This window comes from Macadamia integrifolia, chromosome 2 (genome assembly GCF_013358625.1).
Source record: "Macadamia integrifolia cultivar HAES 741 chromosome 2, SCU_Mint_v3, whole genome shotgun sequence".
NCBI classification, from domain to species: Eukaryota; Viridiplantae; Streptophyta; class Magnoliopsida; order Proteales; family Proteaceae; genus Macadamia; species Macadamia integrifolia.
Window position 1 is genome coordinate 31,988,822 of NC_056558.1, and position 71,843 is coordinate 32,060,664.

The 71,843-nt window shown below is 38.7% G+C and overlaps 7 protein-coding genes across 7 annotated transcripts; 3 read left to right on the plus strand and 4 right to left on the minus strand.

Moving 5' to 3' along the window:
* The first annotated feature begins 11,360 nt into the window (after window positions 1–11,360).
* Window positions 11,361–13,706, plus strand: LOC122071970. The gene is made up of 4 exons (XM_042636467.1): window positions 11,361–11,498; window positions 12,125–12,349; window positions 12,449–12,515; window positions 12,744–13,706. The coding sequence occupies exons 2-4, from the start codon at window positions 12,183–12,185 to the stop codon at window positions 13,053–13,055; spliced, it is 546 nt and encodes a 181-aa protein (XP_042492401.1). The 5' UTR covers window positions 11,361–11,498; window positions 12,125–12,182; the 3' UTR covers window positions 13,056–13,706.
* On the minus strand, window positions 11,390–23,272 carry LOC122071971. Its single transcript, XM_042636468.1, has 2 exons — window positions 22,632–23,272; window positions 11,390–11,521 (listed from the first exon to the last, which is right to left on the minus strand). Exon 1 carries the CDS (start codon window positions 23,227–23,229, stop codon window positions 22,726–22,728), a length of 504 nt encoding a protein of 167 aa, XP_042492402.1. The 5' UTR covers window positions 23,230–23,272; the 3' UTR covers window positions 11,390–11,521; window positions 22,632–22,725.
* A 9,242-nt stretch (window positions 23,273–32,514) lies between these two features.
* Window positions 32,515–34,386, minus strand: LOC122088376 (ribulose bisphosphate carboxylase small subunit, chloroplastic-like). The gene is made up of 3 exons (XM_042657635.1): window positions 34,127–34,386; window positions 33,909–34,043; window positions 32,515–32,977 (listed from the first exon to the last, which is right to left on the minus strand). Exons 1-3 carry the CDS (start codon window positions 34,307–34,309, stop codon window positions 32,738–32,740), a joined length of 558 nt encoding a protein of 185 aa, XP_042513569.1. The 5' UTR covers window positions 34,310–34,386; the 3' UTR covers window positions 32,515–32,737.
* A 2,620-nt stretch (window positions 34,387–37,006) lies between these two features.
* LOC122058130 (pentatricopeptide repeat-containing protein At1g08070, chloroplastic-like) lies at window positions 37,007–39,278 on the minus strand. Its single transcript, XM_042620637.1, has 2 exons — window positions 39,191–39,278; window positions 37,007–39,097 (listed from the first exon to the last, which is right to left on the minus strand). The coding sequence occupies exon 2, from the start codon at window positions 38,855–38,857 to the stop codon at window positions 37,031–37,033; it is 1,827 nt and encodes a 608-aa protein (XP_042476571.1). The 5' UTR covers window positions 38,858–39,097; window positions 39,191–39,278; the 3' UTR covers window positions 37,007–37,030.
* Window positions 39,279–41,703: 2,425 nt separating this feature from the next.
* On the plus strand, window positions 41,704–42,858 carry LOC122065024 (putative F-box protein At4g22180). The gene has a single exon (XM_042628819.1). The coding sequence runs from the start codon at window positions 41,704–41,706 to the stop codon at window positions 42,856–42,858; it is 1,155 nt and encodes a 384-aa protein (XP_042484753.1).
* Window positions 42,859–51,384: 8,526 nt separating this feature from the next.
* Window positions 51,385–52,548, plus strand: LOC122065035 (putative F-box protein At4g22180). The gene has a single exon (XM_042628826.1). The coding sequence runs from the start codon at window positions 51,385–51,387 to the stop codon at window positions 52,546–52,548; it is 1,164 nt and encodes a 387-aa protein (XP_042484760.1).
* A 13,577-nt stretch (window positions 52,549–66,125) lies between these two features.
* On the minus strand, window positions 66,126–66,710 carry LOC122065045. Its single transcript, XM_042628834.1, has one exon. It carries the CDS (start codon window positions 66,708–66,710, stop codon window positions 66,126–66,128), a length of 585 nt encoding a protein of 194 aa, XP_042484768.1.
* Window positions 66,711–71,843: the final 5,133 nt, after the last annotated feature.

Below are 71,843 nucleotides of genomic sequence, written 5' to 3' on the forward strand. Positions count from 1 at the left end.
TTGAGGAACATGACTCTTCGAAAAAGGAGGGGAGGTTTCAGAACACTTATATCAGATCCAGAATAGGATCTCATTTAGTTTATATGAGAAATTTCACCATTTATCAGTGATTAGATCAAGCATATCATTTATTCATGTGGTGGAATATGCCCACTCTCCCTATGATAATATTTTATAATAAGAAAATTTTTGGTTGATATATCTGCGACATGACAATGTTCAATGGAATTTAAATTTTGAAAATATGTTATTTACGTCATCATTTAGTTGTGAATTTATTCATAATCTCTTTATTAAAAAAAAAATCTACGATCAAATTTGTCATAAGCTTGACCTTAATAAAGCATATGATAGGATAGAGTAGACTTTTCTTGATCTTAAACCACAATAAATATATGAGTTTTCCAAAGAGTTTGGGCACTTTAAGCACAATTTTAAGCACAATCTCTTTGCTGGCCTCGTCAAGAATGTTCAATCTAAACTAGTAGGGTGTATGCAATGTCAATGTTCCTTATCCTGAATTGCATTTGCTTAGAGTTCAACCGATTAATGTGCCAATTCTGATGTAAAGATAATAAGGATAAGGGGATCTTTTGCTGCAAATGGTAAACTTTATGTCTGTGCAAGAGTTTCAGTGGTCCCAGGTTTGAGATCTAAAAAGTTTCAACCTTGTGTTATTAGCCCATCAAGGCTGATGTATTCTTCACAATGAGGGAGCCTTGTGGATCCTAAGTACTTCCCTAGAGTCTCTTCTTGGAAGTTTCGTGTAGGTCCAATTATTCATGGATCAGCTTACATACACTTCGATTAATCATCGGAAAGACTAGTCTAATAACCCATCATAGATGCATGAATGGAAAATCAAATCTAAGATCGTGTATTTATCCACACAATCTCCAATTTATCCTAACCATCTAAACAACCCAAGTGTGGATTCTAGTTAAGGTGGCATGGAGGTTCCTAAACAGTGACAATTGTCTCTGAAACCTCATTTTTTAGGGACAAATACTTAAATTCGGCGTCTATATTTTTTTTTTTGGGGTGGGGGGAGAGGGGGGTGTAAGGTCAACATCTGGTGAATCTGTCTTAGAGGGCATGTTGATGTTTGAAACTTCAACATTAAAAGTTGAATTTGAAATTACTACTGCAACGTGGACAAGAATTTTCTATCCTCTCCAACCTGCAACCTGATAGGATGATGATGTTCGCAGGTTCTCCAAGAGACGGGCTTAGAAATACTGATTTGAACTGATGATAAGGCTTACTGATTTTTAAGACTAAAGTACTTCGACCATATCCTTAGGTTCCACGCTGGAAAATATCGTTTCTTGAAGAATTTTCAATCCTATCCACCTAAAGTCCTAAACCGACAAAGAGGGCCATTCCAACTAAAGCCCACCTAATAACCTAAATCAATCTCTACTTTCTTCTACATAACTTACAAAAGAAGAAAAAAATTAATAATAATAATAATAATAATAATAATAATAATAAGAGAAGGAGTGAAGAACAAACCCAGCCAAGGAAAGCACTATTCTAACCTCTTACCCCCCACATATTACGTCCTCATTCCCATCGGTATTCGATTATGGGTCCCACTAAAGGAAATCTCACCGTCCTAAAACTCTACTTCCGCGAAGATTCTGGGCATCTGCTGTTTAGTGGAAATACACATATATATATATAATTTTTTTAAGTCACATGCAAATCTAAATCTTCAAATTTTTTTTTTTAATATACATCATTTATTTCAGAATGCTTAGGCGTTCTTTGGTATTATTATTATTTTTTTTACTTATTTAATAAAAATCATTAATGAAAATTATTTTTTATCAAAACATAAAAATGACTCGTTAATTATTTGGTAAAAATGATTTTTTGTGAGAAATAGTTTGATATCTCTATGTGTAAAATGATTTTTTGAAGAAATGGGTGAAGCGATTCCCTTCACCCATCTTTTTTATAACTGTCTTTTTCCACTTTGGATTGAAGAAGAAAGGGTAAGGGACTTGGATTTCTAATTACAATACAAATGATTACTTTACCCTTCCATATTGAGACTTTAAGCATGTGCTCATTAAAGTTCAGCGCAAAAATAACTGAAAATCAATTTTGATCAAAATACATAAATGACTCTTGATTTCTTTTGGAGTTTTTTGTTTTATCAATTTTTAAAAAATAGAAACAAGTTCCATAAATGATACCAAATGCAACCAAAACTATTTTAATGAACAAAAAAATAAAATAAAAATGATACCAAAGAGAGTCTTAGTAATGTTTAGGGTACATAGACATACATATGTGATTTGGTGATACATCAAGAGGTATTTAATTGAGTGATTTAGATTCTGAAAATTAACATGTGACTAATTCAGAACGTTTCTTTTCTATCTTTCTTAGAAATAGACATATCACTTGTCCATGTCAATAGATATCTCTAGAGGTTCAAAAAAAGAATAGATCATTGTTAAAAGAAAAAAAAAATCAAAATTTTCTCAAACCCATGGTGGAAGAGGAATTTTTCATTGATGGCCATCATTGCCCTATTAGTATCCGATCAAAAGTAAAACCATAAAAAAGATCTTCGTTTTATAGATTTTTCTTGAGGCCATGGTGAATGAGCATCAGTTTATCGGGACTCATAAACATACAATAGGAGAGATAAGGGGAGTCACATCACTATCCTTTTATTTTTCTAATAAAAAGTAAAGGTAAAAATAATGCATTTAGGTCAATGGATCAATACTCATTCAATTCCCAAAATTTAACTCCCTCATGCCCACAAAATTAATGCATTTCAAACCTCCAACTTATGGTGAAAGATTTGTGAGTGAACCCTTCATTTATTCATTTGAGATTCATTTGGTACAATTGACTCTATTAAATCAACTCCCTCATACCCATATCTTATCATCATCATCATCTTTTTCTTCTTCTTAACAGATGGATGGTGGAATTATTCTCGATGTTTATGCACCATGGTATTCTCTCTTATTTATTATTTATATATATATATATTTTTTTTTTTGATAAAGATAGATTCTCTATGTTTTTCTACCAAAAAAAAAAATTCTCTATGTTTCAGTATCTGCTACATAATTGATAACTCCACCTATGTATATGCCACGTGACATATAGTAAAAAGTAATTAACCCTTCGCACTTCACTACTACATTACAGATAGTGAAGGACAGTGAAGTGTAATTGTCCTAGGATTCCTCTTGCCACGTTGGGTCTCACTGTGTCTGTCATGTGATCGATGTAACACTTCACTGGCAATAGTGAATTGTAGTTATAGCCTTTATTTATTATACTTTATTGTATTTATTAAAGCATCTTCTTCTTCTGGCGTCATAGGAGGAGTGGAGGACCAGTTCATGGGTCTGATGACTCTGATCCCCCCAATTTATATAACTGTCTTTGACTTTATCTTATTGGCACATATGTGGAGGAGGGATCAGGATCTAACAGCTAGACCGGTCCCACCATATACCGAAAGTAGAGACATGATCAGAATGTAACTTTAATCAGAGAATCTTTACATCAGCGCTCCATTTGATTTTTATTGTTTCAAAAACTTAAAAGAGCTTCTGATTCCCAATTGTGTAATGTGAAAAAGAAGCTATGGAATAAGGAATGTATCATATCAGCCATTGGACAACAGCGAATCAGAGGGAGGGTGAGAGCTTTTTAATCTTTTGCTACCAAAGGTCTGGCCCTTGTGGCTTTTTCGTTTTCTTATTTTTGAAAAATCATAAGATAAATCTGAGTCATTTATTTTCATATTTTTCCTATTTTCATCGTAAGGTATTCAAAGTTTTAAGAATTAGTATCAAATGGGTTATATTAGTTGATTGGTATCTATATAAGAAAACATTGATATTAATACATGGCTAATAATGAATCAACGACACATGATATAATGGTTAAAATAATATTGGCATCAGTATCTTTGAAGGTAAAAAGGCTGATACGGCCAATATAGATCGATAAGTATCGTTATTAGTTTTGAAATTGTTCAACATCCAATCTTTTACCATGAACTAAATCCATGAGTGTATTAGTATATATTAATAGACATATAAAGAACACTACTCCAGATGGATTATTTGATTAAATTAATATTTGTAAAATTTGACATGTAATTAATCTAGAGTGTATCATTTTTATCTAGTGCTTAAAAATTGAAATATTATCTACCTACATAGTAGAATGGATGTCTTGCGAGGTTTGGAAATGGAAAAGTAACATACCATTTTGACAATAAATTTAACTTTTTAAAATGTATAGGATGATTCAATTTGACTTTTACAATTTTATACAAAATCAATCTACATCACTCCCTAGATATCCAATAGATGAATATGTCATATATCACCTTTTTACATGACACAACTGAATGTGCAAATAAGATTCATTTTAATTTTAGAATCTAGAGATACAATATCATTTAATTAAATTAGTAAGAAGCTTAAGTTTCACTTTTCACTTTAACATACTGTTAAGTTTGTCTCGAATTCTTGACCCATTTTGAAGATTGACTCGATCTGATATATTTTGGTGGGAACCCGAACGAGAAGTTTTCTGAGATCTGTGATGGAAGCATTAAGCCGATAGACCCAAGCCCAGAGCCTAGCACTAATCTCGTATGGGGGTGGGGCCCATTTTGAAGATTGACTCGATCTGATATATTTTGGTGGCAACCCAAACGAGAAGTTTTCTGAAATCTGTGATGGAAGCATTAAGCCGATAGACCCAAGCCCAGAGCCTAGCACTAATCTCGTATGAGGGTGGGGGGCGTAGCCCCCGCGGTATGATTCGACCTGATCAATCGTGACCCAATGGGTCGACCTGCGACTTGGAATATATAATGTACTATTGTTTTGTTGAGAAAGAGCATTGTATTTTGTGGGGTTTTTCTAGCTAGGGTTTTAGGGTAAGTTTTCTCGCTACTGTTTGGGTGTAATCTCTCTTATGCATAGTGAAACTTCTTCTTCTTCGCCCGAGGACGTAGCACACCACCCTGATGTGTAAACCTCGTTAAATCTCTATATCGTGTAGATTTTTTATCTATTTATTTTCGTATTTCTTGGTGTTTAATCTAATACATACCATGAAATTCCTGAAATTTTCGATCAATAAAGAAAGATAGATCGAAGCTACGTATATCAATAATATGACTAGTGGCACATTTGTTGCCTATTCCTTTAAATTTGACATATTAATTAGCAAGTGCTATCAAAAAAATATACATATTTGACAATTTCAATAACTTTATCTCTATTTCGTATCTTTTAAAAGGAAAAGGTATAACATGGAGGTACAGTTTTTTCTTCAAACTTTTGCTTTTATTTTTTATGAGTTGAATGTCAAATTTAGTGGCATGTCATGCATTATACTCTTACTCTCGTTCCTTCAAAAATGTTACTTTCAATTAATTGTTAAGGTTATTTTTTATTCTTTTTTAAATTTAAGATTATAATTAACTCCTGAGTAGAAGCAGATGGCATGGGTAGCATGTTCCTAACACAAATTTTAGTGTTAATCAAATATTGTGTAGCATATTATATTACCTACATTAATGGAACAAATTTCATTGTTTATTAATTTCAAAGACCTATCTTATTTATTTATTTTTTTTTTTTGGGAGAAAGAGAGTTCACTTACCTCAATAAATCTTGCCAGGTAAGTGAACTCTATAAGCTCACAAATTGCCACATGACAGGCAACTAAGAAGACATTGGATGGATCCATGTTATAAAGGACTTCTATTCATCTCTTAGTCAAATTCCATTTCAAAATTAGAATTTCATACTTGCTTTTAATGAGTTTTGGGGAATTTTTTTTTTATTATTATTAATTTGTCTTGAATTATAAGCTCATGTAATCTTTTATCGATCAAATTTTTCTAAGGCCATGATGAATGAGAATCTATTCATTGTGACCCATCAACATAGTATAATAGGAAACAGAGATATGGGGAGATAGGGGGGTCCTCTAAGGACCATCCCATTGTTCGATCACTGGTGAAAGAAAACTTTTTCATATTTTATTTTATTTTATTATTATTTTTTGTGATAATAGGTATCCAAATGACTTTTCAGTTTGAATATAGGCTGGGAGCATCTATAGATGCTCACTTTATAATTTATAAATGAGTAGAGAACCTCTCATGTATTCTTTTGTAATAGATAAGTTATCACCTTCATTGGTAAAAGCCTCCAATCCAACGGTTCTGACCCAAGGCAAGATCCTTTGGAGGACTTCGTCATCTTATGTTAATAATTTAATTAGTTGATGTCAAACATTTCTCTTTTTAGTGCGTGACATTAAATATTCTTAACCGTATATACTTCTGTACGTTTTTATGGTCAGTTCCTATGGTTTTAGAAGAAAAAGAATGAAAAAAGTCAATTCTTATAATAATGCAAATTTTCAAGACATTCAAATGTGTTCATGAATTATGTCTATATAGTGAAGGGATGACAATGTCTCAAACTAAATGTTTAATGGTGAAGGGTAGATTTTCATCCATCGAATCAATGGAGGATTAATTCAATATGTTGAAAATCTAGAGAGAGCGTCAGAGTTGAAGCAAAAGATAAAAAATTCCATTACGAAAACATTCATATCTCTACTTTACGTAGGGAAAGGAGTCATCATTTGATTTGTCCCTCACTTTTTTCCCTCATTAGATGGGAAAATATAATGAATCTGTGGTTGATCCTTTTGGGTTGATTGAGCTAGCTTTAATTTGTTAGTTTTGTATTTTGATCCTTTTTGTTCTCTTTGTTTGTTGGGTCTTAATGCCTCTTGGTGGTATCCTGGCTTCTAAATTTTGTTTCTATTTTAATATATAATTATTCACCTAAAAAAAAAGTAAAAATTAAGTTGTCGGATATATTACATAACCATGTAGATACGGGGAAAAAATGCAATAACCTTAGAATATTTACCATTGACTTAGCATATTGCTTAAAAATTTAAGTGTTGATTTAGAATTTGATAAAAATAATCTTCAATATATCTTTTTTCTAATTTAACCATTATATATTTGAAAAAAATGTGTGCTAAACAAATACTAAACCAAGTTTAATAATAAATTTTACCAAACCAATTCAAATTAATGCATTATGATCGAAAAGATATGGTAGACGTGCAACAAAACGTGGGTGTTGCCAAGTCAATAAAATGTGCATTTATTTTGTGCCATGTTGGCAATTTAAATTTTTGTTTATAACCACCATGATTGACCTCATGTCAATTTAGTGGTTCCATTCGTTCATATGGTCCATCTTGTATAAAAAAAAGAGGGGTCGGTGATTGGGTCTCGTGCAAGTGTCGGAGGTACACTCTTGGATAGAAAACTTCTTTCCTTTATTTTTTTACGCATAAAACAGATTGGTTGAAAACTTTTACAAGTGACCACACATTAAATTTTAGGACTAAATGAATTATCATTAATCACTGATAGCCATTTACTCGCTCTTTTACCTCCCCCCACCCTCAAAAAGGAAAAATCATCACATACTTTTTCACGTAAGTTGCAAAATGATAGAATAAAAGACCGAGTTTCTCCTCGTGGAACCCACAACAAACCATCATTTTATTAGGTCTTTCCACACTCACATTAAATGAAAAAGTAACCATTTAACGAATTTTGATTAGATAGGTAGATTAGATTCATGACTCATGATTAGCTCTAATCAAATTTTAGAGACCAACTCAATTATATATCCTAAAACAATTGGTATGTCCCTTTTTAACATTTTTATTATCAATTTGTTTTCAAATTTATTAAAAAAGTAGTTTCAATAACTATTTAAAAAACTTAATTTCTTAAAGATCTCACTGTATGATCGGTTAGACTAGAGCTGAAACCTAACATGGAAAAATGGTTGTAAAACATGGTATCATATTTCTATGCAAAGTCCAGACCAGGTGTGCCATATGCCTTAAGAATATTGTATTCAAATAGTGATTTATCATGATATTCTTATTTAAGCTCAATTATAAGGTATTTTCACTGGATATCCTTGTGTGACATTAGGGTAAGTATGCTTAAATTAGTAAATCTATGTTTCCTATGGAAGACCATGGTCTTGGTAGCTTTGGAAATGCTATGTATGAATTTGAGGATTATTTCATTCTCTCCTAAGATCAGCTTCATGGTAGCAGAAATGCCTTATTTGAATGATTGGGCAAATATTCACCTCAGGGATTTATTTTTATTTTTATTTTATTTTATATATAGAGATGTATTGATCCCTAAGCAAGATCATATGTGGCATTAAACACATTTCATTTGATAAGTGTTTGTAAGACCAGTTGTTGCATTAGAGTGTTCAACCCATTGAGTGGATTTGGCCATCTTGTGGCTTTAAGGATGCCTATTTTGTGAATGGAACTAATGTTCCTCCCCATATAAGTCAATGTTTTGGCCTTAGGCTTCTTGACACAAATTAGGAAAAATTGTTGGAGTCAATGTAAGTCCATCTACTATGTGAATTACCATATTCTTTAGTAGATTTTTTTTTTTTTTTGGGTATGCACTTTTGATATTTGATGCCAACACATTACCTTTTCTCCTTTGTAGCTTGATGCATAATTGGATTATTATCTTTTGTTACTATATATCATGTGGATAAATGTGATATTATAAGTCCAATTTTGGCTATTGAAGTATAAGCTTTAATTAGTTTTAATCATATTGGCTTTCTATGGAAGATCATGTGTATGTATTTTGAGTTGCTTGCATTTTAAATGGTTTATTACTTCAGTGCATTTATAAGACCATGTGATTGATCGAGCATATTTTGTTCTTAATGTTATAATCTTCCTAGTTCCCTTCTTTTTGCCGATGACAAATGAGGAGAAAAATGAAAAAGATGAATGTGAGCTGAAAAGCTGCATTTATATAAAAATATTATAGTTTTAAATGGTTTATATTGACATAATTTTTGTGGCTATTGATAGCCAAGGATGAGTGCTTAGATGTTGATGCCAAATATTATATGGATATTTACCAAAAATAAAAATAATAACAATACTATATGCATATTCTCAAGATGAGAGTTTACTATAAAGTTTCATATATGTGTTTAAAAAATGTTTTGAAAATAGATCATATAATTGTTGCATAAAGTGTGTTTTCCATGCTTGGATATCTGTGCATTGTTTGAGGCGGAACCATACCTTTGGATGATATAGATTGAGATTTTTTTTTCAATAATAGCTTTTCATCAGCAAAAAATGGGATATTGTTGAGGCAAAAGATGTTATGATTACAATTTTAATCTTTTAGGCTATGTTGGAAGCCAAAAAAAGAAAAAAAAAAAAAAATTGAAATTGAAAAGAGAGATAGACACGTAAAATTATTATTATTATTTTTTATCTTATTATGTCTTTTGTATATATATATATATTTTCTCTTCTTGGCTACCAAAAATAGCCTTAATGACTTTTATGTTCTCTTGATCATATTATATTTGTGTGAGCAAAAACTATTATGCACTCAAGTGCTTTGATGAACAGACAACTTCCAAGCATTGCGAAAGTTGTCCTTGAGTCAAAACATCAAACTGGAAAATATCAAGCTCTTCAAGAGAATGTGTCATGGATTGATGAAATTCAAATGGAAAAATATCAAGTTGTTCAAGAGACTGTATCATGGAATGGAGAAATTCAAATTGGAAGAATCAAGTCAAAGTCATCCATGAGAATTCAAGCAACTCGGGCATAGATTAGAAAATCATTTTAGTTTATAAATTTTCTTTTAAATATATTCTGAGGTGTTGATTTTCATCTAGTATTTATCTAGATGGTTCTATGAATAGGGATGTAAATGGATAGTTGAAACTTGAATTTGATTTGCATCCGTATTTATTTAAGGGTATCCACATTCGGTAATCAAGTCCAAATTTGAATTATTTGTAAAATAGTTATCCGATCCAAATGGAAAATCAACTATGATAAAAAAATTAACTAATTTATGATTTTGAGGGTACTTGAAGTTTGGACAAATTATATAGAATAAAGAAAATAATTAAGACAACTTAGAGACATGTATTGAGAATTGCATTTGTTATTTTTAGAATTGAGGGGGGGGGGAGGAGGAAGGTCAAGATTACACAAGTCAGTGATACAAACAGATAGTCGAAAATTCGAATTTGATTCACATATGTATCCATTAAGAGTTATCCATGTCCAGTTAGGGAATATATGGATATGTTCACATTTGATTTGTATTCAATGTTTACATTCAATTCATTAGTATGTTTTGGACCTTTTTCTAATTCTTGGTGAGAGGTAGAAGTATTTAAAGATAATTAAGTATTATTTTAGATTGTATTTGTTTGGCAAAAAAAAATGAATATATAGAAAAAGAAAAAGGCTAGACAAACTGCCGAGGTTTCAAATCTGTCATTCTCTCTCCCTTCCCTTGGAAATCCCATCGAAGACCCCTTGTCCCATGTAAAAACAGCCTCTAAGTATCTTAGAAGTACTAATTTGTTTATAAGAAAATATCTTTGATCTATAGGAAGGGTCATATAAACAGTTCCTATATCGATCTCTCTCCACTGCCCTTTATTGCTGAACCCACCCCTTGATTGGTGGATTCTTCATACCCTCATGCTTTAAACCAAAAAAAGCCACGTGATACACAGCATGGAAAGAGACAATGACCAAACAGAGCACAATATTTAAAAAAGAAAAAATCCAAACAGAGCACAGGAAAAAAAAAAAGGAGAAGAAAAAGAAAAAAAATTAGTGAACGACTTTTTTTTTTTTTTTTTGGAAAGAAAAATAATGGAAGCCGTTTCATTTATTGGTGAAAAAGTTGCGCCCCCTTCATGCCCGAGGGCCCAGTCCCGAGCCCCCGCTCCTATATATAGATATATATATATATATATAGAGAGAGAGAGAGAGAGAGAGGGAGAGAGAGTTTCTCAAGTTTAAACGGTCTTCAACTTCACCGAGTTTATGACTTTTTGTTTTTTCAAAATGAAACATGAGCTTATCTTTTTCTTAAATCTTTTGTGGTGTATTATGTTATCATTTTATTTTTTAATTATAATAAAATAAAAAAAATATCATCGAAAGGCGAGAGAAGGAGGGGGAGGCACCGCCTGCGTGATGAGTAAAAATATTAAAAAAGATAAAAATCGCTGACAACGAGAGAGACAGAGAGAAGAGAATAAAATAAAGCGATAGGAGTTCGTTCGTGAGCTGTTGAGGATTGCAGTTTATTCTCCTTTCATTCTCTCTCTCTCTCTCTCTCTCTCTCTCTCTCTCTCTTAACCTTTTTAATCCTTCCCTTCTTCCCTTCCCTTCTTCATCTATAAATCTGACCCAACACCCTCTACCACTCTCCTTCTTTCGTCTCGTGTCTGTGACTCTATTCCCTTCTTATCTCGTCTGTTATTTTGCTTTTTCCTTTTTTCTTCCATCTTTGAATCCTCCTCAAGGAGGAGATTTTATTCATAGAGTTAGCTGAGGTACTCTCTCTCTCTCTCTCTCTCTGTAATCTGATCTTTTGTTCTTTGCCGATTTCGCTTCTCGGTTTTGGAATTTTTTTTTTTTTTCGCGATTTCTCTGTTTCTTCTTCTTATTCGATTTTTGGATAATGTTTTGGTTAAATTTGTGGTCGCTGAAGCTTATGATCTGAAAGAAACCATAGGTTTTGTCAACCGACGGATCCGCGACAGATCTGATTGACTATGGTTGTTTTATTGATATCTTGAGCTATTTATTGATATCCTGAGCTGTTTCTCTGAGATTTCTGAAGAAATTTTTTTGACTTTTGATCGGGAGAAATTTTTTGAGCTTGAGATGTTTTCCTGATATTCTTTTGTGGATCGCAGAGTAAAAACAGAAACTTTTTTTTTTTTTTTCTTTTTCTTTTTGTGTTTGCTGAGTCTTTTCCGAGCTTTCTGCTTTTACAGTTAGAATTATCTTAGATGACAGAACGTTCCGTTTTTGGCTCCTTGATTTTTACGGTGATAAGTTTAGATAGGTTATACAACGTAAGATCTGTTACAGATCCTTAAAGATCTAATCTTTAATGAATAGATTGGCGTTTCTTCTTGTTAGATCCATAACTCTGCTCTGGCATTTTGTCTAGGTTTGGCGTCGTTTCGTTTCAAAGGCGCTTGGCTTGGAATCTTTAGCAGCGACCCAAGATGAACTATTGCGGCTTCCAACAGAGCTCCTTCACACCCTGCGAAGAGATGAGGAGCGCTGTTTACATCTCTGATCGGAAAGATGCGGTCGTTTGCCCTAAACCTCGGCGACTCGGTGGCTTCAACCATGTGGTTCACGACCCTAGGCCGTTGAGATGGCAGTTGAGGTAATTTCTCCAACCTTTCTTACCCATCTTCCTCTATTTCATTCACAAAAATTGTTCTAAAATATTTACTTTTCTCTCCGATTGTCTTTGTTCGAGCAGCAATCATCAAGCGGAGCTGTGCGATTCGACTGCAGGGTCGGAGCTTCTTGATATTATTCTCACAAAGGTAAGCTTCTCTTCCTCCCTTCGTGCCTTCTTTTAGCCGAGGAGAAATTATTTGAGATCTGCAGCTAAATTCTTTAGATATTCATATAATCAATCTACTCTCCCACGAACCTTCTCTTGTTGATGGCCTTTGGTTCTTAGATCTGATCCTTACCACCCTTAGATCCCTATTAAAGTTTTAATTCTAATTCAATAAAAAATCTAAATTTCCCTTCCTCTCCTCTCTCAGGGTGGTTATGGTGCAGAACAGTCCACTCAAGTGCCCTCGTCGCCCCCGTTTTTCTGTGGGTCACCGCCGAGCAGGGCCACCAACCCGCTAATCCAGGACGCCCGTTTTGGGGACGAGAAGTTGACCTCCTTGTCGCCGCTGCCGGCACCGGTCTCTGTGCCTACGAGACTTTCACCGTCACCATCATCCTCCGCAAGGAAGGGAGGCTGTGCACGCATGAAATTCGGGCCTAAGCCAGCGGCTGTGAGAGTTGAAGGGTTCGATTGCCTCGACAGGGATAGGCGAAACTGCAGCATCCCGGCCGTAGCCTGAAAAGAAGAATCCTTGCGTCCATAATCAAAAGGTACATAGAAGAAAAGCTAAAAAAAAAAAAAAAAAACCACAACACCGACTGTTTTTTATTTTTGGAAGAGGAGAAAGAGAGGATCTAATCGGTTTTTTTCGTAGAGATGGACAAAATAGAGAAGAGTTGAAAGAGGGGATTCTGTTATTTACTGTACATAAATGTCTTTCATCGGCAATCTTCGACGGTTAATTATCTTGTATGTATGTATGTAACTAGAAGGATGATGATGTATGTAAGTATGTTGATGTTATCATCTTATCAGAAATAAAAAAGAGGAGGTGAGGAGTAAGGCTACAAGAAGCCAACAACCCTTTCTTCTTCTTTTAAGTTTCTTCAATCTGTTTAGGTCTGTTAGATGGTCTAGGAAGGGGTTTGGTTGGGGGTTGTTCTTTAGTGTGTGTCCCACTTCATTTCCCCTCCCCCCTTGTGTAATATAAAGAAAGATGGAGGGGGAAAGTGGTGGGAAAAGGAGAGGTATTTTGGTTTATGGGGTTTGATTTATTACCTTTGGGGGGCTTTTGGAGAGGAGAATCTGTAAAAAGAAGGAAATATGTTAAATTATGGAGTCATTCTCAGCTTGTAAATATATTAATGCCCTTTGTGGTGGTTGTCTGTCATATTTAAATCTCTCTCTCTCTCTCAATTAGATTCTTGTGCTCCTCTTATTTGTTCCCCCTCTTCACCCACTGCTCTCTAGTTCTTTTTCTATTATATTCCTTTTGCCTTCTTTCCTCCTTTTATTATATTAATTAATTGTGTATGATCGCATTTTAAACACGGTAAGGTGATAGAAAACCTGATCTCATCGTAACAACCGCCTACCCTTTGGAGATTCGGAGAGGGAAGTGACTTTGTCTTCTGCTGACGATGGCTGACCCCTCACTCCCTTTGACTGTCCAGTTCAAACGAAAGCTGGCTTTGCTCTCTCTTTGTGGTGTGGAATATGGATCGTGGCAGCCTGTGATATTAAAATTTTAGATGTGGTTGTTTTCTGGTCGGTCCACTGCTGGCCTTATATATGCTTCCTCCCTTTTGCTTTCTCTGTTTTAGGTGGTATGAGAAAGAGGATCAGATGACGTATTATAAAATCTTTGGTCCCTGGAAAAATTGAAACTGTTGGTGAGGTTGATTAAAGTGACCCCAGTCCTCTTTGGTGGTATTCTACCTTGTTTCCAATATAGGGATTGGATTCAAATGGATGGGATCATTTTTCTTTAAGAGTTGCTGCAAACCAAAAGAGAGGTTATGGGTGGTTTTATCCAATCTTAAACATCAATGAAAGTTAAAACCTGTAAAACTTCTGAAACTGATGCCCCTAGAAAAATTTTATGAATTAAGTTGCGACTCGTGAGAAGAGTAGAAGACATCCATGATCAATCACCCATTGAATAGCAAGAAATAGAGAGATGGGTACTGATGAGCTAGATATGTACACGGCTTGGCACCACCATGCCCTAGGGAGCAAGCATCGTGCGGCCGAGCCTCCTGTTGGATCTTATCTATGAAACGGCAGCACAAGGAAGTTCTCCAGTATGAACTCTTCTGGTAAGGATCTGATGACGTATTATAAAATCCTTGGTCCCTGGAAAAATTGAAACTGTTGGTGGTATTCTACCTTGTTTCCAATCTGAGGATTGGATTCAAACGGACTTGGATGAGAGTTGCTAAAGACCAAAAGGGAGGTTATGGATGGTTTTATCCAATCTTGAACATCAATGAGAAGTTAAAACCTGCAAAACGTTTGAAACTGATGCCACTAGAAAAGTTTTATGAATTAAGTTGGGATTTGGGCGAGGAGTGGAAGATAGACATGATCCGTCTACCATTGAAAAGAAAGCAAATGAAGAGATGGGTATCATAGTCAACTTCTGCTTTGATAGTGTGATCCAAAGGGGAGCTGTAATTGATTTGAAGTAAAGCTTGGGAGTTGGGAGGAGTGGCAAGCTTGAGATCATTAAGATTGCTATGTTTTCTCCCTTTTCTTTTTCATCGACACTAGTATTCTTTTTGCCTTCTTTGACACAGAATTATTTGCCAAGCAATCTGAATGTACAAAAGTAACTATAAAAGGGGTTCAAAATCTATGTCTAATAAAAGCCTTCAACCTCTCCCCTCTAATGGGTTTGTACAAAAGTAATTAGCAATGATTCTGTTCACAAGATTGCTTAAGTTGATAACTTTATAATGATACGACCAATGGGATATTGTAGGGGAGATAATGAAATCAAGTTTTTGCAAGTTTTTGTTTAGTTGGTTAAGAGGATGCCTATTCAGGTTAAAAAATTGTATCCTGTAAACATGGCACTCAAAAGTATCAAAGCTGTAAAAGTTTGGGTTGGTGGACTAAATCACATGGAATCATGATTCCTCAAAACTCATGAAAGCCTAATTCTTGCATCTGGCGATAGGGTACACTCATTGGTCATTACTACTATGCTTCTGTTTGCCGCCCTTCACTTTTGCTTTCACCATTCAAATAATGTTATAAGCAAAAAGATTTCTGTTTGGCCCAAACATGATCCTTTCTTGAGAGGTGAATCAATTTGTGCTACGGGTGTCAATCGGTCGGTCCGGCTTGGTTTCGGTCCGGGTTGAGTCGGTTTTGGTGTGGGAAAGCTGAAACCGAAACCGAACCAATAAGGAAATTTCGGTTTCGGTTTGGTTTTGGTTTCGGTGCGGTTTGGTTTCGGTTTCTTAAATCGATTTGTAACCGGGTTGGTTTTGCTTTTTGGTCCATTTTGGATTCGACTTTCCATACAAATGTATACAAAACTATGCAAATTTTGATTTTTTTAATGAATTTTGGAGTGTTTCGGTTTCTTACCGGTTTGGTTTCAATTTTGGTCCGGTTTTTGAGCCGGTTTTGGTTTGGTTTTGGGGTTGCAATACTCCAAACTGAATCGAACCAATAAGGCTTCGGTTCGGTTCGATCCATGTTGTTATCGGTTTGGTCTGGCCGGTTTTACCGATTCGGTTTAGGAATTGACACCCCTAATTTGTGCCATGTGGAAGTGATAATTTTGTTCCTCAAATGTTTAGGGAATTGTCAGGGAAGAATTCAACCCCATAAATAGACTTACAAGGTGAGGGGGCCCAAGATCATATCAACCCACATCAATTCCGATAAGAAATCGATGTGGGATCAGTCCCCATAAATTGATATGGGATTGTAATAGGCAAACTAAACTTGCTCTTTTATTTGTAGATTGTAGTTTCCTCTTATTCAGGGTTCATGTAGATGAGATACGTACATTATGCGATTGCTTATCTATATATTTGCCAAGCATTAGACCAAGCTATAAATTTGAAAAAGTCTTCCATGACCTCTCCAAATGTTCATCCTATGTCAAAGAGGTGGTTTTCAAGAATATTGAAGATCCCTTATGGTTTTAGGTCCTAAGAAATATCTTGGCATGTCAACAGATTTTGGTGTCTATTTTAAGAACAGAAAAAAATATATTATAGGTCTTGGGTGGGATTGTGTAGATAGGCGCACGGTCTCAGGTTCGATTTCCCATTTGTGCATCTGTGATTTAAGTAGAGAATGTGGCGGTTGAGGTGCGCATAAGTTGGCCCGGACACCTTGATTAACCAAAAAAAAAAAAAAAAAAAGAGACTACATTTTGCATTGAAGAGCCCTGGCGCTTCCTTCAATATGATTTCTTGTCATTAAATAGTCAATTATTAGTAAATGTCTTTCCTCTTTATCTAATATCTCTATAATTCAACTTGTAATGCTTTTTAGGGGGTCTGTGATCACTACACATACCATTATTGTGTGCATAGGCAAACAATCTTTACAAGTGGAGTCAGGTTGTCGGGGTATGGTGACACTTTGTATGGATTGTTGTATGGGTTTATGGGTCCGATTTGGTCTGGTTATAATATTGAGGTTGATCCACTTCAGGGCAAGGCCAAAGATTTGATGAGGGTTTGGTCTTCAAGCCCTCTGATTTCAAGATATTTCTACACAGATTGATTGTGAGATACAAGGATGAAAGGCTAAGTTATTATCACATGCTGGTAAGGAAGTATTGGTCAAATTTGTTGGCTTCTCTATGGCCAATTTTACAGACACACACATATATATATATATATATATATATGCACTTTAAATTTCCTTCCTCCCAACATCAACACTAGAAGAAAGTGACTGCAAATTTTTTCCGAAGTGACAAAATGCATTGGATTTCTATGGATAGACTATGTCAATCAAAAGATAATGGAGAATTTGGTTTCTGGGACCCATCTTTATTTTACAAAATAAAGCTTTACTATGTAGGGTTTGGCGTATCTTCTACGATCAAAATCTTTTTTGACTCGTTTTTTAAAGCTATATATTTCTCACATTCCACATTATTGCTGCCACTATGTGATGGACACCAACCTATATGGGGTTGGAGTAGCATTATAGAAGGAAAAACAAAAAAAAAGGTGCTACAGAGAGGCTTGTGTTGGAATGTTGATACAAGAAGTAATATTGTAGTTTGGGATAATTGTTGAATTCCTCCTAGCCCATCACTTACATGGGTTAGCGATTTCATAGATCAAGAAAATCGGATTTGGAGAAGGAACCATTGGAGGCATATTTCTTTTCTTTTGGTAAATATTGGAGGTATATTTTAATGCACATGATGTATCTAAAATTTTAAAAATACATCGTTCACTATTTCTGCGAGGGTTACCTGTTGATTTGATACGAGTTTGGAAGAACTCAACTAAAAAATTGGCTTGTAAAGTGAGGGGACCTAAGACCATATCAATTCACATCAATTTTCTTTAAAAACCGATGTGAGATCCGCCCCCATATGATTGATATGAGACTGTAATAGATTTCGAGTTCTTCTAAAAATAGATTATTCTCTATGAAGAGTGTCTATCACTTTCTTTCTAATCTCAAGGTCGATATGGTGAGGGAGGTGCCATCATCGATGGTTAGATATTCTTGTTTGGCAAACCGTTCCTATGGAAGTGTGGAGGAGCATATGCATGGTTGGTTTCAACTTCGCCTAAATTTCTGAGATTTCTTTTGATGTTTTTGTGCTGTTGGATTAACAACTTCAGAGGCTCTGCATCAAAGATGTTGATTTGATGATCTTCATTGTAGATGGTGTGGTGGTGAGGAATCCATTACTCATATCTTATTGGATTTCCCTTTTGCCTATACTGTTTGGTTTGGATGTTCTTTGGGGTTTGCATCAATACAAAGGAAATCATGTTTAGCCTCATGGATTACATGATGGGAGGCATTCAATTTTCTTGGAAAGTTTGTTAGCAAACAATTAAAAGACTCAATGCACCTTTGTCTATTGGTACTTATGGCTTGCAAGGAATTCCTACATATTTGCTTGATATCATTGGACACCTGAGGAGGTAATTTGGTTCTCTACTTATGCTTTTCTGGAATTCCAAAACTTCACTTCCTTTGTGACAACATGTTGCTATTGGTTCTATGCTTTCAAGTTCCATCACTTGGATGCAGGATTTTGTTTTTCCTTATTTGTCCCAATTGACGGATGCAGGATTTTATTTTTCTTATTTGTCCCAATTGATCATTGATTGTTTTCCATTATGAAAACTCAATATTTAATATGATTGTAAATATCTTGGATTCTATTAAAGATACCCACCATATTAGTTTAGTTGCAAACAGGGAAGATTTGTCCTTTAATTGATTGATCTACCGTAATGGGAGAAAGAGATTATGTTATTAAAAGAGGCTAGGTCTCCCTTTGTATGGTTATGTACTAATCTTACTCATCAGAGGAGTGCATTGAGAAAATATTATGGAGAGAAACATATCTCCATTGAAGAAGAAGAAGGTTGTTCATTCGTGTAAGGATGGCATCAATGGCTGCGTCAAGCTTCGCTGGAAACAACACGTCATCGATGGTGAACGGTATGTCGTTTCTCCTTCTTGTATTAAATGATTCATGGTATAATGACAAGTTCTTTAATATGATTTAGGAATTATGATGCTTTAAATTTCATCAATGATATCAGAACATGAGTTTGTCATTAGATTATGGATCGTTTCGCAAAATAAAGATCATTATAAAAAATATTTATATATATATATATATATATTGATTTGGAATAAATTTGGAATTATTTATTATTGGGATCAACTTTTAAAGAGGGTGAAATCAACCATAGCATAGGTTGAAATCAGTTATTAAAGAGGATATAATAATCGGACAAAACCTTACGGGTTCTATTGATGTCATTTGCCTTCAGATTAAGATGGGAACTTCCCTAGCACAATACAAATTCGTTTAGACTTTTTGGTCTTTTAATGATATGAAAACCGGACGTTTCTTCTTTTAATTTACAATGAATAGGCTGGATTTATTATAATAATCGGTTATGGGCTAAAGCCCAGTTCTCGCATCTTGATAATGATATGTTGGATATGGACCAACATACCATGATATGTTGTGGTTTGGACCCTTTCAATCGATTCCCTTGCTTCAAAATGGTACTAGGAACAACCCATCAAGAGAGGGTTTTGGGGTGGTGGGGGGGGGGATGTGGACACAAGAGGCTTATACGATGAAGATGAGCTTCGTGTGGGCATAGATGAATACCACAAATTAGCAGCAGGAGGTCATGGAACAACCTAGGGGTGTCAATCGGTCGGACTGATCGGGTCTCGATTGGGCTTAATCGGGCTTGAAGACTTTCGAAGGATAGTGTCCGCCCATTTAACTAATCAGGCTTAGTTAGTGAGGGTATGGTACACTTTATATTCGGTCGGTAGGCCTCGGGCTATAATCGGGCTACTAAAATCAAGCCCCCAAAAAATGACAAGAATTGCAAGGCCAATCATTTTATTATTATTATTTTTTAGCTACTTCCTTCACTTTAACCAAACGAGAAATCTAATAATTGTAAAACCTTTTGGCAGTTTGACATGTACTAACCGAGCTTTCTTTCTTTACTTTTTACTCTTTAATTTGGGGGGTAAAATAGGCATTCTACACTCATTAAAGGGTTGGGCCAGGACCGCCAGGTCGATGCACAATAGGCCAATCTCGGTACTGTGTTATTCGGTCGGTCTCGATCGCGTGCCCGACGGTCTAAGTAGCAAAACCAAGACCGACTATTTGTAAACGGGCAGGGTTCAAGCCTGACACGTTTAATAAACGGTCAGGACTGGGCCTGTCTATAAACAGTCGGTCCCGATCGATTTAGTTGGGTCGGTGTTGGGTTTGACACCCCTAGAACAACCCATCAAAGGAAGCTTGGGAGGGTGAACTTAGTTGGATTGGGTTAGGATTGAGCCCAGCCCATATATACTGGGTTATAAAGTTGACGATACACCAGTCTGGCTCACTACATCTAATTTAGCACTTGCTGAGGATGCTTAGGAATCTCTGTTGCTATATTATTAACATGGACTCCATAGTTTGCTTATCTTAACATTTGATGGCTGATAGTGCAACGAAACACAAGATGGAGGTTCATATATATGGTGGATAAAAGGGAATTTTTTTTAATCAATTCCATATGTTTGTTTGGTAGCAGGAAGAATTAGATGGAAGGGAAGTTGAATTTTCAAACCTAAGAAAGAAACTTTTGTCCATGTGAATATATATCACTAATTCAAAATCATTCCATATTTAATTATTAAAATTTTATTTTATTTTACATCCAAATCCTTTCGGTATAAAAAATAAAGTAAAAATTATATATAAAATATATCACTACTATATAAGATAAGAAATTTAAATAGTTTATACAATCACTTATGGTAATGATTACAAAGTTTTCTGATTCAGGTTTGAAAATTTTCACTTCCTTCCCTTCCCCACCTCCCTTGTTTTATTTTTGTGTAAACTTCTTTTTCCCTTTAATTCCCCTTGAATCAAACATGAGAGATTTGGCTGCTACCACCGTATAAGTCAACTTCCTGCTACCAGGGAAATGAAATCCTAACAAACTCTGGTGAGGTTGGATAGGTCTGTTACAAGTTTGGTGAGAGAGAGAGAGAGAGAAAGTAAAGGAATTAAAGAATTATTACATGAATAACTATATCTAAAGTTCAAAACAATTATCATATCTAGCATTAATGCATATATCTCATGTCTCATCATAAGTTCTAAGATGTTTACCAAAAAAAAAAAAAAAATAGTTCTAAGACATATCATTGAATATTATCCAACACCAATTCTAGATTCATATACCACATGTCCAAAATCTTATTGAGTGATATGGCTTAGCTATGATGTTGTTCATTGTGGTCAATATAGTCAACACTCTCAGAGTAATGCATGTTCAATTGGAGTTGGAAGTGATCACTTTAAAAACACTTTTCAACAAATGCATTAGTTTGTAACTCAATTTCGAGGACTTTGCATTGAATTTGAATTGGAGGTGTTATCATGAGAAATATAAGCCATTAAGTTAACTTCAAGTTGGCGAAAGAATCAAGTTGATTGGAGTTTGGGATAGAAATATGGTCAATTAAGTAAACATTATGTTCAACAAGCCAAATCTTAAAAAAAGACCAAAAAATAAGAACGTGTTTAAAATGAAATGCTTACGATTTGTCCTTTTTTTTCCTGTTTATTTAGGAAACATATGGCAACATGTATTTTAAATGGTAAAAAAATTAAAAAATTATTTTCAATGTGTCGGTTAAGCCAAGGAATAAAATGTAGTCAATCTATCAGACACATGATAGATGGGGCATCTTTGCAAGATATCTACAAGACCGTTCAAATCCTGCTGAATATACAGAAAAGAAATAAATACAAACTAAAGGCGAATAATGTCTTTAAATTTCACAAAGAAAATAAAAAAAAAAAAGGTAAAAAAGCAATTTTTAGGCTGAAAGGTCGCAACGCTTAAACGTTCAAAAATAATAACGCTACATTTCAATCTCAATCGTTGGTTTAATAGTGTTAAATCTCAATCGTTGAATATAAAGAACATTCAACCTGCTACTGGCTCTCCCGCATAGTCTTCTTCTTCTTCTTCTTCTTCACAACCTCATTGCAGCGATCAACCAAGTTCCACCATAGCATTGACCTTGCATTAACCAATCTCTCTCATGTTGAGATACCTATTTCTCCCCCACAATATGAAACCTTTCTTTTATATATATATATATATATATATATATATTATTTTCTTCTCTAACGTTTCCTAGAGTTCTCTATCATTTCTTGAGTTTCGGCTTCTCACCGCCAGAGTATTCAGGTTTAGAAATCAAGTGCCATCTTCTTCCAAAACAAGGTTCCTTGGAATTCCTCTGCTATTGAAGCTTTTTATTTTATTCAGTTTTTATTGAGAAAAGGGGTTTTTCTTAGTTGTTTTTCTGTCTCTCTGAAACTTCATCTCTGTCATTAAAGTTTTCATCTTGCGAATAGCATGCTGTAACAACAAGCACATCCTACTCATTGGATCCATTAATCGAATTTAGAGAGAGAGAGAGAGAGAGAGAGAGAGAGAGAGAGAGAGAGAGAGAGAGAGATTTATTGTCAGATAATTCTAATCATGTCTAACTAAAGCAACACTACAATGATCTCTCCATAAACCTCTCTCTCTCTCTCTCTCTCTCTCTCTCTCTCTCTCTCTCTCTCTCTCTCACACACACACACACACACACACACACAGACAACCCTCACACACTCACTGTGTTTCTGTTTGGTCCTCACTGTATCGTATTGAATCTTTTGGTTTGTTGGGTATCTGTTTGATGGACTTGAGGTTCCATAAATCGTCCTCCCATAGAATCTCTTCAAGCCCACACAGCCCATTCATGGACGAGTACTTCTTGTCCAAACACGGGAACCACAACAACCCCCAAAGCATCTGCTGCTCATCCAACAGACTCGACAACCTTGGCCAGTCCTCCGATTCCAACAGATTCTCCGGCAAACATCCTATCTCCGGCGAACAAGAAATGGAATCTCCGACGACCCTCTTCCTCACGTCCCCTTCCATCTTAGCTGCCTTCCTTGCACTGCCACCACCACCAGCACCACCTAAACGAGCTTTGACGGTTCTTTCTCCAGTGCCCTTTGGATCATTGGATGTCTTCGTCTTCGTTTTCGTTTTCGCCACCATTTTGAAGCCGTCTTCTTCTTTACTGCTACTTCTCTTTGTAGCCTTTCCTCCGCACATAGAACTCATTTTGGACCGTTTGGCAGCCCAATGTCTTAAAAGAAGGACAAGGCTAAGAGCAGTGAACAAGAGATCTCTCAAGATTGCCCTTCTATTTATAGGGCAGAAAGACGGTTTTTTTCAAATTTTCGATGGTTTCATTTCCAACAATTTATCGGTATTTTATCTTCTCGCGATAAACCACATGTGAATGTATCGTTTGCTGCTCCAAAACTCGAAGTCGGCAGTAAGGTTTTGTCACCAAAAAAAAAGAAGTCGGCGGCAAAGTCCATTTGGGTGAGCGATGACAACCGGTTGACTCAGTAACTAAATTTATAATCTTAAATAATCTTATGGTGAGAGAGTTTCCCGCACGAATGGAAATGTAGAGAATGATATCATTTACATAAAAAAATACTTTTCTTTAAAAACTTTCGATCCATGTCACGAGAGCAAACATACTAAAGTCTTCTTTTCAAGTGAGGTGGCATGTTCTATTAATTTAGATATGGACATCAATCAAGCCTAGCACGCAGAATGAGTGAGAGGGATACATCAAGTGGATTGACATTCTTCTCGAAAAATAATACAAAATCCTACGTGAGAAGAAAATAATACATAGGCATGACAACTATTATTATTTCCGCTATGTGAATAGTTTGTAACATTTTTTCTTAATTGCTATAGTTTTTTTTTCTATATTACATGAATTGTGCTACAGGATTTGTCTTGTTTATAGGAGAGGTACCTAAATTGTAAGGGTTTCCCAAAGAAGATTGTGGGGTTGTCTTTCTATGTATTTCTATGTTTTTTTCTTTTTTCCTTAAAACATACAAATTACCTATCAAAAAATTAATTTTTTCGCAATCTTAATATCTTCACACAAGTTACATATGAGTCAATCAATGAATCATATATAGACCAAGTCAAATGGCTATCATTGTATTATTTAATATCTTTAATGGTTGACTATTGTAACGATCTCGATTGAACGTTCTCCTCGACCCCATTCGACCATGTCTAGTTGCCTTGAAGATGAAGGTTAGGCATTATTGCATATCATATCTAGTCATCTTTGCAAACTGAGCCTGATCACCAAACTCTTTTCATCAACCAACTCTGGTTGTCTCCACCTACATATTTGAGAGAAAATCTCCATCGACTATGTGTAGGAGTGTTAATTGGTCGGTTCGATTCGATTTCGATCGAGTTGAATCGGTTTTGGTCTAGGAATGAGGGAGACCAAAACCAATCCGTTAAGGAGATAGTGACCAATCCTCCCTTTTTCCTTTGACCCCAGTACTGACTTAGGCATGGAAACCTCCCCACCGGAGCAATCCTTTGGTGTTCACTTTCTTATCCGTTGATTGTAGGCCTATACTGAGCAGAAATCTACAACAACATAATGAAACATGAACATTTTGTTTAGTGAAAATAAAACCTAAATTAAGAGCGTATATATATATATATATTTCAATACATATTAACAATCTTTGAGAGTTTGTATTCTCGATTTCTCTTTCACAACCCACTTATGGGTAATAGAGGATTTTTATTTTTTGGTGCCAAGCAATAGAGATCTCATATGTAGGCTTCTTAACAAAACTTACATATTCAACCATCCATGAAGGCTGTGTTTGGCAGTTAGGAGAAGAAAAGAAAAGAAAAAAATATAATTTTTGTACTTTTTTCCCTAGGTTAAGAATTTTTATTTGCACTTGATATGTCTTCACCCATGAGAAGATTCCTTTTTCAAATTCAAAATTTCCTTTGGGAATTGTAAAATTTTCTTTTGTTCCTCCAAAAAATTTCTTGCCAAAAACACAAGAAAACATGAGAAAATATGAAAACATAATAAGACAAAAAATGAATGATTACACAATGATTTCCTATGTGTCTATCTCTCTCTTAAAATTAAATTTTTTTTGAAATTTTTCTTTCTTTTTTTTCTTTTCTTCTCTCCGTAACCAAACATACATATTCTTTTTATTTTCTCATCATTTCTTCTCTTTTCTTTTTTAAATTCTTTTTTCTTTTCTTTTCTTCTCTTGGTTATCAAACATAGCCTAAGTTACATATATCAAAACAGAAAATGAAAAAGTTCTCTGAGGATAAACTTTAACTTTCCTCTGTACAAGCGAATCTATCACCACTATGACATGCTTAACATGTTGCAATAAAGTGACACTTAACTAATAACACAGATGCCAACCTGCGACTCCATTAGACCTGTCATAACCGCTCACAATAACAAGAATATATGAAATCCCTTTGCTATATTCTATGATAATCACTTATGTTCCACACATCCACAAGCTAAGAGCTACAAGTTGGACTGGTCTAAATCATAAGGATAAATCTTCAATCACAAACCCACTTAGAAATAGTTCAAATTAAACAAGAGGGGTTTGGATTGGTATATTTAAAAATGGCACAATTTTGATAGATACAGACAAAATAGAAAGAGATAACCAGCATAAAAAGGATAGCTTGATTTTCACACTTGTTCAAATTAAAATAAGGAGAAAATAGTTAAGAAGCACAACAAAATTCGAAACAATAAGAATTTAGATCATAAGCCTAGGATCTTAAAATGCAACCACAAGAGAACCATAAGAATTCTAAAGCAACCATCTCTCTCCAATCTTTGTACTAGTGATTGAAAGGAAGGCTATTCAATGGAACCCTAATGATCTTAGTAGCAATATTGCACCAATTCACAGCCATGGTCTCTATTTAAATAGTAGATGCACAGATGGATAATCAAACCTGAGACCGTGCACTCATCCACACAATTTCCAATTCACCCTAATCATCTGAGCAACCTACGTCTATCCACACAATTTCCAATTCGCCCTAACCATCTGGGTAACCCGCGGATGATTTCAACTTTCTTATAAACCATCTTTTAACAAAGAGAAAAAAATCCCAACAATAATATTCCAAATCAGTGATCCATGCCTAAATATAATATTCGATGATGTAATAAATCATTATTTGGAAAATAATTTTTTTAACACTATAACCCAAAGACTATCAAGTTTTGTTAAATATATTTCAGATCAATTTTAATAATAAAACTTTATTATGTACCCCAGACAATCTAAACCTCCATTCCGCCCCCCTAAAGACTTTAGTCTCTACAACGTTTCCCAACTTACCAATTTATATATTTTACAAGGTAGAACGGGTTAGGATTGATCGATATTTTAAGAGAGAACTTAGCATTCAATGTCTTTTATCTTTTATAGATCAATTAATATTTGAGTTTTGAGAATATAGTTATGGAAAAATGATTTTGGAGCTGTCGATACAAGTTGCACCAGCACCTCTATATCTATCTTTTTCCTCACACAAAATGACTTTGTTATCCTTCTATGTATGATATCGTTTTATTGTACCTCAATGATTTGTTTCCCCACCGATTGCTGATTATATATCTGAAAGAGACAACAAAGAATTTAGGTGATATTAGAGTTGAAAATATCACTCTAATTGTATCAAATTGATTCCATATGGGACAAGTTGGCCTCATCTTTATATGGTATAGTGGATGACCAGAATTAAAGGATACCTCACAATTAAAGGTTCATAAATTCAAATCTCCTTGGTCCTATCTACTCCCCTAAAAATCTTTGTATAATGGAACCCATACTTTAATAGATGGATCCAACTGTGATCGCCATCATACAGTTGGAGCCTCACTGGATCCCATTGTATGGGGTGGACAAAATTTAAGTGTCCTTTGCATGCAATTAGCTAGGATCTTGCCATACTTCAGGACCACTATATTTGAAGATGAGTTGCAAGGTTTCTAAAGTATAATTTCTACCGGAAAAAATAATAATAATAATAAAAAACGTTTCTAAAAAATAATTACAAAAGTAGTAGTTTACCAAAATTTTTATTCTTGATAAAATAGTTATTCACAAAAAACCAAACTTACAAAAATAGTTAAATGTAAAGGAAAAAAGTTTGCCACATGTAGCATATGTATCATACATCCTCTCATATTGATTTTAATTTTAATTATTTTTTCTTCCTCCTTGATCATGTGGGGCCTATATGGAGGATTTTACTTTCATACCAGCATTGTTGTGGCATGAGAATTTTCCTCCACGCTAGCTTCGTGGTGGGAGAACCTCTCCTATATATACAATCCGATTTGAATAGATACCGAAACAATACTTAAGTACTAAATCAGTAAATCATTGGATGTGATGCAGCTGGAGGAAAGTGAATCCAGTGCATAGCGCACTGATTGCAACTTCTGCTTGTTGAGCATGCGTCAGGTTTGTGGTCTAGGAATCAACTCATGTCACATACATTTCCTTTAATCCCCCCTCCTCCTCTAGTGTGTGTGTAAGTAAAGTCCCCTTGGACAGTTCCCTAGTTGTAAAAAAATAAAAATAAATAAATAAAATAATAAAAAATATGCAACCGAAGGAAATATTAAAAAAAAAAAAAAAACTCATTCACTAATAACTTCAAAGAGTCAAACTATTATTATTATTATTATTATTATTATTATTATTATTTGTTTTCTTTTAATTTATCAAATTTTATTCTACTCTGCGTCTAAAATTTCTTTGATTAGAATCTCTTGTAGGAAATTTTTGGCAAGAAAATGAAACCCAGAAACGTTGTAATGATATTAACGTGGAGAAGATACTATATTACCATCATCGAGAATAAGGGGTAATTTGATCTTTCTGACAAAGGTTCCAGAGTCCAAAGTTCCAAACAGAAGGGTAGGTGGTAGCAGAACGTACGTTCTGCGATCTTATTTATCTGCATTTCTTATATTAACCATAGATATGGCATGACGGTAATCCAAGCCGTTAATTGATTTTAATTGTTTTTTATGGTAATCGTTTCCAGCTTTTGCGATAAGAGTTTTTATTCCTGTAGCCTCCTCCCCTCTCTGCCATAAACCCACAACACCCCATTCCCACCCCCTTTCCTGGCTCAATCTCTCTCACTCCCCAAAGTTCCATTAAAGTAATTTTGAATGATGCTACATGCAGTGGGAATGTTTTTCAGACTATTCTGTCCAGCATCATTAATGAAGTTGCTGATAAAGATCATCTCTTCTTGGGTTTGGAAAAATCCACTAGGTCACATAATCATGTAGAGGTTTTCACCAAAACTCACCACTGCGGAAGAATCCTACTTGAAAGAAAACTATTGCAAACCTAACGAAATTATAATAATTACAGAGATTGCATCTTAGATCTAGTAAGAATCTCACAAATTAGGCTTCAGAAAAGAAACTATCCATAATTTTGAAATACTGTCTATTCCATCCCAGTCATCATCTCCTATAGACCAATAAAAGATCAAAAAGCTTGGAGGTTTTACTCAAATCTGTCATTCCCACTTTGAAAACGAACGAATTAAGACAAAACTAAAATCTCATAACAGTGAAGAAACCGATATCAACTAGAAGCAGAAAATTAAAGAGGAAACAGTCAAAAGATGGACTAGGGAAAAAGACTCGATCGATGAGGAGGGGAGAGAAGACGGGAAAGGGGGCTGCCAGGTTCACAATGGAGAGGAGAGGTTAAGGTCCCTTTTTTTAGGTTAACAGTTCAGCGGCAAAGATTGGATAGGATTAAATCAACGGTTCTTAGTTGAAAAACATATTTTCAAATTATTTATACGTACGTATTATGACCTTTTTGCCATAATATAAAGTTTCAAATAGAACAGTCAAACAAATGAAAAAACAATAGAAAACGGTAAACAAAAGGGATAAAAACAAAACTCCATAATTGTTTATATAAATTAAAGAATTATTATATGAATACATGCGTCTAATGTTCAAATAACTAATAACTACAATATCCAACATTAATGCACATATATCTTATATCTTCTTATAACTTCTAAGACATATAATTGAGTATCATCCAACATCAATTTTAAATTCATACACCACACATGCTCAAAGTCCTATTGAATAATGTGGCTTGGTTATGATGTTGTTCATTGTTGTCAACATTATCAACACACTCTTAGAGTGATGTATTTACAGTTTGAGTTAGGAATCATCACTTTAGAAACACTTTTCAGCAAATTAATGCATCAGTTTGTAGCTTAGTTTCAAGGTTCATGTATTGTTATTGAGTTAAAGATGATATAATGAGAAATATGGAACATTGAGTTAGCTTCAAGTTTGGTGAAATAATCAAGTCGATCGGAGTTCGGGAGAGAGAGATATATGGTCAATTAAGTAAACATTATGTTGAGCAGATTAAGTCTTAAATAACGCCAAAAAAGGGGAACCTGTTTAGAATGAAAAATTCTTGTCATTTGTAGTTTTTTCCCCTGTCTTTGGGAAGCATATGAAAAACATGTTTTAAACATTAAAAACGGAAACACATTTTTGCTAACAGTAGTTTTGAGAGGGAGCAAACCGAAAAAGATGTTGTTCTGGTTTTGACCAGTACAAGCCATAACTCGGTCCAATTGTGGTTAATGATTATGTTTATTTATTTACTTTTGGTAGAAATGGTTGCATTTATTACAATTCGAATTTTTGCCAATGTGAAGAGTCTATTTTTGCCAAGCTGGAAGCACCTTGGGATAGACGCTCATACCTTGTGCTCTGTGTCTGAGGGCTCCAAACCCTTGGATATGCACTACACGGCTTAGTGTGCTACAGAGGCCCCAATCATGTTTGAAGTACCTTGAATTGTTTCCTACTCAAATTCCAAGTTCTATGATCTATATCTCTTTATGCTAACAGTTATCTATAGGAATATAAGGTATGGGAGAGGGAAAGTGAGAGGGAGAGGGATAGGCCCATCACTTGTGCATAGTAAATTAAAAGGATAGTGTTACATACCTAACTTCCCAATTATTATTATTATTATTATTATTGTATATTGGTTGGAGTGTGGAGTGGGGTTGTGGAGTATATGGTTGTGACTTGTTTGTTTAGCTTATTTAATAGGCACAAGTATAATGAATGCATATGATTTGAAGTTCTAGCAATTCTTAGTTTCTCTCCCAAGAGAAGAGATAGGCTTCCTCATCCAAGCCAGATGTCCCGCTTCGTCTGTTAAGCCAAGAGGTTGACTACTTCCTAATTAGCGAAAACCCTATTTTATCTCTTTCTCTTAGTTTCCCTCCCTCTTTGCCGTGTCTTTAATATCAGGTATCATTTCAAAGGGAAAGAGAGAGACCAACACAAAACACAATGATATTATGTCATTAAAGTAAACAATTGAGAGTGGTATATAGTTACCTATGGTATGTTCCTTGAAAAGAATTTACCTATGGTATGTTCCTTCAAAGATACACTAACGATGATTTTGGTAGATTACTCATTCTCCAATAGTTGTAACCCTAGCTTGAAGATGGGAAGACTCTCTTCTTCGCCTCAAGTGTACAAACAATTATGTTTTGTGAGTTTCAACTAACTTCTCTTTTATAAGTGCTCTAATGTAAGTGATTACAATCTAACAAATATGATTATCTCAAGTGGTGTGATCCTAAAATGTAGTTTTATGCTATTCATTTTTTTTTTATTAACCAAGGTGTCCGTGCTAAGTTATGCGCACCTCGACTTATCCTCGGGCAGACTAGCGTAGCAACCCACCACCACGGTCTCCACTTAAATCGCAGATGTACAGATGGGGAATCGAACCTAGAACGTGAGTTTATCCACACAATCCCAATTCGCCCTAACCGTCTAAACAACCCATGAATAGGTTACACAAAATGACAATTCTACCAAAGATAACCTAAAACCTCGATGATGAAAACTTTTCTGAGATTTTCTCCCCCAAAACCCCCAAACTACTAACATCAATATGGATTTAAATAACCTCCCTAAAACATAATCCATTGCACACTAAAATGAGTGTTATGACCAGTGATCGGACACGGGAAGGTTTGAAAAAAAAAAAAAAAAATCTTTTTGCTAACACTTAAAAAATGAAAAAAAAAAAAAAAAATGGAATTCCTCTCCAATGGGCAGTCCAAGACCAAGTCCAAGCCTGTCCTCGATGGATAACTTTTATTTAATTATTTATTATTATTATTTGTTTTTAGGCGGCATGAACTATAATACCAAATTTGTAATCCCAATCCCAAAGTGCTGGAGTGATGCTACAAAGCCATAAGCATCCAAAGCAATGAGGAGGACGAGGTCATCAAAGGGAGAAAATATTCTCTTACACTCCTAGTTATCTTTTGGATTATTGGTTTGTAGCATGCCTTCCTTGATCAACATTCTATCTATCCTCTACTGTACAATTCATGGCACAAGCACAGCAACTGTTGGATCCCTAACTGTGAGTGAGGGTGTTTGATCCCTAACTGTGACTGAGGATTTACTTCCTATTTGTATTTCATCATATATGAGTTGGGCAATGAGTCTCTATACTCGCCGAAGTGTGACTATTAAATTTGTTAAAGAAGTTTGAAGAAGGCTGATATGGATAAGGAAGAACTCAACCCCATAAACCAATGTACAAGGTGAAGGAACCCAAGACCATATCAATCCACATCAATTCTCTTTTGAAATCGATGTGGAACATTAACAAAGGCATGCAACTCCTGTTTCAAATCTTTCCCTTAAGCTATGGTCTGTTCCATCCCTTACATAATGGATGCATGATGTTTTCTCAATGGGAATAACATAAATGTTGCTACTCTGTACTCTTTACTTTTGCTATATACTATTATGGGAAGTTTTTACTGTGGTGTGTGCAGTTCCTGCATGTGTGTAAGGTCCAATGGTTGCGTACAAAGAAGCATCCATAAAGATGTCAATTTTCATTTCATGGGGTAGAGTAATGCCGTTGATCATTTCACCCCATTGTCTGAACGCATGAGCTACACTCCCTTACAGAAACCATTTTCCCATACTATATTATGTAAATATGGGGTGGAGCTGGTGCCGTTGATCATTTCACCACGTGTCTGAACGCATGAACTACACTCCCCCCATAGAAACATTTTTCCCATACTATATTATGTAAGCACATATGGGCAATAGAGTCGATGGGAGAGGGATTTTCATTGGACAGAATTGGGCTTTTCACTCTGCATTTGGTAACCAGTTCGGGGAACAGTTATTTAATTTTACAAAAACATAGAAACACCACAAAAACTGTTTGACAAATCCAATTTGTTTTTGTGTTCTCGCAGAACGAACCAACCAACATAAATTGGGTCTTGGGAACATGTTTTACAGAACATGAAATACATGTTTTGCAAATAGGAAGACCATCTTATGGAGAACACAAGGTTGGGATATTAATAAAATAAAAATAAAAATAGAAATAAACTGACAATATTATATTGTACATCACCAACAAAATATCACTGATCTGGATGCATTCCCATTCTAATATTTTTTTCAGTTCAGTTGAGTTGGAGAACCCAAAGTAAAATGGGATAATAGCAAAATGATGATAAATGCATTAAGTTCCAAAACAATAAATTCAAAATCTAAAGACGCGCTAAATAAAAAGCCAATTGGTCTGGAAGCTTATACGCATAATTAAAACGCCATTAATAAATCTTAGGAGACTAGTAAGGCAGGAGACTTGTAAGCGAGGAAACTGATGCACTGCACTTGACGCACGTTGTCAAATCCAATGATACGAACGAAAGACTTGGGGTACGCCTTCTTAACTTCCTCCAACTCCGCCAGCACCTGTGAGGAGTCGGTGCATCCAAACATGGGCAGCTTCCACATGGTCCAGTACCGTCCATCGTAGTACCCTGGAGAGTTGTGGTACTGACGGTACACGAATCCATGCTACACACACAAAATTACAATCATATATATATATATATATATATATATATCTCATTAACTTATATAATAAGGTTTACAAGCGTGCGAAAGAATCTGCACCCTACCACTAATGAGTGGTCTTGAAAATGTATCAATCTATTATTTGGGGCCTCACTTTTTGTGAGAAGGTCTTATCTTATCTCGTAAATGACCAATGGAAAAATAGGATGAAAAATTCGGCATATATGTAAATTGATAAATTATAGGGAAAAAAAATCGTCATTCATCAAACCAATATTTTCCTCTAACTTGAGATTCTTTATTATTTTCTCTCTCTTACTCTGACCATGTGAATATACTTGTAGGTATTGAAAATTATAGATGAGGATGAGTTTCAGATACTTAATACAACAAAATAATCCATTCTAAAACTTAAGCCATACAACTGACCTAACCCACCAACCCTCTTTCTCAACTCAATTGACAGTACAAAAGGCAAAGACAAAAGGAAAAATACATAAATTTTGATAATTAATACATCAAAATTTCATTAATCCATTCTAAAACTAGATAAATTATACAAAAATTTTATTATCTTTGAAATATATGCAATTCTGTATTTTAGTAGTTCCATAGAGCTAAAGAGCATAAAAGAAAGGCAAGAACTAAACTAAAAGCAAGAAAGTGGGCTACATATACTCAAGACAAAACATAGTAAAATTTTGGAATAATATAAAATAATATAGCAAAAACTCACTGATAATTATGGACAAAATATGGAGCATATAAAATTTTCTTGATTATGAAAAAAATACGGCATTTGCTATGTATTTTATTTTATTTTTTATAAAATCAATACATACATGAATGAATACTCTGCAAATCTAAGTGCACATAATAAGATGTTTGCATAAAAATAATAATAAAGAGATGTAAGAAAGGGAAACCAAACCTCCAACTCAAATTCCAAGCAAGGAACCCATTTTTTGCGAAGAAGGTAGTCAATTTCCTTGGCCAATTGTTCAGTGGTGAGTGGTTGAAGGTATGAGAGTGTCTCGAACTTCTTCTTACCCAGTGGTGGCCACACCTGCATCATCAATCACAACCCACCATTAATTACATTCCTCATCATTAACCCTTCACTCTCTCTCTCTCTCTCTCTCTCTCTACCTGCATGCACTGGACTCTGCCACCATTGGTGGGAAGAGAGGAGAGGTCTTTGTTGAGCTTGCGGGTGACAGGGAAGGTTACACCAGCCTTGAGACCAGTGAAAGGGGCGACCATACTAGCTTGAGCCGGGCTGGCTCTGTTTATGGAGGCAACGGCAGTCGATGAGAGCATGGAGGAAGCCATTTGCTCTGCTCTTCTTACTTTACTCACACGCACACACCTAACAGATCTCTTTAAGGGAGAGCTTCTTGGTCTACCTTGCCCCATCCGATTTATAAAGCTTCTTAGCTTATTAGCTCATTCTCATCCAACGGTCTTAGATTTAATCACCAGGTCTTGAATGGTTTTTGACCCTTGGATCATTAGATGTCCTTAGACCTTGATGGCCACACAGTGTAATAGAACCAATGACTGAATAGCCTTATCGTTAGCCACCATCTTGGAGTGCCACGTGGATGAAAGTGGCTAAGCTTATCTCATTCCAAGAAAGCATTGACAGGGAATGTGTGATGGTAATTGGCTTAATTTTGCCCATCCTCTTATCAGCCGTTCATTTGATGTCACCACACTATCTTCATTCTTGGTTAAAAGGGAAATGACAAAATTGCCCATGAATGCTAAACTGTGGCAGTGTGAATACCCATCTTTGGAGGCTAGAAGCAAACTCAAGTAATAGTTTTTGGTTTTATAATTCAAATGATCTGTTGGGTAATTCACATGTACTGATTTCCGTTCTGACTTAAGGGAATGTGAAGATTTTTAAATATGAAATGAGACATCAATCTTAGCTATACAGAAGTCACATATAAGTGCTTCTGCTATTGCTGCTAGATATTACCTGTCTTATGAGTGATTTCAGTTTGTCTATCAAGATATGTAAAGATTTGAGTGAAGATAGAAACTCTATCAAAACTTTAATCCATAGCCAGTTTTGAGCAAAATGGTTGATGATGGCCCAAAGATGCCAAAGACTGTTTTCTGGAAGCTGAAATTTTTTTTTTTTATCTTATTTTTTACAGCACTGGGTGGCGCCGAGTTCCTAGGCTGATGGACTAGAAACATATTCATGGCCTGCACAACTACATTTGTCACATGGCCGGTGAAATTTTGTAGATATGTAGAACCCAAGGTACCTTACTTACATGTTAAGTTTCAGTCCGAAAGGAATTTGTCAAGCAACAAAGACTAAAAAATTGAGAGAGTAGTAATGGAAGGAGTCTCATCAATAGTCTTGCATGGATATACACGGGGATGCATGCCAATACGCGCGACTGAATTGGGTTTAAAATTTCACATGTGGTAAATCCAGGCCAAGCTTTCTCCATCCAATAGTCAGGATGGCCACATAATATCTACCTTTCTGACTCAAATGTGCCACCCATTTTTGAGGTTCAAACAGACTCTCAGGGGTTTCAGCTACCCTTTGTGATGGTCCTCTGTGTTGCTGTTCCCACAGTAGTCTTATTGAAAGTGCTCCTCAAATTCCTCAGAAAGCAATCCATGACCCATGCTGTCTACTTCTCATGATTTGGCCTACTTATCTACTTATCTCATAACGCGCTTATCCTTCTAAACCAAAAACTTTCTTGATGTTGAGTCTGGGTTATTGGATGGCCACTGATCTAAATAAAAAAATAAGAAAGAGACAGGAGTGATGCAAAGAAATTTGAACTACATAGCAGATATTCGCCAGGATTTAGGGTCACAAATTAAGGATTTCTGGTTTTTTTCTTCCTTTTGGGGGGAGAGGGTAGAGGAAAAGAAAAGCACAAACAAAACAGGCCACAAGGAAAAAATCCTAAAAATTTTCTTAGCCACTTATGAGCTTTTATTGCAAGTCACTAGAATTAAAAGAAAATTAGTCATATCTAGGTCTTTATGTTCCTTCAAGAAATCTTCAAAGTTCTTGTTCTTCAATAAGCTTCTTCCTTGGATTTCCTTCAATGCTTCAACAACTACCTTAGCTTCCAAAATGATGTCAATGTGCTTGAAACTTTCTCATATGGGGCATCAGTTGCCATTAGAATTGAATGTTTTTGCTGCTTCTCCTGTTACTCTGGCGTTCGCAACTTATCTACTTGCAATATGAACACTTTCGTCAATAAGAAAGCATAAACTGAACCAAATGATCATTGAAGCCACATCTGCCTGGATAGGTCACATTCTATCACACAGATTTTACTCCATTTCCTTGCAAATATTCCAAAGCCATGCTTTTCAACATTTTAGAACTGCTATAAATCCTCATAGCAGCATGGCACACATTTCTAGCAAACCAAATAACCAAATACATGGTACAGAGTAGATATTGATTTTGAACCTATATAGCTAAGATGGATAAGGACCAATCAACTGGATCAGACAGAACTGTCTGAGATGGAGTAGCAGAATGCTTAATGTGCATAAATAAAAATGATGTGAGAAAAAGCTTCTCTTGCCGCCATATGGAGCAGATCTATTGGGTCAATTTTGTTATATTGTGACTGCGGAGTTCAGTGGTACAAACTATAAAGTTCACAGGCTTTCTCAAATCCAATAGAAAAGGATTACTTGAACATCGAATTCCCCCCCCCCCCTCAAAAAAAGCCCGCACAAGGTTCAGATCCTGACCAAATTGAACTCACCCCTTTAAGAGTCTGAATCCTCTCACTATAAATAACTGAATAGAATTATTGCTGTCCAACGCTCTCTGCTCGTTCAAATCTTGCAAATGAATCATTTGTACTTCGAAGTATTGGCTCATTTTTCACAACATAATCCCCTTCATATACTACTGAGATTAATTTTCAGGCTTTTCTCATCTTTGTGTGTATCCTTTGAGGCAATCACTGTCTGAAACAGCCAATTCCAGTGCTCATATGAGATACTAACTCAGTGTTGTAATAATAAAAATAGAAACCTGCATTACCAAAAATCTTTACACGAACAAAAACCTTCTCTAAAATGATGAAAGCGATTACGATCCCTCACAATTATCTCCCTCTGAAAAATCCTAGAAATAAATTTAGTCACAGAGTGACAATCACTACACACACGGAGATTCTTCACAATCCTCAGTGTTGTCCCAGGGCTTGTACAGATCAAGCCAAAAGCAATTGCCAACCTCTCACTATGGTGACATAAAGCATGCTCTTTCTCCTCTTCAGCCACATCTAGCAACACACTCGTAGTCTCCGCTACATACCCCTGCTCCTTCAGGTGTCTCGTAATTTCATCCAGCATCATGTATATCTCTTTTGTTTTTGGGTGTGATTTGTCCCCCTTGCGGAACTCATGAACTACGCCATCCAGTTCTATCAAACTACAGCCAGGGATCTTCTTCATTTTCCTTTCTTTCATTGTCTTTCTCATCATTATTGCATCACCCCACCGATTAGCAGAGGTGTATATGTTTGACATAAGTACATAAGCACCATCCCTTGCAGGCTCTATTTCTACTAGCCTTTTCATAATGCTTTCTCCCAGCTCAACTTTTCCATGGATCCTACAGGCTCCTAGCAAAGCTCCCCAAACAAAAGCATCTGGCTTCATTGGCATAGTGCTAATAAACTCCTCTGCCTCTCTTATGAGTCCAGCACGTCCCAAAAGATCAACCATGCATCCATGGTGTTCTATCTGAGGCGTAAGGTTATACGACTTTGACATATCCTCAAAATATCGATGGCCTTCCTCCACTAGTCCAGCATGGCTACATGCCGATAGGATCCCGATAAATGTCACCTCATCTGGTTTTATATCAGCCCTAGACATCTCAGAGAAGAGAGTTAATGCCTTCTCTCCTTCCCCATGCATAGCTAACCCAACAATCATGGCAGTATAAGAGTAGACATCTTTATGTTCCATGCACTTGAAAACTTCAAAAGCTTGATCTATGCTCCCACACTTTGCGTACATGTCAACTAATGCATTTCCTATAAACCCATCTGCCCTGATCTGATTCCTATCTATATATGCATGAACCCACTTACCCATCTCAAGCATCCCAAGATTAGCACAGCAATTGAGGACGCCAACCAATGTAACATCATCTGGTTCATATCCATTAGCCTGCATCCTCCGAAACACAGAAAATGCCTCTTTAAACTCCCCCATTTGCGTTAGCCCCAATATCATAGAATTCCAAGAAACCACATTTTTTACAGGCATTGTATCAAACAACCTACACGCAAAATCAACATCCCCACACTTCAAGTACATATCAACCAAGGCATTTCCAACAAAAACATCGGATTGCACTTTATTATCTTCCATATACCCATGAATTCTCTTACACAAATCCAAATCCCCCAATTTAGCGCAAGCTGAAAGTACAATCACCATGGTCACTTCATCGGCTCGCAAATTTGTACCTTCACCCATATCTAAAAACACCTGAACTGCCTCCCTAGGAAGCCCGATCTCCGCATAAGCTTGAATCATCGTCGTCCAAGAAACCAGATCCCTATGGAGACTTTCATCGAACAACTTCTGGACCGCTTGAACCGTCCCACAAACAGCATACAACCTCATCAAAGTATTAATCACAAATACATCCCTCACTAGTCCTGTCTTGATTGACTGAGCGTGAACTACATTCCCTTCTCTTAGTGCCCGTATATGGGTGCACGCCTTCAGAATAAAAGGGAGGGTGAAATTGTCAGGACAGAAGCCCTTCTCAAGCATTTCACGATAAAACAACAGTGACTCTATTGGGTTTCTCTTGCTACAAGAAAAGGCCCCGGATAATGGCATTGTAAGCGTAGAGGTTTGGGCTTCCCATTCGGGCCAAGACTGAGCGGGCGTAATCTAGGTTCCCTGACGGTGATAGAGCACAAAAAGCAATTATTTTGTTGAACACGAGTTGGGTTTGGAGAGGCCTTGCTTTGATGACAGTGGCATGGATTTGTTTGAGCTCCTCCAAGGATTTGCAGGATTCCAGTCTCTGCAGAACGAAAGGAAGTTGTTGGGCACCAATTTCATACCTCGAAGGAACTGAGGAAGAGAAAAAATTCATCATACACCCGTGTTTGTTAAGATTGAATGAAGGGATAAACATGCAAAGAAGCCCCTTGAGAGAGTACAGACCTTCCCGGGTTTTTTACTGAACGTTGAAGTAATTGTCCTTTAACGGCTACTATTGAGATATGTGATAAAGATGATATTTTCATGCGGGGGGAATGGTGTATAAAGACCCTGCTTGATACTTCTGTATTGGTTTATACCCATATATATCTAAGGGTCACCCTCTCCCATGGGAATCTATCCCTTTTTTTATGGAGTGATTATTCTCTGGAGTAAGTGTGCAGTGAGTATTCTAGGCATGCGTCCCGAGGTCCTCTCGATCATCTGATGCTCAATGCACCATCGCATTTCCTGCAGAAGATGTTTTTGCTTATTTATAAGAGAAGGTTCCATAAAAAGCAGCATGACCCTTTTGCCATCAAAGAGATAAATGGGGATACAATTGAAAGCGTCAATAAGGGTTGGATTTCCATGAAGTGATGGGCTATAATTTTGTCCTTCACTGTGTCTAGCCATAGGAATGCAACTTTTAGGCTTCTTTTTTATTGACATAAACAGAAGATATTTGTAATAATGCTTACCATATTGTTTATTTATATAAATACCCATACCCATGTCATGGTCATACGAATGTGTAACAGGAAATGTGTGACATTGAACAAAATAAGGATTAACGCCGTGTTTTGGTATGCATTTACGGAATAACAATAAGAGTGATGTTTGGTAAAAGTAATCGTTGTAGTTCTAACAACAAAAAATGTGGCCCATTCTGTACGAGCCCAGAAACCCATTCTCGTTGTGGGCTCAAAATATAGTGGGCTTGTTCTGGTGAAATTGACCTAAAAGTGTGGATTATCTCTTCAGACTTCTTACTGTTCTTACAGTTTCCCTTTACTTCTGCATCTGATTCTATTTTCTCTACCATTTTAGGCTCCAGAATTGAAACTTCTGGATTTTTTTCTCACTGGTTTGTCTAAGGCTTCAATTGATGACTTAATAACATCTAGTATATTTTATTATTCCTCCATTTTTTTTCCCCCAATAACCTCAACAACACAATCTAGAACAGAGATACATCTAGTTTTGAATCAAGACTTGCTCCCACTTTTGAACCATTTATAACTGGAACATCTGTAACAAGGGTCTTATCAAAATTTTCAGTTTTCAGCATCTGCAATTGTAGGAGGCACAATCTGCATATTTGTCACTCATTTTGAATCAGTTGGTGCCTTAAAACTTACAGGTTCCTCAGCTTTGGCCTTTTCTTATCCTTCAATCACATTATGTTTCTTGGATGGAGGAGTAGCCCCTTGTTCAATGCTCTTTATCAACAGTCAAGAATAAGAAATAATCATACACATTAAAAAGGGTGGGGGTGGGGGAGAATGATTTGAAAGAAAGGGTAAGAACTAAGAGGGTTTAGCTATGCATTGAAAGTAATGTGTATCACATGATTTGAAAGAAAGGGTAAGAACTAAGAGGGTTTAGCAATGCATTGAAAGTAATGTGTATCACAAGCACATATATATATATATATATATCAGGGAAAAAAAATTTAGGAGACATTAGAAGTCTCATTACAAAGGGTGGGGTGGGAAATGGTAGAGAGATAGAGATAGAGCCGTAAAGGTTGGGGCGAGGGGAGGCAAGGAGGGCGTGGCATTGGGTGGGGTGGGATGGGGGTGGTAAGTTATAGAGGGAAGAAGGCTCCTCTCCCCTGCATGTAACCAACCCATCTTATCTCACATCATTCATGGGGTGTGGTCCCCACAACTCTGGATGGTGTGAGATGAGGTGGAGTAGTTACCTTGCAAGGGAGAGGATCCGAACTAGTGTAGAGGGCTGCAAACATGAAGAAGAATGGGGAAGAAGGGAGTGAGAGTGGGCTGAGTGTTGGAAGCCAATGGGACGCCCAGCGTCCTACTCAACACATGGGCACACTCCTCAACACATGGACACGCACCCCCAGGTCCTTCCAGTGTCCTAAACATCTATTATTGTGTTACACTTCATAATTTTAGTTGTGTATTGATCATTTGATTAATTAATACTTTTATTTTCTTTATTATTATTATTATTATTATTATTATTATTATTTTAATGTATAAGATATAAAGTGACAAAAACAAGGTCAATGAAAGTTAACTCGACCTTGACAAAATTAAGGCCAATTAGGATCAAACCCGGCCCAATCAAAGTTAATTAGGATCTGATTGAGTTGGCAAGAGCCCGACAAGCTTGAGTTAAGCTTGAGTTGAGTTTTGAAGACCTAGACTTGAACTGAATTTTAAGAAACCTGGGCCAACTAGCCTTGTCTCTCCCCTAGTATCTGGTCACAGGCAGAACAATGGTAACAATAGAGCGCACAAGGAGAGTAATTACTCTCCATGTACGAGTTGATCCGGACTCACCATTTCCTACCAAGCCAAGGAAGGCGGAAGCCCCAAGAAAGAGGTTTTTGCTGATTGCTCCAAACACAAGTTGCAGAAATACTTGTGGTTCTGTAAGAGTGTCACTTCAAAGAGTTCTTTCACCGATATAGTGTCATCCAAGAAGGGGAAAAAGAGAAGATGGAGATGGAGCAGAGGAAGAAGAACGAAAGTTGCCCAGAATGGAGTAAACTTCCCGATCACATCACGGAAATGATAGCAGACCGTCTCAGCTTCCCCGACATTCTCCGTTTCGCTTCAGTGTGCGTGCCCTGGAGATGGGTCGCAGCGGAAGTCTCAAGACGTCGTCGTCTCTGCTCTTACCAATACCCACCTCTGGTAATGTTCGATTACAATTTCGAAAAGGGTTTCTACGGTTTCTTTAATTTCCAGGAGAGTAGGGTTTACTGGATTGATATACCCGAAGCCCCTGCCAAACGATGCCTCGGTTGCTCCCAGGGCTGGTTAGTTCTGCTTGATCCCTGTTTGATTTTTCTCCTGAACCCTTTCACCAAAACCCGCATTGATTTGCCAATTTTTGAAGAGCCCCAGCACTGTTTGAATTTCGAGAAGGTGATATTGTTTCCCAATCCTATTGATCATACTTCAATGGAGATGAATAAAGATTGGTTGGTTGTTGCATTGGACGCTTATATGCAACTCTTCTTTTGTAGACCCGGAGATAAGTCATGGAGATCCATGCCGTTGAAACCTCACGGCAAAACTCATTTCTTTGGTAGTCTTGTATTTTACAAAGGACGCTTATATTCATTGTCCGAAAAGGGTAAGCTTTGGTTTCGTAATTTGACAGTTGAAGGTCTCAATGGCAGTGCCAATAAATGCGGAGTTGCTTTCCCTGTAGATGTCTTTGATTATAACGTTGATTACTCCATAGAATGCTATCTGGTGGAGTCCCAAGGGAACTTATTACTGGTTATAAGGTTCATGAAAAAGGAGCCTAGAAGAACTTTCAGATTCTTAATATTCAAGCTTCTGGAAAGCAATGACAGTAACAACCCGAATGGTAGTTATGCTTGGGAAAGGCAAATGAATTTGGATGATGATCAAGCATTGTTTGTCTCCAGATATTGTTCCAAATCAGTCTCATTCTCATCTAAGGAATACTCTGGATTGCAAGGGAACTCAATTTACTTCACTGATGATGCTTACTATAAATTTGAGAAGAGAGAGTATCCTGAAATGGGCATTTACCATATTGATAACGGTAGGGTGGAACGATGCCTTCCAATGGATTTATATCCATTTGAGAATTTAAGCATTTGGATCACACCCTCAATTTGAAATGTGGATTTAGAAAGGAAGTTGAAGATTATGCACCAAGAGTCGATCTGACATATATATAGTTCCTTCTTATAGCTGGTTCATCAGTTAGAACAAGCAGGGGACCCCCTATGGTGAGGCTTCCATGCATGGAGCTTCTGTCAAACAGTCTGTACAAACTGGGTAACTTCGTACACTATTGTAGTCTTCTGTGCTTCAGACTTTATTAGTAGATCATATAAATGTGAACATGTTCTGTACCTGTCCTATAATGGCTTTATCTGTAGAAAATTTCTTTAATAGGAAATCTAGATGTGTTGTAGCAATTTTTTCCTTTCAAGGGAAGACTCTTAAAACCAACTCCAATCTTCAATTAGCAACACCTTTCCCCAAAAAATTAGTTTTACTAGATTGTGAAGACTCTTAAAAACTAATTCCAATCTTCTTTCCAATTGGATGCCATAACTGCATCCACAGCACATGGCTATTCTTGGTTCTTGAACTGCATGTACTGGGCTATGCTGTCATTGCTAGAGATGGAGGTGATGCTATTATCAAGTTTGTGTTTGATAGTGAATGTTGAAGTAGACTTCAGGCATGTGAATGGTGCCGCCATGGCAGCTTGAGCCAGTGTGGCCTGGTTAATGGGGGTAATGGCGGCTGGTGAGATCATAGAGGATGCCATATCTCTCCCCTTTCCTCCTTTGCTAGTGAAGAGACCTTGCACTTGTTGGCTTCCCTATATATAGACTCACTCCCCTCCCTTCCATCCATAAGTTGGTTCCGAACCTCTTTTTGCCATAGGATCTTGTCAAAGGGGACATTAGACTTGGATGACCATAGGATGGAGATTTGCTCTTATTTACAGAGTTAGTATGGATAAAACTATTGCTTGAATAAGAAGCTAATGTTATTAGCTCCCTGCATATGTTTTTCTTTGCCTTCGGTTGGCATATCAGAGCATAAGCAAGGAAATAGCACTAGCAGTTACAGAGGACCCTTTGTGAGAAAGGTTGGTTGTCCATGGGATCTGGTGTTATTAACCTCAGCTTGGATAAGGTTTTTTCGTCTTGTGGAAGGCATTAGCGAAATGTATTTTTCCCCTCTGCTACAACATTGTGCTTAACCTGATTCACCATAAGCAGCAGATAAGCTTACAAGTACTAGCTCACCTGACCTGAGAATAAACACCATTCATAAACTTGAGCACTGCCAATTAGGATCATGCTTAACCTCTTAACAGGAGCCCAATGGACTATAACTTTGGTGGTCACAGACGCAATAATTCCCATGTTAAGGGCTCTGGAGATGATACTTTGTGGATGCATGCAGTGCTACCCTTCAGTGTAGTTGAGCCTTGGTTATGATCCTTATTTTGTGCTATCCTCATTTGTTATTTCGAAAAATATTTTCAGTAGAGTGTTCTCTCCAAGTCACACTACATTCAATCAAGATTTGTTGCCTCTCATATTCTATTCAGACCCGGCCACTTGGCATAAATTAAATCTGCATTCTGTGTACAGAATTGGGGTTAAAACTTTAATCACAAGCTGTTGGACTTGGTATTACAATGTTCTGAAATTCTTGTTTTTTATTTGAGATACTGCAACTTTGGGAATAATGTTTTGGAAAGTAGTTTTCTATCCGGTAGCATAGCAAATGCTAGCACCCCCTGATACAATCTCTCTCCTCCCATAACAGAAGGGTAGATATATCGTTTCAATGGGAGCGGAGAGGAGAGAGACTCTGGAAACGCTATCGGATGGAGTTAATTTAAAGCTTAACTTTCCTCATGGGACTTCTTATCAAATTAAGCTCCCATCACAAACGATAATTGGATGATTAGGCTGGGCTAGCTCAAGGTAGCATGGGGTTTAGGATACCCATCCATTAGTATTGGCTGAAATGACATGGGGATTAGGATAGCAATACATTGATTCCTTAGCATGATAATTGAGAGGAGAATTCCTTCTTTTCATGTTGAGAAATTGAAGATAGATTAAGAAACGCAAAGAAATTTATTTTCTTATTCATAAAGTGAGGAAGCTTAGTGGAATTCAGTTTGTAAACCCAGCAATCTTGCAGCCCAATTTCTCTTTTGAGAAGAACAAGATATAAATAGATGCCAGTTAGATTCTCTTTCAAAAGAACAAAAAACACAAGAATTCTCTTTACTAAGAAAAAACAACACACTTATCTTAGTTATCTATAATATGAATTTCTCAACTTAAAGTTTCCCAAAGAACATAAAGAAACTTGGGATGGATATTAACTGCTCAACACACAAACTAAGTTCTTTCTGCTCCCAATTTAATTTCGTTCACTCCCAATTATCAGCAGATTTGATTCATCAACTCCACAAAGGTATTACAACTAAAGAAAATTCTGCTCTTATCGAAACTAACTTTGTCCAGCCAAATCCTGAAATAATTGGAGGATTACATTTATCGGAAAAATATCTTCCAAATCATTACGACAGAAAATAAAAGTTTCATCTGCAAGGATCTGATCAGTGATTTCAGAGGCAGATCTAGTCATGAAGATCTCTATAGATTGATAATATGGAGGCTCACCTTCCATAGCAACACTAAAAAAAATGAACTAAGTCAATATCCTTATCAAATAACTCTAGAAAACTCAATAAAATCGTAGGAATTTCCTTGTGACTTGATTGAAATGTACAAGAAGACATTGGATAACCCACTAGATCACACCACTAATAATAAAAAAAATCTTAAAAACTTAAAAATAGCACAGAGAACCCCATTCAAAGCGATCATACGCTTTAGACATGTTCAATTTAAAGTCTTTTCGCTAGTAACATTGACACTAATTAATTTATATGCAACTGTGTACAAATTGATTGGCCTAAGATATTTATGGAGAAGGGCTATGTCTTTTTTAGAAATGACAATAATAACAGTATAATTATTTAATAAAGTTAAAACAAAATGTCTGAAAAAATTATATGCAAAACTAATCACATCATATATTATAGTGTTTCAAAACCTATGAAAACAAATCATTGAACCCCATCATGATCCCGGGGGTAAGCCCCATTGTTAAACACAACACATTTTACCTCTTCATCCGGATGAAATGCAACTCATTTAAAATTGCCATCTTGAGAAATCATAAAGGAAAACAAGTTTTCAATAAAATGAGGATCTAAAAGTTGGAAGTAGTGTATAGAATGAGGATGATTTAAGATTTTATTTTATTATTTTTAATTAAAAGGCATATCTTACCCAAAATTGTCAAAGGAGTCTATTTATAAAATCAATGGAATGTCTCCGAAGATTAATATTAGCAATGGTATGGTAAAATTTAGTCCTTTATACATGTATACACATCAATATCTATGCCTTGGAATCAGTATTCCGAAAAACACATGATAAAACAACCAACCATATGAACAAAAAATTCAAACATGTCCCTTTTAAAGTGCATTATTAGGTGAAACCTAAGGACAAGTAAAGCCCGTTTAATATCATGCAAATTAAATGAAATTAATGTTAAATATGAAATATGGGTTTGATGGACATATATTCAACATGGTCTTCAAGGGCTGTGTTAGTGTTTTACAACTTATACCCGATGACCATGTGTTAAGCTGCCATTGAAATGCAAACTCTTTGAAGCTTTCAATGGGCTGATCTGGACTCTGGAAGAAGGTTCTTGAATCCAGAAACAGACATGGGCTGAGTCCATGCTATTCAGATCGGAATAATTTGAAAACCTCTCATGGGCTTGTAGCAAGATTCTCAAGTTTATTAGAGCAAATATTCCAAAAAATTGGATCAATCGAATAAGTCGATTTGAATTGAAATTGTATGCGACCAATCTCCATTTTTTATCAATTCTGATAAGGACCAACTCGACCTTGATTCTGAGTTTGAAATCCTTGATTATTGATTCTGATTTCTGACTTAGGGTCCGTTTGATTTTGTTTCTAGAAACAGTTTTTCCATTTTTCTGTGCTCAGAAACGGAAAAACACCCCAAAAATTCGTTTGATTTTTTTGTTTCTTTTCACTTGTTTTTGGAAACAGAAATAGAAATTTATATATATTTCTATGTCTAGAAATAGAAATAGAGAAACAAGTTAGAATCTCTACAAACAAGTGGAAGCGACAAAAATTGTGAAAAACTTGATAGTTCACTCGACCTGCCCAAACCCCCAACCCATTGTTGAAACTTCGCACTATCCAAATGTGGCGATTCCAACTTGGTTGTGCGAAGCTCAACTCCATGAAGCATATATGCAACTCCAATATCGTGCTTTCACTCATGTCATGAATTTGACTACACTGTTGAAAATGTTTCGATAAACAGAAAAATCAAACACCTCTTTGCATTTCCAAAAATCGTTTTTTACCACAAAAATGGAAAAAATTATTTCTACTATTTCTAGACACAGAATCAGGAGAAACAAAATTGAACGTGCCCTTAATTTTTAAAACCATGGTGGATAGATATTCATCTCCATAACGGAAACAAGGAAGTTTTTAAAATAGCTGTTTGAAGTAGTTTTCAAGATTTAATTGGAGGGGCCACAAAAAGATGGGAATCCATTATCTGGATTGAAAGGTTCATGAATTCATTATGGGCCTATCAATTCAATCAAAATGCCCGTATATGTCAGGTTTCGGCCCAATGTTTGGCCAGCATTTAAAACCTGAAATAAAACTGATAGAGGAAGTCGTTACCAGTTGGAGTAAAAAAAAAAATTAGAAAGAAAAATGAAATTGTCCTTACTTTGGTTATCTACTGAATGAAGTCTTGATTTTACTTAATAGCCCCTGATTCCAAAGTCGATCCAGATTTCGATTTTGTGTTTTTTAACCTTGATTATTAGAACAAACTCCAAGAAAAATGAATAGATTAAACCAAAAGATAACATATATAGAGATTTAATGTGCTTCACACACCAATATGATATGCTACATACACGATCAAAACTGTAAATGATTTATTATGTTGAAAGAAAAGATACAATGGATCGAGATTGTTCAAGAAAACCAAACTCCTAATAGGAGATTTCTTTTGAAAATCCCCAAATCACTGTCTTTTTTACTTGCACAACAAGACAATTAAAAAAATATATACTCCTTCACGTCGGGTCGATCTATTGGTCGCATTTGGTCAGGTCATATTGTACTGTGGGGCTTCGCTCTTGCACCCTATACGAGATCAATGATGGGTCTGGGTTTGGGCCAAGTCCTCTGCTACCATTATATATTTCAGCAAAAGTTTCATTTAGATCGCCACTAAAATTGTGAGAGTAAGTAAGACAATCATCAAAATAGGTACAAGAATTCAAGACATACACAACACTAATTAGGATGACTTGAGTATGTGAAAGACCAAATGCCACATCTTTTCTAATATATCATTGAGAAGAAGAAAAATAAGAGAAGGGATGGTGCCATTTTTGAAAAAAATGGAGAGGTAAATGCTTGTATTTGTATCCAGTCTGGTGGGGTACTCCCTACTAGCTCCCAAGTCCCACCACGGTCCCAAATCCACAAAATCTACCGTTAGAAACTGTGTAGCCCCACTGTTTGATCTGTACTTTGCATGTATGTCCAGGGTAATGGTCCCTAGCTATATCTTGTGATAACTTGTTAATCGACTTTGTTTGTTTTGCTTAATATGTCAATATCATCAGTATAGGCGAGACCCGTGAGAGTTGAGACCCGCGAGACCATGCGTGCACCTGCGGCCCCAGAGTTAGAGAGAGAGAGAGAGAGAGAGAGAGAGAGAGAGAGAGAGAGAGAGAGAGATACAAAAGGATCCAAATAGAAGATGAAAATGAGGTTTGGAGTTTATGATAGGGATCTAACCGGACACAGGGAGAGACGATTTGTGGCTTTTATGTTTTCTTCTTTGCCATGGAGAATAGACAAATTATAATTAGTGCAAACTCTGGCACTATACCGTATTGACATCACCATGGTTCAACTAATTGGAATTGAATCGGGAAATTCCTGAATTCATATTTTAAAAGGTGTCGATTTCAAAGTGTTAAAACGGTTTTGATCGCTATTTGTTTCATATGATATCTAAACGGATAGTAATCGGTTTGTTCGTTTATTCACATGTTTTCTAAAATTTTCTTTTATTGATAAACGCTTCATTCTTGTATCAAATTATATGAGGCATTGAATAAACAAAGATTTAATTACATAAATACATAATAGGAGTAAATTATTGAATAGACTATTGGAGAACTTCTGTGGTCCTTAATTCTTCTCTAAATTTAACCATTATGTTTTGTTAAAAAAATCAAATATTTAAACCTTATACGGATTAATCAGATCGATTTTGATAGTTTAAACAGTTTGATTTTCACGGTGTTAATTCGATTTGAAACCAAAGATTTAAACTGTTAAAACCGACCCAACCAATTTAAATATTCAATCTTAAAATTGAAACCAGAACCAAACCATTTACTAGACGATGTTGTGATTTCAATGTAAACGATTCAATTCGATTTTGATAAATGATTTTGATTTCAAATTCACATCCTTAACCACCACTCTTGACCCTAGATATTTGAGGAATAAAAGCCTTTGTTTGGTCACTAGCATTAGTACATGGGACCTTTGGTTCACGGTATCGGAATCGATATTGGTGTCGGTATAGGAGCACTGACTTTTAGGCTTCGTTTTTTTGCAATGATGCTTACCATAATGGTCTTACAAATATGTAACATGACATGGACCAAAATAAGAATCAAGGCTACGTTTGGTATGCTTATCGGAATAATAAATAAGAGTACTGTTCGGTATAAGTTGTTCTAGTTCTGCCTTCTGAGAACCAAAAATGTAACGAGCCCCGAAACCCATTCTCGTTGTGGGCTCAAAATAGATTGGGCTTGTTCTGATAAAATTGAGCTAGACTTCATACTGTTCTTACAGTTTCCCTCTACTTCTGCATCTGATTCTGTTTTCTCTACCATTTTAGGCTCCACAATTGAAACTTCTGGATTTTTTTCTCGCTGGTTTGTCTAAGGCTTCAATTGATGACTCAATAACATCTAGTATATTTTATTATTCCTCCATTTTTTTCCCCCAATAGCCTCAACAACACAATCTAGAACAGAGATACATCTAGGTTTGAATCAAGACTTGCTCCCACTTTTGAACCATTTATAACTGGAACATCTGTAACAAGGGTCTTATCAAAATTTTCAGTTTTCAGCATCTGCAATTGTAGGAGGCACAATCTGCATATTTGTCACACATTTTGAATCAGTAGGTGCCTTGAAACTTACAGGTTCCTCAGCTTTGGCCTTTTCTTATCCTTCAATCACATTATGTTTCTTGGATGGAGGAATAGCCCCTTGTTCAATGCTCTTTATCAACAGTCAAGAATAAGAAATAATCATACACATTAAAAACGGTGGGGGTGGGGGTGGGGAAGAATGATTTGAAAGAAAGGGTAAGAACTAAGAGGGTTTACCTATGCATTGAAAGTCATGTGTATCACAAGCACATATCTAACAGGAAAATTTTTTTGGCAGACATTAGAAGTCCCATTAAAATGGGTGAGGGTGGGAAATGGTAGAGAGAGAGAGAGTTGCCGAGGTTGGGGAGAGGGGAGGCGAGGGTAGGCAAGGAGGGAGCGGAAATTGGGTGGGGTGGGGTGGGGTGGGGTGGGATGGGGGTGGTAAGTTATAGAGGGAAGAAGGTTCCTCTCCCCCTGCATGTAACCATCCCATCTTATCTCACATCATTCATGGGGTGTGGTCCTCACACATCACAAAGGTCGTCCCTACAACCCTGGATGGTGTGAGATGGGGTGGAGTGGTTACCTTGCAGGGGAGAGGATCCAGAGTCATGTATAGGGCTATAGACGTGGAGAAGAATGGGGAAGAGGAGAGTGAGAGTGGGTTGAGTGTTGGAAGCCAGTGGGACGCCCAGCATGGCATCCGGTGGTTGGGAGGATTAGGACACACACCTCAACACATGGGGTCCTTCTAGTGTCCTAAACCATCTATTATTGTGTTGCACTTCATAATTTTAGTTGTGTATTAATCATTTGATCTATTGGTACTTTATCTTTTATTTATTTATTTTGAATGTATAAGATATAAAGTGACAAAAACAAGGTCAATTAGGGCCAATAAGGATCAAACCCGGCCCAATCAGAGTCAATTAGGATCTGATTGGGTTGGCATGAACCCGACAAGCTTGGGTTAGGCATGAGTTGAGTTTTGGGGCCTAGAATTGGGCCGGGTTTTAAGAAACCTGGGCCAACCAGCCCTTTCTCACCCCAAGTAGCTGGTCATAGGTAGGAGGAGTGTAGGACAACGGTAACAATAGAGCGTGTAAGGAGAGTAATTACTCTCCATGTACGAGTTGATCCGGACTCACCATTTCCCACCAAGCCAAGGAAGGCGGAAGCCCCAAGAAAGAGGTTTTTGCTGATTGCTCCAAACACAAGTTGCAGAAATACTTGTAGTTCTGTAGAGTGTCGAGACTTCAAAGAGTTCTTTCACCGATATAGTGCCATCCAAGAAGGGGAAAAAGAGAAGATGGAGATGGAGCAGAGGAAGAAGAACGAAAGTCGTCCAGAGTGGAGTAAACTTCCCGATCACATCACGGAAATGATAGCAGACCGTCTCAGCTTCCCCGATATTCTCCGTTTCGCTTCAGTGTGCGTGCCCTGGAGATGGGTCGCAGCGGAAATCTCAAGACGTCGTCGTCGTCTGTGTTCTTACCAATTCCAACCTCTGGTAATGTTCGATTACAATTTCGAAAAGGGTTTCTACGGTTTCTTTAATTTCCAGGAGAGTAGGGTTTACTGGATCGATATACCCGAAGCCCCTGCCAAACGATGCCTCGGTTGCTCCCAGGGCTGGTTAGTTCTGCTTGATCCCTGTGTCGCTTTGAGTTTTCTCCTGAACCCCTTCACGAAAACCCGCATTTATTTGCCAATTTTTGAAGAGCCCCACACCTGTTTGAATTTCGAGAAGGTGATATTGTTTCCCAATCCTATTGATCATACTTCAATGGAGATGAATAAAGATTGGTTGGTTGTTGCATTGGACGCTTATATGCAACTCTTCTTCTGTAAAATCGGAGATAAGTCATGGAGATCCATGCCGTTGCAACCTCACGGCAAAGCTCATTTCTTTGGTAGTCTTGTATTTTACAAAGGACGCTTATATTCTTTGTCCGAAAAGGGTAAGCTTTGGTTTCGTAATTTGACAGTTGAAGGTTTCAGTGGCAATGCCAGTAAATGTGGAGTTGCTTTCCCTGTAGATGTCATTGATTATAACGTTGATTACTCCATAGAATGCTATCTGGTGGAATCCCAAGGGAACTTATTACTGGTTATAAGGTTCATGAAAAAGGAGCCTAGAAGAACTTTCAGATTCTTAATATTCAAGCTTCTGGAAAGCAATGACAGTAACGACTCGAATGGTAGTTATGTTTGGGAAAGGCAAATGAATTTGGATGATGATCAAGCATTGTTTGTCTCCAGATATTGTTCCAAATCAGTCTCACTCTCATCTAAGGAATACTTTGGATTGCAAGGGAACTCAATTTACTTCACTGATGATGCATACTATAAATTTGAGAAGAGAGAATATCCTGAAATGGGCATTTACCATTTTGATAACGGCAGGGTTGAACGATGCCTTCCAATGGATTTATATCCATTTGATAATTTGAGCATTTGGATCACACCCTCAATTTGAAATGTGGATTTAGAAGGGAAGTTATAGATTATGCACCAAGAGTCGATCTGACATATATCTAGTTCCTTCTTATAGCTGGTTCATCAGTTAGAACAAGCAGGGGACCCCCTATGGTGAGGCTTCCATGCATGGAGCTTCTGTCAAACAGTCTGTACAAACTGGGTAACTTCGTACACTATTGTAGTCTTCTGTGCTTCGGACTTTGTTAGTAGATCATATAAATGTGAACATGTTCTGTAACTGTCCTGTAATGGCTTTATCTGTAGAAAAAATCTTTAATAGAAAATCTAGATGTGTTGTAGCAATTTTTTCCTTTCAAGCGAAGACTTTTAAAACCAACTCCAATCTTCAATTAGCAAGACCTTTCCCCAAAAAATTAGTTTTACTAGATTGTGAAGAAGACGCTTAAAACCAATTCCAATCTTCTTTTTCAATGGGAGGCCGTAACTGCATCCACAGCACATGGCTATGCTGCCATTGCTAGAGATGGAGGTGATGCTATTATCAAGTTTGTGTTTGATAGTGAATGTTGAAGCAGAATTTTGGTATGTGAATGGTGCCGCCATGGCAGCTTGAGCAGGTGTGGCCCGGTTAATGGGGGTAATGGCGGGTGATGAGGTCATAGAGGATGCCATATCTCTCCCCTTTCCTCCTTCGCTAGTGAAGAGACCTTGTACTTGTTGGCTTCCCTACATATAGACTCACTCCCCTCCGTTCCATCCATAAGTTGGTCCTGAACCTTTTTTTGCCATAGGATCTTGTTAAAGGGGATATTAGATTTGGATGACCACATAAGGGAGGGATAACTTGGATTATAAACTTTATGATTAGTGATACGACCAAATTAGTCATCCAGTAAAACAAGAACATGTGGCATCCAAGGGAAGGACACGTGCCGCCCAACCGATAGAGGCCGCAAGGTTTCAAACTACGTGAGGAGAAGATACCCGGATAGGGAATATTCCCCACGAGGGGGTAAGGCGTATCCGAGGGGGGCTCCCTAAACCCTATAAGAGGGAACCCAAAAGGAGAGAAGAGGTAAGTCAACACACACACCATTACTTTGGTGAAAAAATTGTTCTTCCGGTCTCTAACTTGGGCATCAGAGGACTAATCCTTGAGACACCTCCGGGCCTCTGCCTTTTGTGCTTGTGCAGGATCGGCGCTCAACCTCATACAGATTTTCGGCAGCAATGGATTGGTTCCGTCTGTGGGAACGGCAAAATAATGGTGGGGAAAACCTACAATCGCAAGAAAACAAGGGCAATGCCAAGCGTGAATATGAGTGAGAGAGAGCTTTCAGAATCTCTCCCCCCCCCCCTCAGCGGACATTGGTGAGGAACGAGGAAACAACAGGGAAGGTGCCGCGAGGGACCAACGTTCGAATGGATATTCGGTGCGCATAGACAATAATCCCCCACCCCCTCCTAGGCCGTAGGAATATGTGACTAAGGAGCAGTTCGACACCCTTCAGGAGAAGTACGACCGAATGGCGGAGATAATGAAAGAGGTCTCCAAGGTCGTCTCTCAGAAGACCAATGGGGTAGCACGAGGCTCCCATGTCCAGCCAAAGTGAGTTCCAGATGAGGACCAAAGTAGCTCAGGGTTAATAAGGTTTGACCGGAATCCTCAGAACCGAGCAACAAGGGAAAGCCCCACACCCAAAGAAAGGGCGCGGTGCGCCACAGGGGCTAGGCATGAAGAATTACGCCAAGGAGATGGTCGGAGACATGAAGACCTAGGGTTGAAGCAGATAATCCAAGACCTAAAGGATGAAATTCGGAAGGTAGCAGAAAACCAGACAGGAACTCGCGAGTCAGACCTCACTAATGATACGGCTCTAACTGACGAGGTCATCAGGGAACCGCTCCCAATCGGGTTTCGTCTGCCTAAGTATGACACCTACGACGGGTCGGGGGACCCCGTCGATCATCTTGAAGGATTCAAGGTCACGATGCAGTTCCACCGGGTCTCAGAAAACATCATGTGTCGTGCCCTGCCTTTGACGTTCAGAGGAGCGGCAAGGCTGTGGTACAATCGCTTGCCGACGAAATCGATTCACAGCTTCAGTGATTTTAGTTACTTCTTCGTGAAGGGATTCTCCAGTAGCCAACCCCTTCAGAAGACCATATTAAACCTGACTAACATCAAACAACAGGAGGGAGAGTCTTTGCGAAATTACATGAAGCACTTCCAGCAGGAGAAGATCACGATCAGAGATCTGGATCTGAAAGAAGAGTTCACGGCCCTGTTGGGAGGCATCAAAGACAAAGAGCTAAAACGGTCTTTGGCAAAGCATACACCGCGGAACCTAGCAGAGTTGGGTGCTCGGTGCAATAAGTACATTCAAATGGAAGAAACCCTTCAGGCTGAAGAAGAAGCTAATGGGAAGGCGGGGAGGAAAAGGACCCCAAGAGATGATAAGTCTCCCGAAGGCAAAAGACGAAAGTTTGGACGCGATCGAGCACCCAGTCCGCCAAAGAAGTTTGAAAGGTATGCACCCCTAAACCTGAGATGGACGGACGTGCTAATGCAGCTAAAAGACTCCCCGAATGCTAGAGCCATAAAGTGGAGGGGAAGATGAGACGACATCCCGAGCGGTGCAACATGGACAAATATTACCACTTCCACAGAGACCACGGCCATGACACCGAAGATTGCTGGCACCTGAAGGGGGAAATAGAAGGAATGATCCGAAGAAGATACCTGGGCTGATTTGTAGACCACGAGAAGGAAGATGCCCAAGACGGCAACGAGCGTAGGGACAACCGCCAAAGGGATGGCAGAAGCTGCCGTGAAAGAAAGGGGCCAGCCCGCAGAGGCAACCAGGAATGACAAAGGGACCGGACACCCGAGGAAGTTGACCATCGCCCCCCAGGATGATTATAAAAGCCCAACCAGGGTTATAGCAACTATCAATGGAGGTTTGGCTACCGGAGAAAGTTCCGTCTCAGCTAGGAAGGCGAAGGCCTGTGCGAGAAGCGTACATGTGGCCAAATGGTTAAACAAGAAGGCAAAGACGGGGATGGTTATTTCCTTTTTGAATGATGATCTGGAAGGGGTGCAGACGCCACATGACGACACCCTAGTAGTCACCATGACCCTAACTGATTGCAGAGTAAAAAGGATCTTGGTGGATAATGGCAGCTCAACTGATATCCTGTTCCTAGAAACTTTTCAGAAGATGGGTCTGGACAGAGAAAAGTTGAAGAAGATCGAACACTCGTTGCAAGGGTTCTTGGGCACCTCGGTCAAAGTAGAGGGGTCGATCAAGTTGCCAGTAAGGACTGACACCAGAGACCACCAAGTAATAGTCATGATCAACTTTCTGGTAATGGACATCACTTTGGCGTACAACGCCATACTAGGGAGGGTCGGCTTAAACCTCCTAAAGGCCGTCGTCTCCACCCCGTAACTCAAGATGAAGTTTCCAACTAAGAACGGAGTCGATGAGTGTCCAGGTGATTAGGAAGCATCCCAAAAGTGCTACGCCACCACCTTATGGGGAAAAAAAAGGTAGGCGAAACGCTTCCTATAGAAGATCTATACGATGACACCAGTTATCAGAGGGGGGAACCGACGGAAGAGCTGATACAGGTTGACGTCGAAGAAGGGGATAATACTCGCCAATTCCAAGTTGGGACCTCAATGCCAAGACAACAATGAGAAAAGCTTGTCTCATTCCTCTGAGAGAACTCTGATGTCTTCGCTTGGTCAACCTCGGACTTGCCAGGAATAGCCCGAGAGGTAATGGAGCATCGTCTGAATGTCGACCCAACCAAGAAGCTGGTACAGCAGAAGAAGAGGACCTTCGCCCCCAAGAGGTAGCAGAAGATAGATGAGGAGATAGAGAAGTTGCTAAAGGCCAGGTTCATCCATGAAATCCAATACCCCGAATGGATATCCAACGTGGTTATGGTCCCGAAGGCAAATGGGAAGTGGAGGATCTGCATCGACTTCACGGATTTAAACAAGGCCTGCCCAAAGGACAGCTACCCCCTACCAAAGATAGACCTTCTCATTGATACCACTTCAGGACATGAGGTGCTGAGCTTCATGGATGCATACTCAGGGTGCAATCAGATCAAGATGTGTGAGGCCGATGTTCCAAAGACATCCTTCATAACCGAGAGGGGGCTGTACTGCTATGATGTAATGCCCGAAGGGCCACTTACAAGAGGTTTGAACAAGATCTTCAAGGGAATGATCGGGAAGACCATGGAGGTGTACGTGGATGACATGCTTGTAAAAATCCTAAAGGCAGAACACCACATTCGAGACTCAGATAAGGCATTCCAAGTACTGAGGGAATACGGCATAAAGCTGAACCCAATAAAGTGTGCATTCGGAGTAGCATCGGGAAAGTTCCTCGACTTCATCGTTTCGGAGAGGGGGATTGAAGCCATCCCGATGAAAATACAGGTCATTTGAGATATGAAGTCGCCACAGAATGTGAAGCAAGTCCACGAGCTGACAGGCAGAGTCGTCGCCCAAGGACTCTTCATGTCTCGATCAGCTGACAAGTGCCTTCCTTTCTTCAAAGCCTTGAAGAGATCCAAAAAGTTCAAATAGACGGAGGAATGCGAGAAGTCCTTTGAACAACTGAAGGAGTACTTAGTGATGCCTCCACTACTAACGAAGCCAAACACTGGTGATACCTTGCAGTTATACCTAACTATATCGCCAATGGCGGTAAGTGCGGTATTGATAAAGGAAGAAGGAAGACAACAGCGGCCAATATATTACATTAGCCAAACCCTTTTGGACGCCGAAACAAGATACAGAAAGATGGAGAAAGTGGCATACGCCCTGGTAATAGCGGCAAGAAAGCTGAGGCCCTTTTTTCAATCACACGGTGTGCGTGCTCACAGACCAACCCCTGAAGAAGATACTGCGAAGGCCGGATATGTCTGGCCGCCTGGTAAACTGGGCCATAGAGTTGGGAGAATTCGACATCTAGTACAAACCGAGAACTGTGATAAAAGCACAGGCCCTAGTAGACTTCTTAGCTGAGATAGCGCTCCCAGATGAACCCCAGGAGTTTGTCGAGGCCTAGGCAGAAAAGACTTAGACATTATATGTAGATGGTACATCCAATAGTGCGGGAAGCGGCCCAGGGATCATATTTTTCAACCCCGAAGGGTTCAAAATTGAGTCTGCCCTATGGTTCGATTTCGATGCCTCCAACAATAAAGCTGAGTACGAAGCACTAATAGCTAGAATTAATCTGACGCGAGCTTTGATGGTACAGGAGTTAGTGGTGCACAGTGACTCACAGCTCGTGGTGCTACAGGTGAATAGAGTCTGTGAAGCTAAGGAACAGCGGATGGCCGAGTACTTGAAGACGGTGCGAGAGAAAGTAATAGCCTTCAAGGAGTTCAAGATAAGGCAGGTGCCGCGAGCAGAGAACACCAGCGCAAATGCACTGTCGTAGCTGGCCACCTCTGACTTCACGGACCTTGGATGATCGATGTATTTTGAAGTGTTACCCCAACCAAGCACCAAAAGACCCCAAGAGGTGTTACCCGTTGGCGACAAGGCCCTAGTTGGATGGATGCCATAATCAGGTACTTGAAGGAAGGAGTACTCCCCAAAGATAGGAAGAGGCAAGGAAGGTACGAATGCGGTTAGCACGCTTCCTGCTGAAGGACGAGACACTGTACGAGATAGGGTTCACCACACCCTACCTCAAATGCTTGAACCTTTTCGATGCTGAGTATGCACTCAGAGAAGTACCCGAAGGGATATGTGGCCAACATTTGGGAGCCTGGGCCTTGGCCCACAAAATGCTGAGGCATGGCCTATTATGGCCGACTATGAGGAAGGATGCAAAGGAGTTCATCAGGAAGTGCTTTAAATGCCAGATGTTCGCCCCCATCCCTCGCCAGCACTCTACCGAGCTTTCCTCCTTGTTAAGCCTGTTCCCATTTGCCATATGGGGAATGGACATCCTAGGCCCTTTCCCCCTGACCACAAGGCAAAGAAAGTTTATTGTGGTGGCGGTAGACTACTTCATGAAATGGGCAGAAGCTGAAGCACTGGCTATGATATCCGAAAAGAATGTAAGGGACTTCTTCAAGAGGGCGGTTGTCTATCAATTCGGAATTCTATAGGTGGTAGTAACGGATAATGGAACTCAGTTCGCTAACCCAACTTTTGGCTTGTTTTGTGAGGCCCTCAGCATTGATCATAGGAAAACATCCGCCAGTTACCCATCAACCAACGGATTAAAGGAGGTAACCAATCGTGCCCTGCTCCAAGGAATAAAGAAGAGACTGGATGATGCCAAAGGGCTATGGGTAGAAGAGTTGCACAACATCCTTTGGGCTTACCACACGACTGAGAGATCTGCCACCGGAGAAACACCCTTCATTTTAACTTACGGCACCGAAGTTGTGCTCCCGGTGGAGGTAGGAGCCATGACCCATCGGGTTCAGAACTATGATGAAGAAGAAAACAATAAAGGGCTTTGAGCTAATTTAGACCTCTTGAATGAAGTCAGAGATGCCTAACAAGAAAGGATCACCACCTACCAGCAAAAGGTTGCGAGGCATTACAACTCTAAAGTCTGAAGGAATGAGTTCATAACAGGTGACCTCGTCCTCAGAAGGGTAGAGATATCAGACCCGAGGCATCAAGGATAGTTAGCTCTAAACTGGGAAGGACCTTATAGAGTCACCAGGATAATTCGACCAGGGTCCTATCACCTTGGAGACTACAGGGGGAGACAGGATACCCTGATCATAGAACTCGAAGAACTTGAGAAAATTCTACCAGTAGAAATGACAAGCCTAGTAGTAGTTGCGTTCACATTTAACTCAGTTATTTTTTTATTCTTAAGCACTTTCAATTTGTAGTTTTTCGTATCAAGCTTTGCGGAGGATTTTTCATTTCAGAATATATGAGCTGGTTTACGGCAATCGCTTCTAGATAATTGCTAATGAAACGTACATCCTTCGATCGGGCACTCAGACCAAAGTCGAGAAGACATTAGTGAAGGAATACTGTTTGAGATTTTTAAAATGTAACCGCAAGCATACGGATCAATGTAGCTATGGGTCGAACACAGGGAGAGTAGCCACTTTATTATTATTTTTTTACTTCTTTTAATAATGCAAAAGTGAACCAATTAATTGTTGTGATCTAATTCTAATTACCATCCTAAGCATATGTATCTAAAATAATGTCCTAACCATTCGTCATCTAAAAATTTAAATACACAAGCCACGCAATTAAAATTAAATAGATAAATAGCTGAAAATAAACACCCCACGTAATTAAAAAGCAATGAAGGAAAAAAAATACCGAAATAAAAATAAAGTAAAAGAAAGGGGATAAAGCTAGAGAGAGACTCACAAGTAGGTTTCTCTACTTAGCCCGAGGGATGCATCATAATATGAGCTTCCCTACTTGACCACAGAGTCACTTTTATAAAGGTTACTTAGCTTTAGGGAAATGGATGCAATTAAAATAAAAACAATAAAATTATGGTTCTATGGCTAGGAGGGGCAAAGCCAACACATACATTAGCCATGAACCTTGGGGGAAAGGGAAATGAATAATATAACAACTGAAATTAAAATCCTAAATTAAGAAATAAAAGGTAGTTAGAAGAGGGAATGAGAGGGGGGAGAGAAGATTACTAAAGGAGCCTCCTTACTTGAATCAATGCTTGAACTTGAAAGCTTGGGTGATTTGAGATACTACCAGTACTAAAAATCAGATCTGGAATAAACCAAATATGAAATTTCTAGTACTAGAGAAAACAAATCTTGAAAAAAAAAAACTGAACTTGAAAAAAAAAAAAGATGCTCCATGGCTCGTGATCTTGTCACCTAGATCTAAGCCTAGAACTATAACTTTAAAAATTACAACTCAATTGCATAAATCATAAACATAAAAGCCTGAATAAAAATAAAAGAGTGCTTGCATTAATTGACATAAAAAGCTATTACAAAAGTGATTAAAGCAAAAATAAAGAAGAACTAAAACTAAAGAGAGTGAGAAAGGGAGAGAGAGAAGGGAACTAAGCATAAACTAGAAAATAAATTAAGGGGAATAATAAAAAATAGGAGGGGGGAGGAAGGGGTTTTTATAAGGCTTTGGTCTTGCCTCATTCCTTCTACAAGTTTTCTTTAAGAAAAGAAAGAAAATTAAATTAAATTAAATCTTGGTAAAAATCCTCATTCTCTGAGATATTGTATGAGGAAAGAGAGAATCTGTTTCCAAAATTAACAAATTCTATTCCTTCATTACAATATTAACCAATATCTTGCAATATTGATTAAATCAGAAAGGAATCTCTGCATAGCATCTTCAAGATCTTGTGAGATAGCAAGGAGAGAAAATAATCTTCAGAATTTTATAGGAGAGAGGATGTGGTACCAATGAGTGGGTCCCACCTTTGGACAAGTTAGTTCAAGCTTAGACCTATTCTTGATTCACTTTAAGCACTTTCTCTTGTAGACTTGGAAATTAAAAAAAATAAAATAAAATAAAAGTAGTACTATCCAAAGTGGGGCAAAATGTATACTTATATCCCCAAGATTTCACACATTATTGTGCTCATCAAATACCCCTTAGTTGGGAGCTCAGGCCAAAGCCAAGCAGACCTGACCAACAACCCCCGGACGGGGCTTGGACCACTGAAGGCTCACTCAAAGTTGAGAGCCACCAATGGTGTCCCTCATCCTTCGATTATAAAGGAAGTACCTGCGGTAGGGGCTGAAGGGAAATACCCCTTGAGGTGCATGGGAGCTTCGGCCTTTATGCTCCCACCATTGGACCAACGACTTAACGGGACCGAACCTTGTAATTAAGGTTGGCTCCCACTTCACCACTTGCATTAGATCTTCGGCCTTTATACCCCCACCTGTGGGCCGAAGACCTGGGATAACCCTTCGAGTTCAGAATTCGTCTTCAGGATTGGAAAAAAAAAAAAAAAGCAAAGCGAGAATACAAGTGTATCTGAACAAAAAGGTATTTCATTCATGAAGACGCCCAAATGCCAACATTACATAAAGACACCCGAAGGCCAAGGTAAAAAGGAAAAAAAAAGAGCCTCATGGAGAATTTGCTGGAGGGGTGGCCTCGTCCCCAGTAGGGTCGATAATATCTCTATCGGAGTCTCCTCGCCTTGGAGTCGGAGGGACCTCAAGAGACAACTGGACCCCCTCTCCCTTATTGCTGTTGTCCTCACCATCTGTGACCTTGGTGGCAGCAGGAGCTGCATCGGTGTCCTCCTTGAAGATGAGGCCACTCCCCTCAAATGATATCTCGGGGTGATGTTCGAGGACCCAGTCTCAAACATCAATAGCACCCATGATAAATCCTGGGGTGATGGCATGCTTGACCACCTCCCAAAAGTCCCCAGAGGACTTGTAGCCCTCGACAACTCGGGCTTCGTCTTCCCTTAGCCTTACGGCCATCTATGCCTCCAACTCCTTAAGTTTTCGATCACACTCCTGCTGAGCGCGAAGGAGGGCAGCCTCCATATGCTCCACTTTCTAGAGGAGGATGGTGTGTTCCTTGTCGAGGGCCGACTTCTCATGCTCGGACACCTCAAGGTCCCTGGACAGGGCCTCGGCTCGGATAGTCAGCTAGTTGACTTGGTTCTGAGCCTGAAAGAGATCAGTAGTTAGAAAAAAATGTAACGAGAAAAGAAAAAATTCAAGGCCGAATGCCAAAGATTACTGCTGCCATGAACACAAAAGTGCTGGTGACCATGGCCTTGGTCCCCTGGCTTTGGGCCTCTGTCGCATCGCCTGGCAGGCTCCCCTTCTACACGAGCTCTCGGGCAATTTGCCTAATGGAAAGTGTCTCGCCCTCCTTGATGGACCACCGAGGGACGAATCTGACTTCGGCTCGAGAATGACTCGCCCTTAGGCTTCAGAAGTCAACACCGGGGGAGGAGGCCCAGGGAGGGGATGTGCCACATCCAGGGGCCTCTAGCCCCTGGATAGTCTTGGCGGTGGGGTCTTCAGCTCTAGGCTTCTTCTTTGGGAGGGCATCAGAAGTTAAAGCCCCCCTTCTCTTGCCTTTCCTCTGCTGCCTCTGCTGGGTGTCTTGGGCCCTGGCTTGCTTCAGCTGGGCCTATCTTTCGGCCGCGACTGCCCTAGCTTCTGCTCTCGAAAGTTGCACTGCAACAAGAATGGTCAAGATCAGTACGAGAAAGTAAAATCCGAAGCAAAAATAGTCTCTGGCAAACCTAGGACTCCCCAGGGCTAAGCCCGAACATGAATAGAAAGACATCCTACTGGAGGCTACTGGACTCGACAGGCCAATGGAGTGTCTTATCCATAGCCGTTGACAGTGACTCTACATCTGTCCCAAAGAGGGTAGGTGCAGAGTTCACATCTTTCAGATCTAGGATGTCCCAAGTATTACCTAAGGGGAACCCCTTGGACACCCTCACAAAAAAATACTTCAACTTCCAACCATATATCGAGGTCGGGTATCGGTTTAAAAACCGAAGGTCTTTTCTAGGGTAGAAATAGTACCAACCCGAGTCCCTCTTGCTGGAACCAAGAGACATATAGTTAAGGAAGAGAGGAAGGGAGAGGGGTCCCATCCGAGAGAAGAAGATAATGAAACTGAGGACTTGCCACCACACGTTCAGGGTCAGCTGGTTGGACAATAGTAAGCAAATTCAGATTCGGGAATTATTTGGGCGGAGAATTATTCGGAATAATTCGATTGATTAATTTAAAGATTCGGTCAAAAAAGCAAATATAACGTTTTGTTTTTTTGTTTTTTTGTTTTTTGTTTTTTTGTTTTTTTATTTTTTTGTTTTTTTATTTTTAAATATTTTTAAAGTGGACCGAATAATTCGGTTTGGCCCGAATTATTCGCGAATTATATTTAAATTAGTAAAATTCACGTTTTTTACCGAATTTTATTTTTAATTCGGATTCGGTCAGAATTTTTTATTTAATTCAGAAAAATTCGGTTCGGCCGAATAATTCACGAATTATTCGGCCGAATTGCTAACTAGGGGTTGGACAGATGCCTTAGTGCCGAAACACTTGGCTAAAGAAGGGGTGAAGAGGGAGCCAAAGCCCCGCCTTGAAGGCATCCCAATAAAAGCAAAGCTCCTCAGGGTTTCGATAGCTTACTCTATCTTCGGGCATCGGTATCCGAAGGACGAACTCATCTAGGATACTACATGAAGCACAGAGCTCCACTAGCTCTTCTTCGGTCATGGTGGACACTATATTCCTAGCCTCGACCTCCAGGGACTCGTTTTCTTGGGCCCTGGAGTCAAGAAGCCCCCTCCCTAATTCTTCCACCACTCATGTCACTGGTGGTAGAGGATTAGGAAGCATCCGAAGAAGTGGATGAGGAGGACGAATCTGAGGACATCCCTCAGACCTGATCAGGGCTCCAACGCCTAGAAACGGAACCTCGGAGGATGAGGGGCCACTACCTAAAGATCTAGACATAACTTACTTCTCAATAACTCTGGCCGAACCAAGGATCAAAAGACAGTTGAGGACGAAGGATGAAAGGTCAGAGAAATGAGTAGAAGGTGACAAAATGAGAGAAAGTGACACTATTTATAGGCAAAGATACGTCGATACGATTCCCCAGCCTCATTAAATACAGTACACGCCATCTATGCAAGATTCTTGAAGTACACTCGAGCAAAGCACACGAGCGAAGTACCGCACCTCAGACTCAAAACCTTGGTTGGGGGCTCAGGCCAAGGCCAAGCAGACCTAACCAAAGGCCAAAACCTCGGTTGGGGTCTCAGGCCAAGGCTGAGTAGACCTGACCGAATGTCAAAACTTTGGTTGGGGGCTCAAGCCAAGGTTGAGCAAACATAATCGAAGGTCAAAAGCTTGGTTGGGAGCTCAGGCCAAGGCCGAGCAGACCTAACCAAAGGCCAAAACCTCAGCTGGGGGCTTAGGCCAAGGCCGAGCAAACCTGATCGAATGTCAAATCCTCGGTTGAGGGCTTAGGCCAAAGCCGAGCAAACCTGACCGAAGGTCAAAACCTCGGTTGGGGGCTCAGGCCAAGGCCAAGCAAACTTAATCGAAGGTTAAAACCTCGGTTGGGAGCTCAGGCCAAGGCCGAGCAGGCCTAACCAAAGGTTAAAACTTCGATTTGGGGCTTAGGCCAAGGCCGAGCAGACTTGACCGAAGGTTAAAACCTCGGTTGGGTCTCAAGCCAAGGTCGAGCAGACTTGACTGAAGGTCAAAACCTCAGCTGAGGGCTCAAGCCAAGGCCGAGCAAACCTGATCGAAGGTCAAAACCTCGGCTGGGGGCTCAGGCCAAGGCTGAGCAAACCTGATCGAAGGTCTTGATTTCAAGACGAAGGCCGAAACAGAAGGCTGAAGAGGTATGCGAAAGAGAAAGAAAGTAGTTACTCCCATTGAAAGAGCCTCCTAGTGGAAGTAAGGGGGCTGCTGATACGGCCAAATTAGTCACCCAGTAAAGCAAAAACATGTGGCATCAAAGGGAAGGACACGTGCTGCCCAACCTATAAAGGCCGTAAGGTTTCAAACTACGTGAGGAGAAGATACCCAGATAGGGAATATTCCCCACGAAGGGGATAAGACGTATCCGAGTAGGACTCGGGAAAGGGGTAAGGCGTATCCGAGGGGGGCTCCCTAAACCCTATAAGAGGGAACCTAAAAGGAGAGAAGAGGTAAGTCGACACACACACCATTACTCTGGTGAAAAAACTATTCTGCCGATCTCTAACTTGGGTGTCGGAGGACTAATCCCGGAGACGCCTCTGGGCTTCTGCCTTTTGTGCTTGTGCAGGATCGACGCTCAGCCTCATACAGATTTTCGGTAATAACAATTAGGCATCTTCAATGCATGCTACATGATAAGAGTTCTTTTTCTTATCATGTCCAAACACTGAGGGTGTAAATGATTGATCATTGACTGACTTATTATCTCAAGTTATCATTTGTTTCAGTCTTTTTATTTCCCTTCTTTGATACTGAGACACTGACCTCAAGTTACCTCTGTTTCAGTAGTACTTTGAAATTATTTGAAAATAATTGTTAATATATGTGAAACTGATATAAAGATGGGAAGAGAAAAATATTATTAACTTAATCTACTTTTTTTTGCTAAAAATTCGTGTATATTAATTATAAAAGAAAAAATAAATAATGTACAACAAAAGAGGGAGGAAGGAACCCACACCTCTCACATGGTCAAAAAGGAATTGCACGAGTTCCACCTTCGGCATTGCCATCAGCAAAACAAGGCAAACACACTTAACAACCACAAAAGACACTTAAGACTTGATAGGGCAGCTAAGTCTGACTAACCCAACCCACCTTCAGCATTGCCATTAGCAGGAAGAGAAGACCAGCAAAAACGCCCACAGAAAGAGGAAAAAAATAGTAGACATAATCAAATATTCTGAATCTTGGCCGACGAGAAGTGTCTATTTCCAACTCCATCCTGACCAGGGATGACCAAGACATCACTAGGGAAGAGACTTCTAGATGCACGATGGTTTTTGAAAGAAAATCTGTTACCGAATTTACTTCCCGGAACCAGTGAGAACTTTTCCACTCAATTAATCTCAGATACTGGGAACAATTTAACCACCTTTACCGAACAGTCCACGGGACTTTCTTCTTAAGCAGTAAGGTAACCACAGCCACCAAGTCACATTTGATCCACAACTTTGGGATCTCAAGGGACTTGGCAAGCTCGATACCTGACATGACCGTCAAGAACTCAGCCTCAAAATTTGTAAGAACCCCTAAGAAGAATCTGAAGTTTCCCACCACTTCAGCCTTATCATTGCAAAGCACTCCTCTAGCCTCGGCCTTCCCTGGGTTTCTAAGGGAGCACCCATCTGTATTAACTTTCCACCAACCAGAAAGAGGTGGACACCAAAAAATTTCAAAGATCTGCCTAGGGCGGCACTTGATACCAGAGATACCCAATCTTCTATAGCAAAGCAGATCTGAGATGGAGATTGAAAAGCCATGATGAACATAAGATTGGGCACTTATTTCACCTCTCACCAATTCAAAGCACCAGTCTACCGATTTTTTTCCATTTTCATACCTTCTAGCATTTCTCTCCAACCAGATGAAGAAGGGAATTAAGACGAACCCTTTTTTCCAGATAACCTTGAAAGAAACTTCTTTCGCCTTGGCCTTCCACCAATTTAGAGTTGCTTCCATCTCGACATGATCAGACCATTGCATGTTAAAGCAGTTGCAAAATTTCTGCCACATATATTTTGTAAAACCGTAAGAAAAGAAAATATGATTTTTGGATTCCACCTACCTACCACATAAATTACACTTAGAGGTCATTGCAATTCCACGAGCCTACACAAGATCGTCTGTTGGAAGTTTATTTTTGAACATCTGCTAGCCAAAAGTCACTTGGCGCAGCTGAATGTGGGACTGCCATAAAATGGAGTACCATCCCACCTTGGGGGCGAGGCGTCTCATAGAATCCCAAGCTGATTTAATTGTGAAAATCCATGAAGAGGTTGGGTGCCAGTGGCAAACGTCCTCCATGTTGGTAATAACAATTTTTTGTGCCATCTAAAAAATTCTAGTTATAGCATCGGAGTCAACATTTGGGAAGACCCATCTATTGAGAGCGATAAAATCATAAACCTTTGCTTTTAGAGAAACCAGAGAGTTTTCATCCTCACCCAACATCTTTTCTATTGACATCTTATCCAACCAGCTGTGATACCCTCCTTTTAAGACCTAGTTTAATTACACAGTTGGCCCAGTTTAACCATGCAGGACCCGAACCAGAGAGGGTTAAGGCGGGTTCCTAATGGACTATGATGGCAAGGGTGACTTTGAACACAGGTTGGCCAGACAAGTCCGAGTCAGTGCCAGAGGAGATGGGTGTACCCAAGCCGTGTACATGCATATATCATAGGGTCATGTATGGGTAATGCTGGTATGTATCCGTATCCTAAAGTGTATACGTATAATATACCTTGTGCCGAGAGTGAGATACATGTCAAGAGTCGAATTCCATCGAAATCTCACTTGTTAGCTAAGTTTCGACCAACAGGTGGGCGGTCACAGGCGGGCGAATCCACCCACCTGAGTGACCCACCCATGTGGTTACTAAATATTCTCTATGTATAAATAGTATTTATTGTGTTTCTCCTTTTCCCATTTAATGTATTAAGGAGTTGGTGAGAAGAGTAAAGAGGAGAGAGAAAAAAGAAAGGAAGGAAAGAGAAAGGAGAAGAAGAAAGGGAAAGAAAGAGGAGGAAGAAATGGATTTAAGCAACGCCGAGGTTTGACCTTCACATTTCGACACCAAAAAAGTGATCCCCAACACGAGACCTATGATTTGAGGTGAGAGAAAGCTATACTTCTTAAACTTTCCCCAAACCCTAAGTGAAACCCTTGATTTGGGTAGAGTTCCTTGAGATCTTATTAATCCCACTTGAGATGATGAATCTAAGGTTTGATAGATGGTCTATGTGTTGATTTTGAAGGTTTAAAGAAGTGTTTACAAGATTTAAGAGGCATTGGTGATTTCTTGAGCTAAGAGGTGATTTTGGGGTTTGGAAGAGTTCTTGAGCAAAGAAGGTAAGATGAATTTTCAATCCTTAAATCTTACTTAGATCTAGGTTAGAATCATCTTATAAGACCTTAGATGTGTGGAAAAAGTGATTGAAACAGCCCCATTTGGTTTCCCCAAGGTTGGAGAACGTTTCAAGGAAGAAGGCAGTTTTTCGCCCCCACAGGTGGGGGAGGACAGACGGGCGAAGCTGCCCGCCTGAGGGTGCCCGCCTGAGGGGGCAGCACCTCGGTCCCCACCGGTGAGGGAGGACTGGCGGGCAAACCCACCCCCCTAAGAAGACCGGTGGGCAAGGACCGGTGGGCAAACCCGCCCACCTGAGAAGACCGGTGGGCGGTCTCAGGTGGGCTGTCTGGCCCACCTGTTGGCCCCCCAACGTGATTTTTGTATCCGAATGGACCCAAAACGGATGGGCAACCTTCTCTTATGATTTTAAATATGATTTAAACATCAAAACGCATTATTTTTTACTCTAAAGTTGTGAAATACTAACCCCATTCACTTATGATAGGTTCCACTAGAATTTACATTTCTTGCGTCGAATCTCAGCCGTACCAAGCGTGAGTTTTTGTGCACAACAAGTAAGTGGCGAGAGGACATTTGACTTTATTTTAAGGCTTGTTTTGCATCATTCAATTGTATTTAGACTAGCCATGTCATCATGTAAATTATGTGTAGATTAATCATCCTCATATGATTATGATATGTGTGTTGTGTTTTACATTCTCAATGCTAAATGATTGATGTACTTATGTGATGAGTTGTTAGATTACTATGCATGATGCATTATTAGACTAGACGCCGTAGTCGGCTTGGAAACGAGTGCATTGGTGGCCCGTGGAATGGGACGTGGTGGCACTATGAAATCGTACTGTCATATAGGAGCATGCGGTTTAGGATTATCATTTCCCCGTGCTACGACCCTTCCCAACAGGGATTGAGGTGTTGGGTTATCACTTGGGGGGAAGCAGTGGTCACGATTTTTGGGTCACTGTAGCGGTTAGACATATGCTCGACTAGTCATTAGGACAGTCGGCAACCTCAGTGGTATATTCAAGACGGCCAATCGTACTGCTTTTAAATTGCTAAAGTTAGCACCTTTACTTTTCTGTCATTTACTTTTATGTTGAGAGCCGGTGGTCGGCATGCTTTATTTTTCTGAGTACTCACAGTGGGCCTTTTCTGACAACCCTATGGGCGTATCGTAAGATGGGGTTCGCAGCTTGTACGCGGGCATACGCACACTGTGGTTGTAGTAGCACATAACCAAGGACTTAGTAATGTTGGTTAGGTGGATAAGATTTAAAATGAATTACATAGCATATAGTGCATATGGATGTGATTGTTGTGTGGTCTTTCTTTTCACTTACTGAGCTAGTGAGCTCATCCCACGTGCGCACCTCTTTTAGATGATTTTACAGGTCACCAGCCTGAAGATCAAGGGTCGGGCCCCACAGTTGAGTTTCCTGACGAGGATTGGTGGGTCCCTGAGGAGTATGAGTACGGTGCTGATTGTACGTGCGAGGGCTGTGCTACGGAACCACAATAATGACACCGTACAGGATTTTGCTTTTTGATTCTTTTGATGGCCTCCCCTTTTGTGTACTTGATATGTAAATTGTTATTCTTTTGTGTAAATATCATGCCTACGGACCCACATGTATTTAATTATATACTATAATTTGGGTATCAAGTAAATTGAGGATATTTACAGGTAATTTAAGTCTTCTGCTGAACTTTTGAATACTTATCTTGATGTGGGTGTGGGATACTGTATCAGATGATCCTGGCTGGTTTCGGTTAACCGGAGTTAACCCGATCACTGATCCAGTTCTGTGTGAACGGGGTGTGATAATGGTGTGACAAATGATGAACGGAAGGAATTGGTATACCAAGCCGATAAAATAAAACGGGCTAGAAAGGTCCTCATCTCCACTCTTCAAGCGGTAAAGTTATTAGAAAGTGGATGTCAGGGTTATTTAGCATCGGTACTTGATGTTGATGCAAATGTTACACCTCTAGAAAGGTAGAGGTGGTTAAAGAATTTCTCGACGTCTTTCCAGATGATCTGATGCATCTACCGCCTGATAGAGAGTTGGAATTTATCATAGACTTGATTCCTGGAGTAGCTCCAGTGTCAAAGCTCCATACAGGATGGCACCAGCCGAATTGAGGGAGTTGCAGACGCAGTTGCAAGAATTGTTGGAGAAGGGGTTTATTTGCCCAAGTGTTTCACCTTGGGGTGCCCCAGTATTGTTTGTCAAGAAAAAGGATGGCAGCTTGCGTATGTGCATCGATTACCGGGAACTGAATAAGCTAACCATTAAGAACCGGTATCCATTGCCACGCATTGATGATTTGTTTGACCAAGTACAATGTGCAAAGGTATTTTCAAAGATAGACCTTATATCAAGCTATTATCAGCTCAAGATAAAGAGTGGCGACATGCCCAAGATAGCTTTCAGGACTCGGTATGGTCACTATGAGTTCCTAGTGTTATCTTTTGGGTTAACCAATGCACCGGCAGCATTCATGGATTTAATGAATCGAGTATTTCACGATGTCCTTGATAAATGGATAATTATTTTTATTGATGACATCTTGATCTACTCTAAGACAGAAGAGGAGCACACTCAACACCTGAGGATGGTATTACAGAGGCTGAGAGAACAACAATTGTTTGCCAAATACAGTAAATGTGAATTTTGGCTTGAGTAAGTTGGATTCCTGGGACACGTAGTGTCTAAGGACGGAATCGAGGTGGATCCTGATAAGGTGAAAGCAGTAGTAGAGTGGGAAAGCCCTAAGAACGTTACTGAAATTAGAAGTTTCTTAGGTTTGGCTAGATACTACCGACGCTTCATTGGGAATTTTGCTCGAATCTCCGCACCAATGACTAAGTTAACTAAAAAGGATGTGAAATTTGAATGGATAGAGGAATGTGAGAAGAGTTTTCAGGAATTGAAGAAAAGGTTAGTGTCGGCTCCTGTGTTGACCATCTCGGAAGGCACAGGTGGGATGACAGTCTACACTGACGCTTCTAAGGTCGGCTTGGGTTGTGTTCTCATGCAACGCCGTAAGGTGATAGCATATGCATCCCGACAACTAAAGAAATATGAGAAGAACTACCCCACTTATGATTTGGAACTAACCGCGGTCATTTTTGCCCTAAAGATTTGGCAACATTATTTGTATGGGGAGAAGTGCGAGATATACAGTGATCACAAAAGCCTTAAGTACTTTTTCACCCAAAGAGATTTGAACATAAGGCAGAGGAGATGGCTCGAGCTCATGAAGGACTATGACTGTGATATTCAGTATCATCCTGGCACAGACTGTGTCACTCTCACACTTAGCAGTCAGCCCACCACTCGTACAAGAGGCGATGCTAATGGATGAAACCCTCTTATATAAAGGAGCAACCTTAGAGCTTGAACATCAAATCGAAAACATTAAATGGTTAACTTTATCCCTGGAAGCTCTACACGTGCATCCGTCTATTAGACAAGAGGTGATAATGAAACAACCTTTGGATCCTAAGTTGCAACGGATTAGAATTAAGATTCAAGAGCAAACAATGAACGATCCTGATTTCGTTTTAGCCAGTGACGGAGCATTATTGTTTCGAGGAAGGTTGTGTGTGCCCGATGATTTGGAGATGCAAGACAAGATAGTGCAAGAAGCACATAGCTCCGAGTACTCACTCCACCCAGGAAGTACAAAGATGTACAAGGACCTTAAAGAAAACT

Coding starts and splice junctions, on each gene's coding strand:
- LOC122065024 (XM_042628819.1), top strand. CDS start 41,704: ATGGAGCAGAGGAAGAAGAACGAAAGTTGCCCAGAATGGAGTAAACTT.
- LOC122058130 (XM_042620637.1), bottom strand. CDS start 38,857: ATGCCATTATCCGGGGCCTTTTCTTGTAGCAAGAGAAACCCAATAGAG.
- LOC122065045 (XM_042628834.1), bottom strand. CDS start 66,710: ATGGAAGCAACTCTAAATTGGTGGAAGGCCAAGGCGAAAGAAGTTTCT.
- LOC122065035 (XM_042628826.1), top strand. CDS start 51,385: ATGGAGCAGAGGAAGAAGAACGAAAGTCGTCCAGAGTGGAGTAAACTT.
- LOC122071970 (XM_042636467.1), top strand. CDS start 12,183: ATGAACTATTGCGGCTTCCAACAGAGCTCCTTCACACCCTGCGAAGAG. Junction 12,350..12,448: donor CCGTTGAGATGGCAGTTGAG/GTAATTTCTCCA, acceptor TTGTTCGAGCAG/CAATCATCAAGCGGAGCTGT. Junction 12,516..12,743: donor TTGATATTATTCTCACAAAG/GTAAGCTTCTCT, acceptor CTCCTCTCTCAG/GGTGGTTATGGTGCAGAACA.
- LOC122071971 (XM_042636468.1), bottom strand. CDS start 23,229: ATGAGTTCTATGTGCGGAGGAAAGGCTACAAAGAGAAGTAGCAGTAAA.
- LOC122088376 (XM_042657635.1), bottom strand. CDS start 34,309: ATGGCTTCCTCCATGCTCTCATCGACTGCCGTTGCCTCCATAAACAGA. Junction 34,044..34,126: donor GCAGAGTCCAGTGCATGCAG/GTAGAGAGAGAG, acceptor TTGATGATGCAG/GTGTGGCCACCACTGGGTAA. Junction 32,978..33,908: donor GCTTGGAATTTGAGTTGGAG/GTTTGGTTTCCC, acceptor TTGTGTGTGTAG/CATGGATTCGTGTACCGTCA.